Source organism: Drosophila persimilis, unplaced genomic scaffold, assembly GCF_003286085.1.
Source record: "Drosophila persimilis strain 14011-0111.01,24,50 unplaced genomic scaffold, DperRS2 tig00000124-arrow-pilon, whole genome shotgun sequence".
NCBI classification, from domain to species: Eukaryota; Metazoa; Arthropoda; class Insecta; order Diptera; family Drosophilidae; genus Drosophila; species Drosophila persimilis.
Genome location: NW_020825294.1, coordinates 11,961,356 through 12,030,913, shown reverse-complemented (window position 1 = coordinate 12,030,913; position 69,558 = coordinate 11,961,356). Strand labels below are relative to the sequence as shown.

The 69,558-nt window shown below is 44.4% G+C and overlaps 7 protein-coding genes, 1 long non-coding RNA gene and 1 other non-coding gene across 10 annotated transcripts in view; 3 read left to right on the top strand and 6 right to left on the bottom strand.

Moving 5' to 3' along the window:
• LOC6598104 (multiple epidermal growth factor-like domains protein 10) overlaps positions 1-627 on the top strand; it is a 2,608-nt gene extending 1,981 nt beyond the window's left edge. Inside the window, exon 4 of the mRNA XM_002023210.2 lies at positions 1-627. This exon is cut by the window's left edge and continues 1,448 nt beyond it. Coding sequence (XP_002023246.2) covers positions 1-443 — 443 coding nt within the window. The 3' untranslated portion in view covers positions 444-627.
• A 461-nt stretch (positions 628-1,088) lies between these two features.
• On the bottom strand, positions 1,089-11,375 carry LOC6598105 (leucine-rich repeat-containing G-protein coupled receptor 6). Its single transcript, XM_026987754.1, has 14 exons — positions 10,988-11,375; positions 9,856-9,927; positions 9,027-9,170; positions 8,502-8,645; positions 7,763-7,834; positions 7,613-7,684; positions 5,940-6,008; positions 4,672-4,809; positions 4,469-4,609; positions 4,334-4,399; positions 4,137-4,280; positions 3,703-4,070; positions 1,611-3,383; positions 1,089-1,538 (listed from the first exon to the last, which is right to left on the bottom strand). The coding sequence occupies exons 1-14, from the start codon at positions 11,278-11,280 to the stop codon at positions 1,231-1,233; spliced, it is 3,804 nt and encodes a 1,267-aa protein (XP_026843555.1). The 5' UTR covers positions 11,281-11,375; the 3' UTR covers positions 1,089-1,230.
• Positions 11,376-31,046: 19,671 nt separating this feature from the next.
• Positions 31,047-31,931, bottom strand: LOC113565511. Of its 2 annotated transcripts, none has more exons than XR_003408638.1 (4): positions 31,788-31,931; positions 31,516-31,707; positions 31,333-31,447; positions 31,047-31,286 (listed from the first exon to the last, which is right to left on the bottom strand). It is a non-coding gene; the product is annotated as an uncharacterized LOC113565511 (long non-coding RNA). The 2 variants fall into 2 exon arrangements; XR_003408637.1 differs by having other exon boundaries at positions 31,048-31,274; positions 31,788-31,930.
• A 2,649-nt stretch (positions 31,932-34,580) lies between these two features.
• Trnaq-cug lies at positions 34,581-34,652 on the bottom strand. Its single transcript has one exon. It is a non-coding gene; the product is annotated as a tRNA-Gln (tRNA).
• A 4,084-nt stretch (positions 34,653-38,736) lies between these two features.
• Positions 38,737-44,386, top strand: LOC6598107 (very long-chain-fatty-acid--CoA ligase bubblegum). The gene is made up of 6 exons (XM_002023212.2): positions 38,737-38,861; positions 40,992-41,242; positions 41,348-41,693; positions 41,762-42,261; positions 43,027-43,618; positions 43,678-44,386. The coding sequence occupies exons 2-6, from the start codon at positions 41,004-41,006 to the stop codon at positions 43,999-44,001; spliced, it is 2,001 nt and encodes a 666-aa protein (XP_002023248.1). The 5' UTR covers positions 38,737-38,861; positions 40,992-41,003; the 3' UTR covers positions 44,002-44,386.
• A 699-nt stretch (positions 44,387-45,085) lies between these two features.
• On the bottom strand, positions 45,086-45,856 carry LOC6598108. The gene has a single exon (XM_002023213.2). The coding sequence runs from the start codon at positions 45,752-45,754 to the stop codon at positions 45,086-45,088; it is 669 nt and encodes a 222-aa protein (XP_002023249.1). The 5' UTR covers positions 45,755-45,856.
• A 7,243-nt stretch (positions 45,857-53,099) lies between these two features.
• LOC6598109 (long-chain-fatty-acid--CoA ligase bubblegum-like) lies at positions 53,100-55,371 on the top strand. Its single transcript, XM_002023214.2, has 2 exons — positions 53,100-54,208; positions 54,272-55,371. Exons 1-2 carry the CDS (start codon positions 53,115-53,117, stop codon positions 55,245-55,247), a joined length of 2,070 nt encoding a protein of 689 aa, XP_002023250.1. The 5' UTR covers positions 53,100-53,114; the 3' UTR covers positions 55,248-55,371.
• On the bottom strand, positions 55,309-57,319 carry LOC6598110 (leucine-rich repeats and immunoglobulin-like domains protein 2). Its single transcript, XM_002023215.2, has 4 exons — positions 56,469-57,319; positions 55,769-56,353; positions 55,509-55,706; positions 55,309-55,451 (listed from the first exon to the last, which is right to left on the bottom strand). The coding sequence occupies exons 1-4, from the start codon at positions 57,282-57,284 to the stop codon at positions 55,398-55,400; spliced, it is 1,653 nt and encodes a 550-aa protein (XP_002023251.2). The 5' UTR covers positions 57,285-57,319; the 3' UTR covers positions 55,309-55,397.
• A 9,665-nt stretch (positions 57,320-66,984) lies between these two features.
• Positions 66,985-67,638, bottom strand: LOC6598080. The gene has a single exon (XM_002023216.2). It carries the CDS (start codon positions 67,601-67,603, stop codon positions 66,995-66,997), a length of 609 nt encoding a protein of 202 aa, XP_002023252.1. The 5' UTR covers positions 67,604-67,638; the 3' UTR covers positions 66,985-66,994.
• Positions 67,639-69,558: the final 1,920 nt, after the last annotated feature.

The following is a 69,558-nucleotide window of genomic DNA, read 5'->3' as shown; positions in this document are numbered from 1 at the left end:
GCAAGCCGCACATTTGTCAAGCTCAATGTGAGCAACAGTGCATCAATGCCGAGTGCCTCAGGCCGGAAACGTGCGTCTGTCTTGATGGATACAGGATGCTTCCTTCCAGCACCAGCGAATGCGAACCCATTTGTTCTCAAGGCTGCATCCCGGGACAGTTGTGCGTGGCCCCGGAGACCTGCGAGGGTTCGGAGTCGGATCAAACCAGTTCTATGGCATCCACCGGCAAACACCTCGCCTTCCACTGGTCAATGCTAGTCCTGGCCATCCTCCTCTGCCTGGCCCTGGTGATGACTCCGCTGCTGGTCGTTAGAGAGCTGCAGCGTCGTCGTCGCAACGGCGACAAGCAGCAAGTCCATCTCATCGAAAATCCCTCATACGGAGTGATTTTGGCCAACAGCGAGGAAGCGACCATCGAGGAAGGCATTGGCCTGGGGGACTAAGAAACCTCTTCCTTACAAATCTAAGGGATTCTGTTTTCGTGTGGAACTAGTTTAATTTCAATATTTATGGCTTGGTTTCGCTTTCAGGTTTACACCGATTGATGCTTGGCATCGTCGAACATACTCGTAATTCACACATACATAAATACATATACATACCTATACATACGAATATATACATATATATAGCTTCACTAAACAGTTATGGGTAAGTGTAACGAATGTATCTACTATAATAATTTATGTAATACATAATACTCTTTAATCCACCTTCTCTGATCCCTTTAACTATGACTTCATTTGGCGGCTCTGAATTCTTAGCTCTTGTACGCACATATGTAGGTATATAAATGCAGTTGTTGGGGTCTTAGAGCTCTTTGAGGCTTACACACATTCGACATTTGATAAACATTATTGACTGAGCTATTGAATGATGCGCTGTCGCATCCTTATGTTCGCCAAATATTTAAATTTTCCAACTATTTTGGACAAAAAAAGCAATTTCTTGGCAGATCCGTATTAAGCTTGAAGTGGATCAGAGTCGGCAATGGTTTTGCTTAACGAATTGACTACTTAAGACTACGTACAATATATGTTTGTATCGTGTTTCTTGTGCCTAATGGGGTTTTTGTTTTGCTTTGTCTTTAGCTATCCTAAGTTCCCTATTCTTTGCCCGCCCCGCCCCCGAATACAATCTATGAACACAGTTTGCTTTCTGTTCCCTTGGCCTCTACAAGAAGGTCTCCCGGTTGGCTCTGCCCAGCCCCCGCCAGCCCCAGTCCCACCATCATGGCGGGGCATCGTTGGGATCGGGTGGCGGCTTTTCGGGCTGCAGCACCACTGGTGGTGTGGATGTGGGTGCTATGAGGAAGCCGCTAGAGGCCCCCGGCTGGGGCATGCCCAGAAATCCAGCAACTCCACTGGTGTTGGCCGAGTCACCATCCTCCAGGATGACCGAACTGTCGGCCGCCGACGGAATGGTGGGCAGGAAGCGCACTCCCAGACGTGGTGGCGAAGAGTCCTCCTCCTCTTGGACCGCCTCCTGTCGCACCAGACGAGGCTTTGTCACCTCGTTCAATGTCTTTCCGTTGTGGGCTGTGCAAGAGTGCATAGTTACAAAATATAAAATTCATAATTGATGACATAGATTCAAAAGGATTTCCGTACCTATGATCGAGGGCAGAGGCGTGCTGCTTCCGGCACTAGAGCGGGATAGTCGGAAGGTCGAAGTGCTGGCTGTGGTGGCTGAGGCCGAGGAGTCGTTCCTCGAGCTTGACAGATTCGAGTCCTGCGAAGTCTTTCTGGTGATCAGCCAGGCGGAATGTCTACGCCGTCCGTGCCCGTGCATATGCCCGTGGGGCTCCATTATTTTCAGCGGCATGCTGCAGTTGCTCTGCGGTACCGGAGCGGAGGAGGGCGGGCCGTGCCTCCAGCTGGACGATCGCGAGCTGCAGAAGTTCTCGCTAGAGATGGAGCTGGCCCGGTTTTGGCGCTGCTGTCGCAGCTCAGCGAACTGGTACTGGTAGGGATTGGCGGCTGCGGCGGTGTAGGCCCTGGGGCGTCGCTGCTGCGGCTGTCGGCGTTGCTTACGACGGCGGCGCCGGTCGCCACAGCAGAATGTTCTCAGGCGCTGCCAGAGACCCGGCGCCTGCTCCATCTTGTGCCAATTGGGCATCTCGCTGGGCAGCATTCTCAGGCAGCGGCAGCCCGGCGGATGAGCCGCCGTCGCCGGTAGGAGTGGCGGTGGCAGCTCCCCCCTCTTTGCCCGGGCTACGGCACCTCTTGCGCCCGTGCCGCCTCCCATTACGCGCGACTCCTCGAAGTGTTTGCAGAGTGTGACACAGTCCTTCTTGAATTGCTTCGTCATGATGGCGTAGAGAAAGGGGTTGCAGCAGCTGTTGAGGGGCAGAACGAACACCGTGAAGATCTTGGCCTGCTCCAAAGAGATCAACTGCAGGCCGAAGATGGCCGTGATCGAGAAAAAGGCGATGGGGGACCAGCAGAGGAAGTCGGTGAAGACCAGCAGAGCCATGCGCTTGGCTATCCGGGAGTCGTTCGTGTTCCAGGCCTGGCTGCCCCGGATGGCCCAGTACATCTTCAGGTAGCAGCCCATCAGCGTGAGGAAGGCACACCCGTTGATGACCATCAGGGATATAACATAGGTCAGGCTGGCCACTCCCGTCGTCGTCTCGAAGGGCAGACACACAGCGAACTTCCGGTAGTCCGAGACGCCCAGCAGGGGGAGAAGAGCCATGATCAAAGCGAAGACCCAGCCCACGCTCATGATATAGCCAGCTTGCCGGAGGGAAAGGCGCTTGTTCAGGTGTATGGCATGGGTGATTGCGTAGTTCCGCTCCAGCGTGATCACGGCCAGAGTGTAGACCGAGAGTTCAGAGCTGAGCACTGCCAGGAACCCGGCCAGCTGGCACAGCAGCGACATCTGCCAGGGGATGGCAAACATCCGGAACTCCCCGAGAGTGGCTGCGTCGACAATGGCCAGAATGCCCAGGTAGAAGCCCATGAAGAAGTCCGCGGCCGCCAGGTTGCACACCAGGAATCTGGGCACATCCATCTTCGAGCGAGAGCAGAGAAGCACAAAAACCACGGTGCCGTTTCCGAGGAGGGCCAGCAGGAAGACCACCCACACGCCGCAGCGCAGAGTCCACCAGTCGAAGAGATCGGCGCACGGCAGGAAGGGCCCGGGCATTGGCAGACATTGCACCGACCCCGGCTGAAAGTCATCCGCGGACATGCCCGAGAACAGACCCGTTCCAAAGCCATAGCCCGTGGCAGGCCCGCTCACGTCGTGCTCCTCGAAATACTCCTCCATGTAGCTAGTGGGCGATTGTCCACCCGTCGGGGACTGCAGCTGATCCTCGCCGAATGTGGCCCCCTCCCAGGGATCGTGCATGGCTGCTCCCAGCTGCTTGCTGAGATTGTCTGATGAGAACAGAAGAGAAAATGATAAATCTGTCACTACTTCGTCCATGTTTGGAATTTGTATTCTTTAATTTTGCATATAAAAACTCAAGAAAACGATCGGGAACATTCATTTGGTGCTTCTGGCTGTAATATTGATCCGGTCTGGTCCAGATTCGGTCATCCTGTCAATCTTTATGGTCAACTATTTAGTTTCTTCTGTGTGCTGGAGATCTATGCTAACGAAATACCTCTAGACTAAGACTGATCTGCTCCATGATATCCTGCTACTTCGTTGACAGCATATGTGTGTGTATGGGTTTACTCTTGAGCTACTTACGCATTTGTGGCCAGATATTCATCATGCTGTTGTTCCATAGCGTCATGTCGAACTCAGCATCGGAGGGAAAGAGTACCGCCTCCTGCACTTGTGAGGTTTTCCTCTTCGCTGACATCGCAACCAGGGGCAGAAAGGCGCAGCAATGATAGGCATAGGACAGAATCAGCGTTTGGATGCGCGGAAAGGTGTCCGGAGGCGGAAATTCCCTCAGCTTGGGATTGTTGAAGGTCTTCAGATGCAGCAGAGCTCTCAAGCCCGACTCGGGCAGCTCAGGGAAGATGTTGTTGCCCAGATTGAGATCTTCGAGGGCGGTGAAACCGGCAAAGGCCTCTTTGTGTATGGAGGTAATATCATTTCCCTCCAGATCGCTGTAGATACAAAATCGAAGAACCTATTAGAGGTTTCCTCATAGTTCCCCAATGATCTTAGCTTACAGCAGCTGCAGCTTGGGTATGCCTTGGAAAGCATCCTGTGGGAGTGCACTGATGCGGTTGTACGAGAGAAGCAGATCGTTCAGCTTCTTCAGACCGTGAAAGGGTTTGCCCTGAAGGGTCTCAATTTGATTGCTCGATAGATCTCTGAAAGGAATGGAGGTCACAGGCAGTTCCCTAGTACAATGTCCAATACTCACAACAGCCTTAAGTCTCTGCAGCTACTTAAATTTGGGATGCGTTTCAGGGAATTGGTTTTTAGTTCTCTGTGAGTAGAAGAAACAGAATATCTCAGTTTATCATGGGCTAGTTCTATGACGTTTTCCCACACTTACAAACTCTTCAGTCTTGGCGTTTGACGGCACAGATTCGTTGGCACCTCCTGGATGCCGGCACGGTCCAGCTTGAGTACCTCCAGTGCGTGGCAGGCCTCGAGATCGGGAAAAGCGCGGAGAGTCCGCACATCCGAAAGGATTCTACAGGATGGGGGAAAGAGATACTTCTACTAAAGATCCATCAGGGTCTGCTCTCAACTTACAGCTTCCTCAGCTTGGTCATTCCTCGAAAGGCGCCTGCCGTAATGGTGGAAAGGGGATTGGCTCTCAAGTCCAGCATTTGCATGCTCCTCGGCAGCTCCGTATCGTTTATCCATCGCAATCGATTGCTGGTCATAGAACTGGAAGGAACAGTGTGGCAGGGGGTTTCAAAGAAATTTAATAAAACCGTTTACCAACTGCCAAGAAAAGTATCTTTTGGATGCACACTCCTGGCAAGTGGCACTCGGAAACAGCTGCATTTAAAAGTCAAGTTTGCCAAGCAAGAAACCCAAAAATAAACTGTGACAACTGCATTCTTTTCGATTCTCATATTGTTAACATCTTTTCGTTTTTCTTGGCCACCATTCAGGCGCTGGTCTGGGAAGTGCAGCTGAATGCAAGCTCTCAGAACCGCAATCAGCAGCCACAAAAGTTGCTTCGATGCCCGCATCCTTCTTTAAATTTTGAACCAAACAAATGAACTTTCGTTCATATATTGTCTCCCGTTGCTTATCTAGTTTAATTTGTGGCATTGTCTGGGCTTCGGGGCTCCGGCATTCGGCTAACTTTCTCTCCTTTCCCGACTGAAAAACTGAGTCAAGAAATAGCAGACGCTTAGTGAATGTTTTAATCCTTTTAAATTTGATTTTTTTGTCGTTGCCAAGCCGCACACATGCCAGGAAATGGAGGAGTCTCTGCCCCGCCCTCCTCCCAATTTATTTTCCAGCTTAATTCCCCAATCATGGTCGCGATGGCTCTGGGATGCAGCGCAGCGTGGCTTTTATCGCAACATTTAACATGCTCATAATTATCCTGTTTACCAGAAATTGAATTTCCTTGGGGAGCTGCAATCGCAAACGATGTCAACATTGCCATGACAGTTGCCACTGACTGTTGCCACATGATGTGGCTGCTATAGTGCAGCTGGAGCTGCTCATGGAAGCGGGCGTGAGGCAAAAACAAAATGCAACTTTCAGCTCTCGATTGGAGTTCTCGGTTGGTTTTCTTATGACATTCGAATAGAAGGAGGACTCAGGAAGGGGAAGCTTGGGGCAGGGGCTATAAATTCCACAAGTAATGATGCGTTATGATTTTTGTTTTCCGCCTGTTTGCCGCCCGACAATGTAGGAAATGCTGTGGCAAGTCAACAACCACGGGCAGCAGTTGCATCCCATCCGTGCTTTCTAATCTCGGCCGGGCACCTGTTTTCTTATAGGATATCTGTGTACGGGAGTGAGGATGGGGATGGGAGTATCTGGGGAAGACTTACAGCTCCTGCAGCTGCGACAATTTGTTGAGACCCTCGGGCAAACTGCTTATTAAATTATCATCCAGTTCCCTGCAAAGAAAGACAGCACAGACGCATATTTAAAGTATATTTTTGTATATTTCGATTACAGTAGGAACGGAGTCTCCTTCTCGTTCCTGGAATATTCACAATCACATTCTCATGGCTTTGTTTGGGGTCAGTTTGGCTACGTGACAGCACGTATTTCGAACCGGAGGGTTTCCAATTTCCTCTGGCAGGGAGTGTGCAAATTTATGCATGAAAATAAAGTTGACGAGTATTTTAAAGTGCATTGAAGTGCATTGATTTTCGACCATTTCTACCTGGGGATACTGAAAGATTGAATATTCAAATAAAATGTAGCATAATGGAGAATGCTAGATCTCTCAAATAAAATACGATTTGATTTGGTTTGGTTTTTGGTTTTTCACACTACTTCTCTTTGGGTAATATTTTTCTGAAACATCGCACATTCATTAGGCATATACTCTAGATAGATCAAAATACTCAACATGCAAGAGGCATGTTCTTCCTTGTGCTCCTTGTACCAGCAAAATGTTATTGCACAAGCTCGTCCCCTCTGCGGTAGAAACTACAAACAACAGCTGCTCTGGCCCCCAGCCCCAACTTCTGCATATGACCCACTCCGAGTGCAGAAGAGTCTCCCCTAAAGGTGGGATGTGGGCGGTGTTTCCCATGAATCCCGAAACAAATGCTAGCATGCACACGGAACGTTCTCCCCATTCTTCTTCAATGCTTAGATTTACGCGTTGCACGGCGAAAGTTTTTCACTTTCACTTGATGCATTCCTCGGAAGGTTTGCCCCGCCCCTGCCGCCGCACCCCCTCCGTATGCTCCTTCACAAAGAGAATGGAAGTCTGTCAGCCACAACATAAATTTGCATATTTGTCTGCTGTCCCGCCCAGAGGGAGGCCACGGCTAAGGAGCGGAAGTTTTTATGGGCCCACGGAGAAGTGAGAATATGCAGTGCAAAAGCCAAAAATTTGCGGTAAACAGCAGAGCAAAACGTCAACGCGGTCGACGACAATTTAAGTTGCTGAACCAAACCGAACCGAACCGAACCGAACCGGGAGTAAAAATAAAAAGAAAAACGAAAACTTTTTCCCACACTTTTGGTGGAAAATTGAAATTTATTCGAGCCATGGCCGCAAAATGGATAAACACCATTTCCACTTGGCACTTTGTGCTTGACTAAAGTTGCCTCGCGTTTTCCTCGTCCTAACAATTGCTACCATTACATTGCAGAAGGGGTACACTGTAGCCCCCCTTGTCTTGCTTCTAGTCATCGCTAAGAAAGATCCGGTTTTTCTTAAATAAAAATGAATAAATGATATGGTTGGTGGATGAACTGGTTGGAAGTGTCACAAACATTTAATGGGAATATCCTACAAGGACGAACATTACTTAACACATTTCCGAAAACTGTTTAGATGCCTATATTGATGCTGCTCTGAGGTCGCAACTAGTGTATACACACTTCGGACTTACTTGCTACGATTTTTGTATTTTTCTATTCGATATCAATTGCAGTTTTGTAGGTCGAAGCGGTGTCAGGGGGCTTATGTCATGTCTGCCCTGCTCATGTGTGTGTAAAGTGCTGAAAGTATTTCGGAGCTCTTGCTTTTGTTACTTACAGAACTTTTAAGGCGGTTAAATTTTTGAGAGCCCCCGCGGAGATTTTCATGATTTGATTTCGCTTCAGCAAGCTGCAGTAAAAACGAAAGAAAATTAATGCTGCAACTTGTGCACATAGGGAGCGGTGTGGGGCGACTCCGATTACTTACAGCACGATCAAGTTTGGCATTCGGGGAAAGTCCTCGTCGTTTATTATTGTCAACAAATTGCTGCCCAAATTGCTGGCGATGGTTGGCGTAAAGTGGAAGCAGACGGGGAGAATTATGAGCAATGGCACGGTTTTATTATCCCTTAACTTTCATTTATAATTCAATTCTTTTTGTGGTTGGAGTAAGTTTATAGATCAAAAATGGTAATACTATGGCAAAACTTGAGGGGTCAAAGTACGCGGATAAACATGCACATAAAATTATTATTATTGGTTATGGTTCGTTTATTAAAGATTTACTGTTCAGCGAAGAGAACACTGGCATGCAATTTAAGGCTGAGTGCTAGTTTTACACATATGTATGTATGTACGTAAAAGATAAATGCATTGAAATGGGTATATATGATGTAGACCCATTTTATTCCCTGAAAATTAGTTAGTTAGTTAAGCCTAAAAATTAGCATAATTAGTTTGAAAATGCGAACCGCACATAAATTGTCAGACTTAAACACTTCTGCTAATTGCGGCTCAAAAATTGTCCAAAAAATTATCCGAACGCATGCCAAAAAATACTCAAGGGTGGAAAAATAAATATTCATAATGGCCCAACAGCGACATGGATTAGAAAAACAAGCCAACAGTTTGCCAATTTCGTTTGGTTAGATCAACAATTTTAGCTGGACATGCAGAGGGAAATAATTAGTGTGAAAAGTTTGGAAATAAGCAAATCAAAGGCTCACAGTGCTTCGAGGGTTCTGAGTCCGGCCAGGGCGTTCGTCGGGATGCGATAGAAGAGATTGCCCTCGAGTCGCAGGGTGCGGAGCCGCTGCAAGTGCCCCAGACAATCCCCATCCAGACTGGCCAAGGCGTTGCCATTCAATTGACTTGATGGGTCGTGGGTTGGTCGTGTGGTTTGTGTTTTTTTAGCCATGGCAAAAGTATCCAAATATAAACGGAAAAACAGGGGGAAACAGCGGGAAAAGTGTAAAAGGATTGCGAAAAAAATGAGAAAATAGCGTGTAATTGCTGTGCTGGTGCATGTGTGTTCGCTTCTAAGTTTGTGTGAGACAAACAAATGCGAGTAGATGTTGATCCAGCTGAGGAGTCCTTGATCTGCTTCTCCGTCTCGACGATATCCTATGCTCAACTTAATTGCAATGCATAAAAGCAAACATCAACGTCCACTCCACGTACCCGCACAGATACTCAAGCAGACAGGAATGATGGTGCTTTATTTGTTAAATACTTTTCTGTGGCATACTTACAGGCTAGTCAGCTGGCCAAGTCCTTGGAACGACTGCGGCGGCAACGATTTGAGGCCACAGTTCTGCAAATTCAAACGTTTCAATTTGCCCAAACCATAAAATGCATTGGGATCCATATTAATGATGCTATTGTCCGACAAAGTCCTGCAAATAAACCTTCCCTTGGTCAACAAAATATCCGGAATAAAGTTAAACTAAAGTCGAGTGTCTCCGGCTAAAGTGCAGGAAATTGCAAGGATAGCACAGTCAGGAGTAATTAATCGTGCCAACTCGCTGAAATATACAGCGTAATCAAGTAATTTATATTACCAAAGACTCGGCCCGGCCCAGGACAGTGGTTGAAGTTGAGGCTGAGGCTGGGGTTAGCTTTGGTCAGGGATGGGTAGGGTGTTGACCGCTGTGATTTTTTCTATCTCGCTTTTTTTTGTTTTTGCTGTTTTGTGTTTGTGGATTTGTGGATGGGAGGGGTTTGCTGTGAAATTGAATAATGAGTTGCCACGCCCGTGAAGGGCAACTTTGCCCGTTAAAATGACGAAAGTTTTTTATACTGCTGTCATATTTTCTGCTCCTGTTGTTCGAGTCCGGCACAGATTAAAATGGGGAAGTTCTGCGGTTTCTAAAATACCCCAACGGAGGTCTGACAGACAGAGGGACAGTGGGCGAAGGGTGGAATAATCTGGACAATGAATCAAACCGGTACACTTGATCATTAATTCTGTAAAGCATGGCAATGCTGAAGGAATGTATAATAATTTCAAATTCTTTGTAGAACTTTTTTCGCAATTCCTTCTTCTATTAATCAGGAAATTTTCGATCCACTTATACTTACAGCTCCTCCAGATGTGGTACCATAAAAAATGAGTTGGCCTCCAATTTGGTTAGATTGTTGTTGCCCAAGTCCCTGTGTAAGAAGTAAATGACAGAAAGAAAGCAAAAACAATAAGCAAATTAATAACTTTATGGAATCATTGGCAGCCCCATCAATTCATCTATCAAAAAGCCACCGAGTCGAGCAAAAAACACTTCCATTGTCATGAATAGAAAACGAGGCTTAAATGATGCCAAGAAAAAAAGATCCCAATGGGTGGGCTATCAATCAAAGCGGGTACGGAATAAAAACATATTGAGCGAACCTTAGACCCCCCCAGAAGGGAAAATGGCATAACAATGAAGATGAACTGCCTGGCATGGAAAGAGTTTTCCAAAAAGATGCGATCTGTTTGCCCAGCGAAAACTTTGAAGACTCATCGTTCACGTGATTCGCTGGCATAAGATGCAAGTGATTTAAATGGCTTATGACTGGGGTCCCTGAGCGACGAGCGATGCGTTAATTAATAAGCTATTTACTTATTTATATATGGACGGTTCGAGTTGGCCATTAATCAGTGGAAAGAAACTTTGGCTCGGCCAAAAACGGCTCCAAACTCCTTTGAGAGAGCCCGTCGGCGGCAAGAAAACGTGACTCTCATACGTGAGCACTGGCAGCGTTGACACGCTGACGCTGATGATGATGATGATGATGACGATGGCGATGATTGCGAAACGCTGCACAACGTGGCGTATGTGTAATTAGATTAAACCGCATGCCAAAATCGCCCGAAACCGAATCGGACCGAAGACTGCGAAATTGACTTGTAATTATGCGGATTGAGGAATGCGAGCAGCGGCAAAATGCTTCGAAATCTCGGTTTGTAAGCCATCCTAATCGCTCAATAAGAGGAAGTTTCTGTATCATTCCCAATTTAATTGCTGCAACTTATGTGTGATTCGTGTGGTACTAGTACTAAATGAGGTAAAAATTATTTGAAAAAGAAATACATACACATAGATTTTGTTGGAATGGTTGTTCATGTAATGAGTATTCTTCTTGAAGAATAATAAAGTGAAATGTAAGACAGAAAAGTTTTGCCCAGTAGCATCCTAGTTAGACCCTAGTTTGAACCCCGCCTGGGTATACTCACAGGTAGTAGACCTCGGTGGGCAGGTTGACGGGCACTGCCAGGATGCCGATGCCGCGGCAGGTCAGCTTGACGCTCTCCAGGCTGCCGCTGCAGTGGCAATGCTTTTGCTGCCAGCGCTCGCAGAGCGAGTGCAGCGTACGCTGCTGCGGCCTGCCGCTGCCTGCGTCCGCGGTGGCTGCGGTTGCCATCTGGCTGCCGTGGTACTCCTGAAGGGACTTCTCGTAGAGAATCTGGGCCTCGCGCTCGGGATCTGCCGAGGGCAGCATGACGTTCTCCCTGATTCCCGTCGCCATGGCGGTGCTGGGCGTGCTCAGGGGCGTGGTAGTGGGCGTGGTATTGGGCGTTGCAGTGGGCGTTGCTGACGTTCTGTTAACAGTTATTTGGCTAAATTGTTCACTAAGTGGTTCTCCTCGATGATTTTCTTGCTTGGCTGAAGCTTGGTTCTCTTTGGTTTCCTCGCTTACCGCTAAGGTGGTGTTCGACGCTGTTACTGGCAGCAGAAGCAGAAGCAGCAGCAGCAGCAGCAGCAGCAGAGAGCAGAGCTTTAAACGCACCCACAAACTGCCGCTGTCTCCACTGCAAGCGCAGACGCTCTCCCGACGCCGCCGGCAATGCATTGCCATAGCTGTCGTCTCAGTCGCCGTCGCTGTTGTCGTCGCAGTTGCTGATTGATGCTGTCAAGCATTTGTCATTTGATGACAGTTTTGTGTGCGATTCGTTTCTCGCTCATGATTCCCGGCTGCCGACGCACGACGCCCGACGCCGCTCGTCCTCCCGCTTTCCTCTCCCGCTCGCACTCTATACGTACGCTCTTGCCTCGCGTTTTTCCTATTCAATTTTCGTATTTACCGTGCATTTACTTTCTGCTGCATTGTAGCACTGTTATTGGATTCTCTTTGTGATTCCTTTCGTTCTCTGCTTTGGCCTTACGATTCGATTCACTTTGATCTCTTGCGTTTCACGTCGCCTCGCCTAACGTTTCGCAGATGCACACCGTTCCAGGGTCTCCCTCGGGTGTGATTGATGCTGTCTGCGAGGGGGATAATGGGGGGTTAATGGAGTGTCACGTTTCGCTTTATGTATTTATAAATGTGTGCATTCGCTCGTGATTGATCGTCACTATCAATCCTCGTTAGCCGAGACAGAATAAGCAAATTATTTCGTGTCATTTTGAATACGTATTCGGCGATATATTAAGGAATGAGCACGATTTAGGTTAATTGCACAAAGACTTTTTTACGAACGATCATCCTCATGGCAGCCATATGATACAATATCGAATATCGGTTGGATAATCGGTTCAGAGGCAAAGTCTGATTTGGCAGCTCTTGATATAGTGAAGCGATCTTGGATTAAATCTGAAACAGGGCCTGCCTGACACACACGAAAAAGGAAACTCGAATGAGTATTCGATCAGCACAAGCTGATCAATAATATAATACTTCATAATGCGTTGCGCTGCAAGTATCTCAGATAAATCGTCTACAAAACTGTAAAAAGATAAGGGGTTACCCCCACCGTGCTGCCATTTTGGGTGATTTATAATTATTTTATTTAAATATAGGGCTAGCTCCTCATCGTACATTCATATGTGACATGTTCGCCAATGCGTAATTATATTTCATTGCATAGCCCTTTCAAAAAGTTTCACATATAGCAACGAACGTCCTTAAAAAGGTAATATGTTCGGGTTCCGTAAACTTTTCGGCACATTACCCTTATCAGCTGCACAAAGAAACTTTTCCAAACTCAATCCGAACTCATAAAGGAGAAAATTAGCCAACAGCCCGTCAAACACTTCATATCAACAATGGCCCCAATCAGCCGGGGACTGGACACTGACCGACGCTCATTCACACAGAGCCGTGTTCCAGTCAAAAACAAAAGGCCTGAAGGAGCCCACTCCAGCAAACAAAGGCGGAGCTGATGAATGACAAATTTGACACAGAATGCTCCATGCAGAACGGTTGGTCAGGCCCATTTTTCAGCACTATTGCCGGCCATAATTAATGAGTCTGTTGACAGTTTTGGATTTGCAATGGGCTACAAAGTGTCGACGAATCGCTTTTTTATATGCGAACCAACTAAATGAATCTTTACTCCACATTCTGGCTGCCATGCTATGTGACGGTGACGGGTTGCGCAGGATGAGCAGGGCAAAAATATGTCCAGAAATAAAAGAGATTTCCCACCGTTATCCGCAGCACGAGCCGGCGGCTCCGCTCCCACCTCGCGCACACTCCTGCTCGATGATTTATGGCATGTTTATGTTCCACTGACCTCGCCAATAGCAACCAGCCATCCTCCCCCGCCACCAACAACATGCGGATAGTTGGCCACCTCCGAAATGTGGCCCGTGGATAAGGCAAAGAGCCAAAAAAAGCATGAGAAAAAAATGCCCAAAGGCTATCTTTTGGTTGTCGAATTTCTTATACCCTTGCCGCTTGTGAGCTATTTTAAGAGTCATATAGATATATGCATTTGATAATTATTAGATACTCAACTATGTTGATTTAATAGGAAAAAACTTTTTTCCCATAATACTTATTTTTGACACCCATCATAGTGGTCGAATTCCGAAACATAATCTGATTAAATAGAGGTAAAAACTATCCTCATGTTCAATTGAGAGTAAAATATAAATATAACATAAAACGAAAATACCTTTTGAAAGGGTACCAAAAATAGCACTAAAAATACAGCAAACGATGACATGAGGGATTTCAATTGCCGATAATCGAATCTGGGGAGTATTTTATGGATTTGCCCATTTCCATTCATGACTAATAATTCGTTCACTCCTCTCGACTTTGCTAATTGTAAACAAGCATCAATTGTTATTTGCTATGAATATCAATGGTAAACACTCGGGTATTTAGTATCTTTTATGCGATTTGAAAGATTTTGAACAGGTTGACGACAAGGCGATGAAAACTACTGCGTAAACTAAGAGAGTGTACAAAAGAAAAATGGAGGTCTTACTCTTCTTACGTATATCTTCCCCTAATATAGAAATTATTATGATATCCGCTAAATTAATATCATCTTCCCCTAGCAACAACGCAAATGCGGGCCCCCAAGAACTTAAACCATCTGCAAACGAATCTGAAAATTCAAATATTTGCACTCGGAGTGGGGTGTGAGGCAAAAAGAAAAACAAAAATAAACTGAAACTGAAACTGAAAAGGTGAAGCCAAACATAGCCACGAAGATAAAAACACAAGGTATGGGACAAAATCAAAACCAAAAGGCAGCCAAATGCATGCACACGTTTCGCAGATTGTTTTGTGCGGAAAATTGGCAGCAAAATGGAAACATTTCTCCGAACCTCTTAGGCGGTGGATGAGGCCCCGCCCGGCGTATTGGCGGGCTTAAAGTGTTTCATGTTACTCTTCCAATACCCGTAGGTGGTTAAGGGATTTTGTTTGCTCACGACTCAATATCATAAGTGGGTATGGGCTATGGGTAAAGTTCCACAGTGTTTTAGAACGAGATACTCGGGCTGTAAATCATAGAAAAACTTGGTTAACGCTTTCACTGAAAGGATTGACTAACTGGATAATACAGTCCTTATTTTGTTATGAGTGCTCAAGGAAGTCCCCTTGAAGAATGTACGGAATTTGAACAAATCTCTAAGTTATTATGTACACCTTGGTAGTTTCTCTACAATAGATAATTGGGCATTGGTTTTCGTATGCCATGGCGCTATGCTCTGGAACTCTGGAGAGAGCAAACGGCAAAGCTCAATTTCTGGGCAACTTTGACAGGCCTAAATGATCTGAATATGGCGGTATTAGCTGCTCAATTGATTGGTTGACATTGGCTGGTTATTTTGACAGATCAATCTCAATCTCGTTTATCAAATAATCGTTAAAGCGCCTTATCGCCGGCTCGGCTGAGGCTGAGCCATGCAAATATTCACAGTTGAACGATTGCCGAGCCCATAATCGCACTCGTACTCGCACTCGTACTCGCACTCGTACTCGCACTCGTACTCGTAGTGGTAGCTGTGGTCGGGTACGGGTGTCTTGGCGAGTTAATTGTCACACGATTTTGTTGTGACTGTGACTTTAAATGATATATGGTCGGTCGCACGTGTGTGCTTTTCTGACGCACTTTTCCACGCACTTCAATGCCACTTCGGACAGCGGTCAGCTCAGCCCACATGCCCTGCCCGCAGCTACGAAGCTCTGCAGCCACGGTAAGCTTCAAAAACTCATGGAAATCTCATAAATTTTTGCATTCGCAGCGATTAATTACAAGAGCGCAGACACTGACACGCCCCAAAAAAACACGCCGTGTGTGTGTCCGTGGAAAATATGAAAAATATCAAAATGAAACCCGATCTGGCAAAGCTGGCAAAGTTTAATCAAAGCTGAAAATTGATTTTGACATGCAGTGAATTTATATTTCCCCCAGAAAAGAATCCAGCCAGCTCTGCTCTCGACTCGAAATGCAAACTTGTGTTCTGGCTTCATTGAATCAATTTCGAATTTCGGCTCACTTGATATGTAAAAGAAATCAACGCACAACCGCAACAGCAGCAGCGGCTCGAACGTCAGTTTCAGTTGGTTTTTTGTTGTTTTTGCACTTTTTGGATTGTTTGCGAATTTTTTTCAAGTGCAGCTCGCCAAATACAAAACTGGATTTTCAACACAAAATTCAACTTTAATTTGTTGCCGAGCTGCCGCTGCCGCTGCCGCTGCCACTGACTCTGACTCTGCCACTGCCGCTGCAGTTATGCTGCCTGCCTTATGCTGACCTTGATTCATTGTGGGATATTTTCGATTTTTGTTGCGTTCGTATTCATTTTGGGTTTTTTTTTGCGCTCGACTTTATTAATGACAGTTGTTGCATAATTTATTTGGTTTTTGGCGCGCTCAAAACTACTTTAAGAGAAAAATAATTAAATGTGATTTCTGTTTAAGGAGAAAATCAATTTGCTTGTATATCATCAAAGAAGAAAAGTCTCTGCTGGCGATAATGGGATTCAATAGGGTGGAAAACTTTAAGAATGCAATTCTGAATTGAAGTCTCAGATTTGTTGGGATGGAATCACAGCTGACAGAAAATTGTTGTCTTCATTTTTGTTTATTCTTCCCTTTGCATAAATAAGAATAAAATTCTTGAATTTTCATCCATATCCCATATACATATTACACAGCACTCTCGTGTGCCGTTTACGATAATTCGGAAATATAATAATGAATGCAGAAATGTGGAGTCTATTTTTAGAGCTGCCAAACAATTATCAGTTTGGGTTTACTTCAATCAAAGCAAAGGCCACACGAAAGTTCACACCTCCGAACCGTTTATGATCCGTTTATGTGTCTTGAATCCAGCCATAGCCCGTCGATCCCACTGATCGGGGCACTTCTGATCGCTTTGATCTCGGAACTCTCCTTCTCCTTTCGCCGGCCCATTGTTAAGATTCTCACATGTATTCTGGGCTGTTATTACTCGAATTGCTGGCTTGCTGTCGAATCGATTTCGTGTGGCTTGAAGATGATGGCCCGAGGGCGAGATGGGAACAGCTCTCATTATTGGAGATTATTCAACTGTTTATTTTATGGCTTTCTCGTTACATTCTCCTCGGATGGCGAATCGGCAGCGTCATCGCCATCATAATCGAGCTATTAGCCAGGAGGAGAGAAGGCTTCTTATTTACATTTCATGCTACTCAATTTTATTGGCAGTTTGGGTCAATTGTCCGCCGACTGAGATGTGCCTGCTTGGATGGTGCTGGCGTGGAGATTCCCAAATGTGTAATTAATGCTTGAAATGTTGATTCGTTTGTTAACCACTCTTTTCTCCCTCTTTTCGGCTAATTTACGGACATGTAAGCAATCCATTTTGGCAAATGGAAATGGAATTTTGCTTATTATTGTTACATGCTCGTACAATATATTTTTTTGTATGGAAATCAATAGAACATCGCGCACAAAGGCAGCTGCCAACTGGCAACTGACCTGAAAATGTGTTCGAAACTCGATTAAGTAGATTGTGGCTGTGGGAGGGACTCGGAGATAGTTCTGGCCATCTCCCAGAGACGTGACAAAGCTGCAACAATTGATTACGCATCCGACCCGCCGAACCCTGTCAACTCTGACCGCTGCACCAGACATGACAACAATACGAGTGTAACGCTGGGCCAGAGCCAAAAATTTGTTTGTTCTTTTTTCTTGCAGACGGTTTTATGGCTCCCAAATTGGTAACGCCTGAATGGGTGAATGGGAGAATGGGTGGGTGAAGATGTCAGTGGCAGGCCACTAGAATAGACCAGACCCCCTCCCTACCTCCTCCCTCCGTCTTGCCATGTAATTGCCGACTGTGCTCGGTGGATTGCTGCTCGGCGGCCCTCCACTGAAGCTGACACTTATTGCACTCCGTACAGGGAGAAGAACAGCCTTTGCCCTTTGAGCCTTCGAGCCGTCCAGAGATCCCTTTAATTAATCGATTAAACAACTCTGACACCCACTCTTGAAGGAATAAAGAAACTCAAACCTCATCTCGAGTCGACAAAAAGAAAACTCTCTCCATTCTTTCACCTTAATGGAGGTGCGGTGAGATGGTCCTGCCAATGGAGCTGCTCCACGCCAAGTAGAAAATTTTCCATTTGTGGCAAATGCGCAAATTGCATTAGGGCAAAAGTTTTCCTTTCAACTTGAACGATTTTGTCAGCATCTTCTGCCCCATCGTTCCCTCCCAGTCCCAGTCCCAGTGCCAGTGCCAGTGCCAGTTCCAGTCTCCGTTCCCGCTCCCGTCCCATTTACCTAATTACACCAAAGTGGCAGCATCATTAAAAAACTTGCACAGCTCTTTTGATTAACACCAGGGAAAGACCCACACACATCCATATGCTCGTATAATGTGCGTAAACGAGTGAGCGAGTGAGCGAGTGAACGAGTGTCTATATGTCGTGGCACATATTTGGGAAATCGTGTCAATTGCGTTTTCCCACTGCGAAACAATTTCCGCCAACGACAGATGGAGCCCACGCCTACGCCTTGAGTTATCATATCAGAAGAGATGTCGCCGTTCAATAAATATAACATTTTAAATGAAAATGTTTATTTTTGCACTACCAAATTGCGATTGCAGTCGCCGGACTTGTTAGCTTGCGAAATACCCTATTCCGTGGATGCAAGGAGAATTGCTGAATGGATACCCCAATGGCATTTTGCATCCATGAATATTCAAAGGAAACTCTGAATGAAGCCTCTTCGTTGGATGTAATATCTTTGGGTCGAAATGGAAAGAGTATTCTTCAATCGGAGTGCACAAACGGCGGCATTCATCCCACTTCAATCTGTCGCTGCAGCGTTGTTGCTGTTTGCTGCTTGCTGTTGTCTCTTTGACGCTTTTCATAATGAAAATTAGTTTGCTCATGCGTAATTTTTATAAACTGTCGTCATCAATAGAAAACCGCTCACTGCTCCGAGTCCCCGCCCCCCGTAAGCGGCTCGTTAACTTGCCCCGGCTCGCCTTGGAAATGCACTTAGGATTCGGTTTTTCCATTTGTTCAGCACACACTTTTCAATTAGCTGCAATTTGCTGGGTCGCGGCAGCGGCCTGAGAAAGAACATTTGCCAAAATTGATGACGCCCCGAGCAACCTTTTTCTCCCCGGCATGGTTTCTGTCCCAGCTTGGAGTTTGGACGGGTTTAAGTTGAGCGAAACTTGGAGCTCGTAAATTAAAATAAAAAGGTTACGCTCTGGCTGCTCATCCCCGGGGCTGCTGATGGATTACAAATTAAGTTGGGACTGATGCGTGCTGCACCATCGAGAGGTCTGCGAGGCTCTGATTAAACATTCAAGCCGAGTGGGAATCGGAATCGTGGGGAGCTGTCTTTCGTCTTTCGTCTTTCGGCAGAGCTGTCTCCAAAGCCTAAATGGAAACCCGAACACGCGTCAACACTTTGTGGACAGAGCGGTCACTGGTCACTGGTCACTGGTCAGTGGTCAGTGGTCAGTGGTCGGTGGTCGGTAGTCGGTGGTCGGTAGTCGGTGGTCGGTGGTCAGTAGTCAGTGGGTGGCGACTACTCGCAAGTATTTTTTCCTTTTGTCACAGTTAATGAAATGCATGAGATTTCTGATGTCTGCGGGTATCTTTAGCGCTAAAGTGTTATGAGTATTTCTGGCTACCAGATTGGCATACATAATTAACAATTGCACTCGGGGCGCGCTCCACTCTCTAGGTTGATGTCAGCGTTTCTGATGGCTCTCGGTCTGGCAGTGCATTGACACTTTCTGTGGCTGTTTCTTGTTTTGTTGGCTGTTTTGGCTAAACTAAACGAAATCTGACTACTGATAACCAAAGTCGCAACGAACGAGATTTACTCGTGTTCCCATGCATTATGCTTGCCTTGGGAAATCTATTCTGAAGACATTTGGCTGGCTGTAAGCGGTGTGTGGGGACCAAATAAATCGTTGCTCTTTGTGTTGTTATCTACTTGTATTCGCACGACTTATCACAATTTTAGATTCGTCCAATGTTCTATTATTTGATTTTGTAATTTGGAGTTTGTTTAAACCCTTCTGGCACTGGTCGTATAAAGAAGAATCCCCAAGTCCCCAAAATACTCTGCATCATATATTATTGTTATTTAGTCGCATAATCGAAATATTTTAGGTACGTCAATATATATTTTATTTTATTTTATTCTCATTTTTGGCTTATTTCTGTTTTCTATAGAGAATACTGAAGCATCTACAATTCATTGCAAAACATTGCAATCATTGCAAAAAAAAACCAACAATAAATCTGATAGAATTAAAAATTGGAATAAGTTTGAATATTCAAATAATTCAAACCTTTGAAACTATTATATTTTTGATTTATATTTACTTTTAATAGCTTATTATTTTTGTATTGTATAATTTGTATTGTATATTGTATAATTCACTATATACGAATATTATTTAATTTAAAATTGGTCACTATACACCATTCAAACGGAATCAAATCAGCTGACACAATTTTCACATTTCACTAAAACGCGTGTCACAGGGGATTCGAATACTGCGAGAATCGAATGTATGTATTAAAGCTTATGCGTGCTATCATGATCGTGAAATTCTAGGCACAAAAGCGTCACGAGCAGCGTCAAATCTCGAATCGACGTCATCGATCAGTGTGCGATTTTTGTGGACTATTTTGTGTTTGGGGCTTGTGTTGACTTTTGTTTTATTGAAAATTGAAAGTGTGCTATAAGCGGACACACACTCACACTTTGATGCACCGACACAGGCGCAGGCACAGGCACAGCACAGGCACAGGCACAGCACAAACACATCACATATACAGACACAGGGGAGATGAAAATCAAAGCAGCAACAAAAGTTGTTGATGCCGCCAAAAAGTAAACGACCTTTAACGCCAATAAAACTCACTGAAACAGCAGCAGCGCCAGCCACTGCCACAGCCACAGGTTCGAGGGGAAAGCGGCAACAAAATTGTCGACTCCTTGCCACAAATCGCTGCTGCTGGTGCCGCTGCTGCTGCTGCTGCTGCCGCTGGTGGGTCCGTTAAGAAACGCGGTCAGCGTGTTGCAGAAACGTAATTTATGCGTAACGAGTTCACGCGCCTACAAAACTTTGGTGGCACCTCAGAATCGGAGTCAAGTTATCCGTTGGCTCGAATCCGCTCTCAGCTTGTAGCTTTCCAGGTGTTTCATTCGAGGTTTCCGTCAGAGCGAACCGCACGCGTCGAACGCACAAAGCGTATTGAACCGAAAGTGTTTTCGGAGGAGCCTCCAGACACCAGACACCAGACAGCGGCAGCCGAGCAGCAGCAACATCGGACGCTTGTTGCCAGCCACACGAGGCACGAGAGTACTGTTGCCAATCGCAGTGCTTGTGGTCGCACTGTGGGCTTCCCCTCCTCTGGCTTTCGACTGACTTGGGGTTTCCAAAGGTTTTCCAAGCGAATGCAAGGGGATATGCGTGTGTCAGTGCATTTTTCAAGGTTACAGCCAATCATAACTCTTTATCTAGAATGCACAAATAACTACAAAGAAGAACATTTTTAAAATACATATTATAGAATAGAGCCCAAAGTCTGGCCGACAATATATCTTCAAATCTAGAAGATCTTGGTCTCATTAATGGTTATCTTTTCGTAGCCCAATACCACGCCTCTAAATCGGAAGTAATCTTCCGTACTGTACTGTAAATAAGCTCAAATAATCTACATGAAATGTGTATATCTTATTCAATATTTCCAAATATTTCATTTAAGTCTAAGCTTTACCATCAGCTAATCCCCAATAAATTTCCAAGAAGTATCCCGAAAATTCAAGCCTCCCAGAAACATGTTGCTGAGACGGCGCACTGCTACCACACCATTGAATACGTATGTTTCCCGGTCTGGCACGACTACTGATAATGGTGTTGCTGCTGCTCCTAGTTCTGGCTCTTCCACGCCGGCTACTGCTCGGGAATGTTGCCAAAGCAGGGGTGTGGGGTGTGGAGGGGCGTGGGACGAGGGGAAATGCTTAATGCAAGATTTACGCCGGCATTCATTGAGTGGCCATAAACACCTGTTGCTTCCACAGCTCCTGGACCTCTGGAGTCCTCGACTCTGCCCCTTCCCGCTTTTCGCAACATTTACTACATCTGCTGCTGGCTGCAAGGAAAAGTTTTTATGGGCCTGGAAAAAACAGGGCAAAAGTTTCTTTTATTTTTAGTCATTTTAAAACGGCTTATGTGAAAAATATAAAATTGTGTGATTGTTTGGTAATTTATTTCTTGAACTAAGTAGTTGTTGTTGCCAGCCGCTGGACATATTTCCTAGAATTTCCGCCTCATTTCGTTATGTCATGCCAGAGGTCACGAAAAGTTTACTGCCCTGCCCTCCCGCCACAGAATGAAAAAAAAGATGTGTAAATTGTCAAAAAGTCAAAAAGCTGTCTCTTGTTAATTGAAAAGCATTTAGTTTGAAATGTTCGGAATTCAATGTCGATTGTTTTGTTTTGTGGTCGGAGCATGGAAAATTGAAGCACAAAATACGAGATTTGCTGAGAGTGTTTTGTTGTTGTGTAATTATCGAAACAGAACAGTGTGCGGGGACATTCATCTCAATTAGCATATGATGTCATTTAATTATTTAGTATTTTTAGGTAATTATTGGTCATTCATTCATTCATTCATTTGAACATGCTCGATATTGGCACTGCTTTAGCATAAATCTTCTCTATATTAATTTTTTTTTCAACATAGCAGAGCTGGATGCACCCTATCCTTTTCATTTGCAAATTCTCGCATTTCGCTGACGGCCCATAACTTCCAGCCGTGAATGGGGGGGAGGGTATACCAAAAGGCATGGCGGTCGAGAGCATTATGCATAAATTTCCGTTAATTAAAAGCGCCACAAAGTGCACGCGATAGCAGTGGAGGAAGGGCGCGCAATAGATATCCCCCTCGTTGGACCGTAATGCAGGCCCAATATAAAATATGCGTGTCGGTAATTTGAGGAATGCAACAGAGGACCAAAGGACTCGTAAATTTTCAAGAGCCCGCCCTGCTGAGTGCCGCAGTCCGAGTCCCTGCTGCTCCCCATTGAACTCGACCAACCCGAGCGGAAGCGGAAGTTGCAGCAAATGGCGTATGAGATTGAGTGTGTGGGTGTTTGAGAGTGTGAGAGCGAGTGCAAGTGAGAGTGCAAGTACAGGATCCGGGACATTAGGAGCAGCGCGGAGAAGAAAGCTCTGCTGCCGGCTGTCCTTGTAACAAGAGTCCTCCTGACCATGCACACAACAGGATAACGACGATAACTACAGCAAGGAGCCTTTCATGCTGAAGGGGGCCTTTGGAGAGCAAAATATTTACACATACTAAATCAGATGGGCGAGGACAAGAGGGTGCGCAAGTGTATTTGTGTGTGTAATGACCTTGTAAGGATATATTCCTTGGGCACTTTTTGTTGATTAAAGTACTTCAGTCCAAACTGTGCAGAGTTTTCCTCACAATTATGCAATTCTTTGGGCAACCGATTGTCGGCCTGATTGAACTCAATTGCATATTAATATGGTAGCCGATAAACTGTGAAAATTATATAATATAGCCCCACCCCAGACCCACACCCCTACCACCCATGGCTTGACAAATAACCTCAAGGGAACGCCACTCATTGTGAGTTTTTTCATGAATCTCCACTCCACCATTCATGGAGGATAATAAACTATTCATTAGCAGTGGGAGCACTGTCAAACGCAGAGCCGCGCACACTTTAGCAATAATTCATCAACATTTTATTGGCCCAAAGAAAATCGTAGGGGTGATAAATAACTCTTCTGTCTTGGAAATTATGATAAATTTTCCAAGACCAAGTAAGTTTCATGGCTTAAAAGTGTTTTCAGGTCAGGGAAAAGGTGCCAAATTACAAAAAAAAAACCTTAAATTCAAAGCTACGAGACACCAAATATCGATCAAATTTTATTTTGAGCTTAAAAAAATGCAAATCGTATAGATAAATCGCAGATGGAATAGCATCACGACTAGCAGAGCCAAGCCCGCGATGAGTTGTCCTGCATTATATAGGCAAATGGCTTTAGTTTCGTCCAGTCTATACCTTATGGGTTGATATATGTATGTCGCCTTAAAGCCTTACATTGGGGTCAATTCACATCCAGTTTTACAGCTCTCCGCAAAAACTTTGTAAATAAAGTGTAAACTGGTACACAGAATGCGGATGTCTACTTCACTAACACTCAGACTCATTTCCTATAGATTACTGTCTGATATGACTCTTTTTTCTGGACTCCATGGCAAAGATCGACTCAGGGTTTTGGTCTTGTGGTGAATGTGGATGTGTGTAACACCCGGAAGGAAGCGTTTCCGATCCCATAAAGTATATATATTCTTGATCAGAATCAATAACCTAGTTGATATAACCATGTCTATGTGTCCGTTTTAATGACCGCCTCGATCTCAGACTATAGGAGCTAGAGCAACCAAATTTTGTATCCCACTGTTACAAGTGTATTTCTAAATTTCGCCTCTTCCTACCGGCGCGCACGTATAAATGCGTTTAATATATACTTTCTAAGTTACATAAATCATAAGCTGTACGTATAATGATTGAGTAGCGGGCATAAAAGTAGAGCCGCGGCCCTTGCCGCGTTGCCGCTTGGTGCCGTTTTTAAAGCGGCACTGACTCATGATTAAAAATATAAAAATTACCTTAATTTACGCTGAAGCAGGAATATTTAAACTTTCGTCCAAAGTTCGCATTACAATATGAAATGAATGAATGATCAATTTTCAACGAATATTAAAATTAATGTGACTCGTGAATTTCTCAAAGGGTAGAGAATCAGTCCAAGAGTCCAATAGAATTTTGAGATAGTTGTATGTCTTTATAAAAGAAAGAAATGACTTTGTTTACTGGCAGTTTGGCATTCTGAAAACTCGCGGCCTACCAGAATAGTTTCCTATCTTTTTGTGATTTATGCATTCCAAAACATTTTGCAGTCACCTTTGACCAAAATTACTTGACTCTGTTCCCATTTATTTGCATACAGAATACATTCCGCCAAGGCCCGTCGCCTGTCAACAGCTCCGCGGTTCGGACTTTCCTTTCATTCCTTTTTGGCAATTGATAAATCGTGGCGATTTTCTTTATGAAGCGTGTCGTGTCGTGTCCACAAAACAAATATGGGGAATGTCCGAGAAAAAGTTTTGGAAAAAATGAACCCGAAAGAGCAATTCAGAAAAAACAAAGAGCAGTTTTCATAAAAAATGAATGCTGCAATTTCTGTTGGAGCCACTTTTAAGTGCTTGTAACTGAATGCATATGAATAAATATTCGTTCGATATTTTCTGCATGGAAATTTGTATGGTTATAGGGAGAATGCCAGTGAGATGGAGGAAGAGCTCAATGAAAAGAGAAGTAAATGGAGTAGATGCATTCTGGAAAGTTCTTCTTTGCCAAAAATGTAACTTTAGTTTAATTTCTTTAATTCCTTTTTCTTTCCTCAATTTTTTGGAACACAGGCTGGACAATCTCCGCATCATCTAATAAACATGCCAGCCCGAATTTGTGCCAGAATTTTCTCTTTTCTCTTGAAACGAATGTGTGACACTCCCAATCTGATTCCGTTTTGCGGCTATCTACAGTCCTATTGAAATTAATTAACTTTTTCAGAGATTATCAGTATGACAAATTTAATACAATCATAAAACCTTACCAAATGGATGGGATGGGCTGGGTCAAGAGCCCTCGTCTTGTTAGCCGGAATGTTTAACCTTTGGAGGAGACAGTGTTGTCATTTTTTGAGCTGTGGCAATTTATCAACAAATTAGCGTCTAAGTAGAAGAAGCCACAAAGGGAGGAAAAATTGCCGCCTCATTTGGGAAGCAGTGTCATGGGCTGGCCTTTTGAACAGGGTCAATGACCAATGGGCCAGAAGTCTAAGCTCAACAGCAAATCCGCGGAAAGCCCTGACCAACATCCAACCACCAACAACAGCAGCAGCAGCAGCAATAATAATAATCAATATTTGCTTTGATGGAAAAAGCCAGAGAAGAGGACACTGCAAAGTCGGAAAACCCCTAAATCGCCTCAGTTGCGTGTTTGACATGTCACTCGAAGACAACCGGACAAACACGAGACCAGAGAAAGTCCTACACGCAGTGAATTTGTGGGAAAGAGTGTCCACAAGCAAGGTCCACGTCCACGATACGTACGGCATCGTCAACAGGAAGCACATTAAGCATGGAATTCCCCACTCCCAAAAGGAAACGGAAAAGGCAGGAGGATAATGGAGAAGGTGCTGCTGGCCAGTGTTGGTGTTGGTTTCGGTCGTGCTGGGGGCGTAGATGTTTTTGGGGACATTTAAATTGAAATGGCCTATGATTTGGCAGATTTTGTTCGGCTTGACTTGCCTTAAGTTGAGCCTCCTCAAGGACAACAACGCACGAAGCACGCACTCCGAGCAAGCGCCAAAAAAAGTAGAAGGCATTGCGGAACGGAATGTGCCAGGTCGAAGGGCATTCAAACGATTGGATTTTATGGTGATGGGAATAGTTCTTAGCAGATAACAACTTTCAGTTAACTTCAATATGAGTTGGGTAAATACACATATATACACATATATCTTGTTTTTGAGGGCTGACACTGAGAGGGAGAAAGAGCGAATCAGGTCTTTAAAGGGAATGAAAAGCAAACATCTGAGTAGGAAAAGGAAATCCTGAAAACTGCTAGATCTCTGATGAATGCAAATACATACCTGAGGGATCAACATAATTTTTTTTTTTAATATTTGTAAGCGATAAATAATTATTGAAATGGGCGAGGTCGGAAAGGAACATGTCCTTGTACTGTCACTGTCTATAGGATGTTTTTCTGCTAGCTGTATTGATTGATTTACACCCCAACTAACATTTGAATTCGAAAATGAAGATGCTTAGATTTCGAAAAATGTGATTCCACAATCAAATTTGTACACATATTTTTACGAATAGTAATAATATATTTGTATTTTCCATATAGTATCTAACAGAAATCTTAATGCCATCCCCCATATGTCCAATTATGTCAAGATAGAAATAATCATGAGCACACAAATCCTTAGAAATAGGACTGTTCCATTTAGCTGAAAAGGCTCCACCCACCTCTCCGTAAATAATAAATATACATTTTAGTGGTGTCCAACAATTTTTGCAGCCACAAGCAATCTACTCGTACATGTACAGCGCTCAGATATATGTCCAACTGAGATTGTTCCCATTTATTTCCATTTTGAATTATGGGACTCGTCCCCAACAGCGAGTCCAGGCCAGAGCCAACGAAAACGCAAACACAAAGGAGAAGTAAATTAAAAAATAAATAAATATACCACAAAGGCAGAGCAAACAAAAAACCAATGGAGATATAGATTTAGAGAAACAGCCTCGTATATAACAGCCCGAATGGGGGCGGGGGTGGAGTGGGTGGAGCCCGCAACCCGCAACCCCGAACTCGGAACCCGGAACCCTGACGTGCGTGGAGCCGATAAAAATTGTTTTCTGCTGCCTATTTTTTGGGCTACTTTTTGGGAAAAGGGTGAAATGGAACTAGTCGAAAGTTTTGAGGGCCACGGCGCGTGTGTCGGTCAATGAACTGTGGTCTGTGGTAATGAGCTCACACTTCTTTGTGTGATTTATGTATCTGCAAGATACCGAATCTCAGCTATGCCTCAACATGCGAAGCTCGCAGCTAATCGCACTTTATGTGTGCAAAACATGTCCTGTACCTAATGCGAGTATGGGGGACAGCGTGGGGGCTGCTGCTGACTGACATGCAGTTTATTTGCATATTTATCTAATCCCGTTCGCCTGGCGCAGAGCGAGAGGAGTGGCAACTGGTGACAACATCGCAGCTGCCCTTGTCGGATCTGCTAAGGGTAAAAGTAATGACAGTTTGATGAGTTGCTCGGCAGGGGTGCGGTCGGGTATCGATATGGGGGTCAAAGGTGCAGTGCCAGCGCGAAAATACTCGGGGATTACGTCGAGCCAGTTTCAGTGCAGTTGGTAAGCTAAGCTGCTGCATTTAACCAGATACTCGTACACTGGGAGAAAGTGGACCGAAATAAATACTACCTCACTATGACTATTCGACTATTACCACCCTTCTACAGAAGACCGGAGATCAGCTTTGGAGAGGGAACTAGAGAAAGCGAAATTTCATTGTTTTGGGGCCCACCGATAGACAAAGTTTAGTCGATCTGTAATCTAATCTTTCATTGGGTGTATCTTTTATTGTTTTAAAAATTTGCAGTGCACACAACTGTTGAGTAAGTTAGGAACAAGAATTTAAAATCAAATATTTGTGCTGCGGCTCAGTGGACCAGGCCGGGATGCTGGCGCCCAAGCCCATCCAGAGCCCCTGGGGGGGGCCCGGGACTGGCACTGCCAGCATGACAATATCCTTAGATTGGTTTGTGCCAAAGTGCGCCAGGAACGCTGCTTGGGGATGGCAGAAACTGGTCCAGAGCAGAATCAGACATGACAAGGCAGCCCAGGACCGTGCCACCGTGCCACCAGGCAGGCAGCATCCCCAGTTAACCCGGCTAAATGGCAGGGACCGGGCGCATGCATTGGCATTGGCAAACAGGATCAACAGGAATTTGCATTTTATGGCGTCTGCGAATGCCTTACCCTCCCTGCCCGATCCGACCCTCGCTAGGGACTGCGCCTGACCCTGTAATTGTTTAAATTAAGTTTTGTCGAAAACTGCAAAATGCAATTAAAGTCACGCGAGAAGCCGCAAATTATGTGGACACTGTCATTTGATGCACGGCGGAGGCGGCGGAGGCGGTGGAGGCGGCGGCGCCGGAGAGCATGTGCCATGGTGCTCACTGACACTTGGCGGAGTGGTGTCCTTGTGTCGTGTCGCTCTTCCTCCGCATTCCGGGGGCAATTAAAGCGTCAAAAATGCTGTGACAGGACTCGTCCTCTGTATCACTTTACTGCTTTTAATTGTCCCTGGCAATGCAGCTTGTTTATCTTATACTCGAGAGCAAAAACAGCGAAGAATGTGAGTGTGCGGGAGTGCAATAAGTTCACTGGCCAGCAGGATGTGACTGATGGGGGGACACAGTGCGGTTTGTTCCAGGAGGGCGCACACTTTAGATAAACAACAACAGTTTTCAAGTTTTACTTAAGACATACTTTGGCATAAGAATTGAATAAGATCCAAGTACATTCAAGATGAAAGGCCCCCTGAGGAGCTAAAATTGTTAACAGCAACATCGCAGTGCTTTGGATAATATCAATCTACTAATACATCCATGTATTTCATATATTAGACATGTGGGAATCATGCAGGTTGAATCAAACCCCTGAATATTAATTATCAATTAGCTTGGGTATCTAACAATTTCCTAATGGTTCATTAGCATCGTCAAAAACTGACTTTTGCCTTGCAGCTCTTTAAATTTATTTCCGCTGAAGCAATATATGTTTCGCTCTATTGTTGCTGTCAAGATCATAAAGTATTTGTCAAATAAAAGCGGAATCCATTTGAAAGTCGATTCTTTGCGGTCCCCATTCCCCGCCACCGCTCTGACCCGAGCTCCCCTCCGCCTCTTGTTAAGACCTTTTTCGTTGGCCAACGATATCCACAAATTTGCTGTAATTCGAGTTTTATGCAGCACTCGACATGCAATTCTGTGTGCGCCATGCTCATCGTGGTCGTCGTCTTTGGTTACAGCTCTCGGCTACCCAAGCCCCATTCTTCCTTCCTGCCTTCGCAGTCCCTGCATAGTCCTCAGTCAGCTGTCACACAGACATAACGAATGGGAGCTAAATGCTGCTCTCTTGGATATTTTTCCTGGCCATCAATATGCCAAGGTTCCTAAGTAGGTCGATGTGCGGTAGGACATGCAGAGACATGCCGAGGGGCGTGGGATAAAAAGCTGGCTGCTGCTTTCTGCGGCATGTTTATTGTTTAGACATGGATCCCATACCCCCAAATGAACATAAAGCAAACGAGTGTGGACAGTAATGTCTCCTCTACACCACCATTGGGGGCTAGTGTCGAGAGATAGCATCCGAAGTCTAAACTTGTTCACTATAGGCAGCTCTCCGCACAAGTGTCACGTGAGTAAGCATCCAGCTCATGGACCCTAGAGCTTTTTTTCATAATCAACTAACGCCAATCCTCCCGTAATAGTGACACTGGTGATAGATATCAGAATACTTTGAAAGAAGGCACTCCGCGAGTGAGTTTTTTGGGTGAAGGAGCAGTGGACCAAAATCACAAATTAGCCGCTGCGATCCCCAATAGTCAGCATACAATAGACCACTTTACATTCTTACTACGATATGCATATTCAACCAGGCTCCGTTTTTCGCATTAACAAAAGTTTTCCGATTTACTTTTGAATACACATTTATTGGGGCTACCGTTTTCACATTCCGCAAGATTTATTCGTTTGCAAAAAGAAAACATTTCCGTTGACGAATTGAAAAGTAAACGGCATTTTATACAACGAAACGAACCTTGAATGAAAAAGGAAAAAAATAGAAAACAATTTTCGTTTTGGTGCAAACAGCCAAAATATGTGAAAACTGGAGAACCTTAAAACGAAAACGAAACGTTTTGGCTGAAAACGTAATCCGCAAAAAATAATGAAAAACGGAGCCGGTCTGTTATATTTTAAAATATACTGCTTCTAGTCTGGGACTTGAGTACGTCGTTCGATCCATAACTAAACTAAATCTTATTCTATACGCTCTCTGCAAGGAAAGTACATATATTGACATATGTGTAGGTACTGAGAGTTCTGCGCAGTGGGCTTAAGAAGCAATTACAGCAGTCTTGAGAACTAATAGTATATGTACAGTGGTACCTGTACATATGTACAGTGTTATTAGGGGATAGTACATGCTACAATATCAATGATTGTAGTTGGTCATGGCGTATGGCTCAAAAGAATTGCTTTTCCGAAATAAAAAACTACTATCAAACCCTAGAGCTAAGGAGTGTGCCCAGGCCCAGGAGCTGCATGCAGGCAGGTGCGATGCCTTGAAGATATGGACGGGTGGGTTCCATCGCAGGCAACACCAGCAAGGCCATACAGGGTAAGAAATTGAACAGCAATTACTCCTTTTCGGATTAAGTCCTCAACACCACTGGATTCGCATGTTTGAATTTATTTTACAAGACGGATAAAAGCTCAATCTTAAAATGTGAAACATATGCAAGCAAAAGGGAAGTCTATGAAACCAACTTACTCGAAGGGATTGTAGTCCGGAATCTGGCGGATTTGACAGTACAAATGATGACAATACAGCTCGTCGTACGTTTTGTGAGCCAAAAATATTTTCTAAAATCACTAACATTGAAGAGCTGCTCATTGAAGCAATTTAGCAATTCTGCTGCCCTCTTCTGCCTGTCAGCCCTGGAATCCTCCTAATTTTGTGCACTGTTGCACTCATTGTAAACCAAGAGTATTTGTCATTGAATGGTATCTATATTGATCGCATATTCACTTATTGCCACCACCAGGCCCTGTGCTTATCATACGTAAAAACAGCTGAGCACTTGTGATGTGCCACAAAATAACCACAAGAAACACTCATTAGTGGGGAAATATGTTTAGGTTTATTATTTAATATACATATGTAGTAATATATCCACCAATAATTTGTTGTCGCTACCTTGGCCTGCTCAACAAGCGGCCCAAGTCGTACTCCAGCGATCTTCTAGTAAATATTATTCTGAAGTAATCTGTTTTCGATGTCGGAGATGGTTCCTTAAATGAAGGAAGGTTAGACGAAGAGGAAGATCTTCTGGCTGTATCTAAGTAATAGACTATACGGAGGAGGATTGAAGAGAAGAGCAAAAACCAAATACAAACCGACAGTAAAGTAAGTGTAAAGTAACTGTTGGCCTGATATAATCTGTTCATGATGTCCGTGGTGGTTTCGCAGTTGAAGGAAGTTCAGACGCAGAGGAAGATCTTCTGGCGGTATCTAAGTAGTAGACGAGAACGAAAGATTCGAGGGAGGATTGAAGAGGAGAACAACAACCAAATACAAACCGATAGTAAAACATGGAATCTGCATAGCAACAAAATGTGTATGGATAGTGTCGACACTGTGCTGCATAAAGGGTGGCGGGTGGCCGCCCCTTGCCATCTTCGTCGATTCTAGCACGGTTTCTTGCACTGCATCATACCTGCAGCACAGTATCCGGGAAACTGAACGCACTTCAGGAAAAATTCAGCAATACCCTGGAATGGATTGTGAAGTTGAATTTTCTGGTTATAGCAAGACTGCAGCTGTGGCTGTGCCTGTGCCTGGATGAACTCACTTCGCAGCAGTCACTGCATTGAGAGAACATATAAGACCAGATATAGAAGAAGGCCCCGAAAAAGGCCACAAAGAACGACAGCCAGAGCAAGACAATGAGCCAGAAAAGGAAATACAGGGGATTCTTCATTCTCAGTTTTGTGGGTATATTTGCTTTTGATTTTTGATTTGCTATTTTGATTGTTTCGATTACTCAATTACTGAAATTCTGACACAAGTAATTTGTAACAGATCAAACAAGAGCTACTTGATTGGATAACTTGGAAAAATTAGTTATTTACATTTTATTTTAAAATATTGTAGCCTGGAAAAACTAATCTCGCTCTCGATTTTATTCCTTGTTTTTCCTCTTTCTTATTCTACGCGCTCTTTGCAAGGAGAGTAAATTTACATACTCACAGTGGGCTTAAGAACTAATAGAATACATATACAGTGGTATTAGGGGATAACACTTCCGCAGTCTTCAAATGTTTGACAAATCTTTTGTTTCATTCGACTTCCATAAGGGTCTGCTATATATTTCATTATAAATTCAATAATTCCTTACAGAATTTAGCAGCAGTTTAAGAAGTGCAAGAACAAAGGCTTGCCTTTAATAACCTTTTTGCTCTACAACTATTAAATTTGTTTATTGAAAAGCCCGAAATGGTTCGTGTCGTATATAGAACAGGATAACAGGATAACTTCCACAGCTCCTACCTTAACCTAACAGAACGAAGGTCCCGCTTTGAAGACTGGTGCGTCTTACTGCATTTTGTGCTAAGAGGACTCCCCATTCCAGGTCCCATAAAACTCCGTAAACTGGAGAATCAATCTCATGCCCCCGCCGATTAGCCCCCGCCGATTAGCCCCCGCCGCCGTACTCGTAAATCCGTTCGAACATTATGTGCAACTGTCGCGCTGAGACATTAGCGATTAAATTTAATAATCCATGTGATGCTCGACCTATCCTGGCTTTAATGGGGACCGCGAATGTGCGTTTTCATTGCATAATCCTCCTCATGGGGAGAAGGGGAAGGAGAAGGCGGAGGGCCATAACAGTCCCACCTCGCCACATTAAGTGCAATCAACAACATTTTCGGGGGAATTTTTATGGGAGCAAACCAACGGAGCGCATTAAATAAACGCCACGAGACGAATCTCGTTTAGTTTTACTCCAGCAGTTTTCCACCTAGCACCAGCACCCAGCACCCATCCCCCGAGCCCCCGAGCTCCCGAGCCCCCCTCCAGCTCCCATCGTGAGCAACGATATCTGGCAGAACAAGCCCGCTTCAGTTGTTGGTGCTGTGGCCGGCCAAGGGGTTAAGAAAATTTGTTGGGAAATGTTCGTCTTTGTTGGTTGTCGTCGTCGTCTGGCTTATCGTTGACAGCCACTGTCTGTCTGGGACAGTTCTAGTGCTAAATTATTGAAATTTGACAAGAGAACCCATGGCTGGAGGGGTCAGGCGGAGAGCAGTGATGGCTGCTGGTCAAGTGGCTGCTGTTCACGGAGCCGGACCGGACAGTGTCCGAGGGGCCACTTCTCAAGTTTAACAAATCCAATTAATTAGCTTCTGACGTTGCGACACTCGAGGACTGAAATTAAAGCCAGGCATGTTGCAATTGCTGCTCAATTTGTCAAATATCGATTATTGATTGTAGCAGCCCGTTGCGGAATTGCGTCGCCTGTTCTATTATTAGCTCGTGACGAGGACGTCCGCCCATTCATATTGCTCGACGATGCCTTGATTGCTTGTAGGGGTTCTGTTTTGATGCAGCCCAAGGCCAAAGGTCGATTGAGGGGGTGAAATGATAAAAGGTTCAATTAAATTGGTCGGAGCTTAAGGTGTCCCAAGTTGTCTTCAGTGTCCCTTATGCCAACCAGATCCAACCCATGCTTGTATCTATTAGTCCGTATATCCCTCTCTAAATATATCAACTCCCTACGAAAATCGACTATCTCCTCGTGCACATTAATCGCCCCAAAGCTATCCAAATCTCCCCAACTGCATCCCACAGATACGCATTTGTCGGGTTGGCTTACTGGCGACTGGCGACTGGCGACTGGCGACTGCCTTCTGGTTAAACACTCATAACGGTCAGCTTAGTGTCGGCCATAGTCGACTTGCCTGCTTGTATCTGGCAGATGGACTCTCCCGCCGCTGCCACTGCTCGTCTATGCGTCCATGTATCCAAGAGATGGCTCTGATGTTTGCAAAAACTTTAAGCGGACGAATTAATCAAAACAATGTTGCGGGGCAAAGTTTCCAGCCAAAGTGGCTAATGAAAAAGCACAGAATTTCCAATTGTTTGGCTTTGGTGCATTTCGTATCTTTCAGCGCGAAATGAGTTGCTGCTTTTTATGGCCAATGCCGCCGTTTTATTGGAGACCCAAAACTATTTTCTGCAGTTAAAGTTGTAGGAAATAACTGAAACTGTGGCTGAAACTGAAATCAGACGCTCCTCTCATACATATGCAAATGCAGCTGTCTGTCTGTCTATCTGTCTTCCTGTCCGTCTGTATCTGTGTTTGTTTGTTGGATTTAGCGTTGAATGAAAGCCGAGCCGTGCTGGAAAATTGAAAAAGAAAATTGAAAGAGCCAAACACAACAATACGGGTCGAGTCGAGTAGCAATCTGTAGCCAAGGGCTGGCTGATTGCAAGGATAATACAAAAGGATAACTGCCCTTTCGGCAACAGAGGCGCTCCAACTATATAATTGCGCAGGAGAAAATCTTTGGTGAGAGTGAGAAATAACATCAGGGTAAACAGAAAGCAAAAAAAAAAAAAAAACTAAAAAGTTTGCATCGACATCAGGTTCTACCGAGATTTGAACTCGGATCGCTGGATTCAGAGTCCAAAGTGCTAACCATTACACCATAGAACCAGTTGACTGGCGCCCAGAAAATGGCCCAAAAGACAGCTTGTCGGTGTGTGTGTGCGTGAGAAAGCCAAAGAGAAAGGCATGCTCGTTCGGGCTAAAAATAGAACGATTAACAATAAATATGTATCTACATATGTATGTGTGCATGCTCTCCAGTGTGCGTGCGTTTTCTTTGGTAAATTTCAGAAACTGTTGGAATATTTTGATTGCTATTTATTCAATATGGAATTTAAATTAAATCAAACTTTATCTAAATGGTATTCAATAGAATTAATGTAGCACTTATTTTGTGAGAATAAGCTAATAATAATAAAAATAAACCATTAAGAATTGTTCTATTTATGAGCATTACCTATCTTTAATCTGAGTTTAATTATTATTGTATATTATACAAATTTTCTATTACATTACAAACAAAATAAAAAATATATTGCATATCTACTCGCAGTTTATAAAATCTACGAAACATGCAAAAGTTTCTGAATTTTTCGCGAGATTTAAGTACTCTTCATTCCGGCCAAGCCATCCCCATAAGCATTGCCATTTCAGCTGCCATTATCAACGCAATGACTGCACTGCATTCGAATAGCCAAATATTAGCCCTGGCCCATTCTTCTGGGATTTCTTTGGAGATTCTTTGTTTGGCTCTCTGGGGGCGTGACGTGTCAATTAAATGCAGCTCTGCTCACTTTCATTCGTCTGACTGTGTCTCTCACTTTGTGTTTGTGTCGCACAATTAAACTGAGCTCATTAGCCAAACACTTGTTATCCTTGCCCCCTCGTTGTCCTCCCCCGACCCAGGGAGACTTGTTGGAATGCCAGGACACGTTCATTGCTTTGCTTACCTCCAGTTTAGATGGGTTTAATCGTTTATTTTTATACTTACCGGTGGGGTACAAGTATACAATTATACGTACATACTTACGTACCCATGTACATATATGTTTGTACATACATATGTATGTATATACTCATTCTCCTACCGACATTATTATCACATCATTTGCATGCGTTTAGTGGCGGTCGGGTCGGGTGGTGGCAAATAAGTGGAACTTTTTGCAGCTCAGGCGAACGTAATTCGATGCCAACTTTGACGATGACAATCTCATTAACATGGCATCGAAATCAGAGCATCCCAGCAGGGTAATGGTGTCATATAAATTGGAATAAAATCCAACAGACAATGCAATGATAGATGCTCGCTTTATGTTCGATTCCTCTCTGCTGACAATATGAAAAACATTTGCAGGCGAATTGCATTTGTCCATTTGCGGAGCTCGAATCTGTGGCTTTGGATTCAGATTCGAGCATGTAGATAGATCCACGATACAGTAATTCTACATCTGCTTGTGTCATTTACATGTCGAGCAGCAGAAGCTTCTGGATTTCCTTGGAAAGCTTTCACGTGGTTGCAATCTTCGCTTCGGAATTTGTGAATAGCTTTTACAGTCTGAATGAAATGTATTCGTCTTTTGCTAATTCATAGACTTATTTTAACTAGAATAATCCTACTTATACTATGACTAACTTTTCTTAATTGGAGGCTGGGTGAATATTGCTATTACGACGTAGTAGAATGCAGGCTTTTAAACTTTTAACTGTGTTTCCGCTTATCTCTTTTTGCGTATTTATAAGCGAGCCAGCATTTTTTTCAATCACCAGGGGAGGGGATGCGACTAAGCACTGCGCGATTCGGAATGGAATCTGGATGTAGGTTGACCAATAGGTGAAAGCCTGATCTCGGTACCACGGGAATCTGTGGACACGCTTTAGCTGGCTGATAAGAGAAAATATGTAGCAGCGACCACATACAGGAATTCACATCATTATTCCCAACGTTCGTTTTGGGAATGTTTTAAAAATAATTCATAAATACTATCGCCCAAGCAATTACGGCCCATTGCGTGAGCATGTTTACAGATAAGGCTGCACTCAAGAGTCAATTTTTCAGATAATCTATGGGAGTACGCTCCCGTTAATCGAATGGGCTTATATTATTTGGAACTGCATTTTGCGATTAGCTGGAATTGATTTGTGTGCAGACAATCGGAACAGCTATGGACATTTTAATCGCAGAGATCATGGCAAATTGTGATTTATTCGAAACATGGACTATCTTATCTAATCGGACCTTCGAAGATACGCTGCCGCCAATCGAATGGGATAATCGTTGTATTCCATGGCGGGCACGGGCCCGAACACATTCTTAAATCGCAGTTGAACCCATGGACATGCGGAACTGTGTTCATACATCTGCGGCATAAATTTTAAAAGAAATTGCCGAACTATACTATACAGTAAGCATTTTTATTGGCCTTGTGGTCAAGTGTTCGATGTTTATCAGATCATAAAGTGTTGGCAACTTGTACTTAGATAAGCGGCGAAACAGCCCAAAACTGCTAGCCAGACTAAGAAATAATAAGAAATAAACGATTGGCAACAGTGCAAATCGACTGGAGAATAGCCAACATTTTTGTCTACTTTAAGGTGATGACAGGGCTAATCAATCCCCAAAATATTTCCATAATATTTGGATAGTAATTGTGAATCATAGGGCTATTATCATTCCATGGTTCATAGAAATTCTGCTTACTTTTCGACCACCAGGTGTCCTGAACAACTTTTCTTATTTGCTGTTTTAATTTAATTAATTTCCATAAATAAATGATATTTATTTTTATTGATTTGTGCTTCCCGGAATATCGTTTATCTCTTTTTACTCCACCTATAGCGCTGGGCTTGGATGAATATTTAATCAGACGCCATTTGTTCGTATACTTGCTCGGAGTAATATTTAACTTTTGACAGTGAATCTTTGAGTGTTAGTCCTCCAAAGGATCTAAAGCTAATCCCGCATATCCCGCGTAATTAATTATACACATTTAAAATGGTCGCAGCGGTAAGTGTTAATCAGCATTTGTTTTAGCTGATAATATAGTTTGTCTCGAGGTCTCGGCTGTGAGTAACAATCGAAACGCTTGATCAAACGAGTGCATTCACCAGATCGAAATCGCACTAGAACTCACCATAGAAGCTTGTAGTTTGAGACGTTATCAGTATATTCGTTGCAAAATTAAACTGATTTTTCTAATGATTCAGATGCTAATCAGATTCAATCTTTTCCTGCCTTTGGAACATGAACAATGGTGCATATTTATTTTGACTTTTGTGTCCGCTTGATGGACACCTTAAAAATCCCCTAGGTCCTTGGAGTTCTCTTGAATAAAACAATAATCTCTAGAAATGCTTGTTAATCCTTTTTGATCCTAATAATAACCATTTATGGTAAATACATATACTGAGACCTTGCCCTGAATTATTATCTGATTCTACTTTAAATTTTTGAAGAATCTCTTCAGAAAATCCCCATATACAAATACAAAGATTAATTTCAGTATATCTTACATATGTACATATGTGTATAAAGAGCATATGTTATTATTTTCAAAATTTTAATTTTTTTCCAAAATAAAATAGAATATGTTGTAGCAAAAATATCATTCGATATAAATATCATTTATATGTATTTAAGAACAAATTTAACAACAATCCTTATAAATACTCGTACATACATACATACATATATATGTATGTACATATGTGCTTGTATATATATACAGAAAATATGAATATGGCATCCCCCGTCCATTGCATTGATGCGATAATACCTTTTACTGCCACTTCCCCTCACTGCACTCCCGCATCCGTTTCGGGACGCCCGACCCAATCCCAATAGAAGGCACTGCCACAAATAATGCCGGTACCGATCCCCTCCTCACGGCTCCCACTGATAAGAGCCCATACAGTTATTTCAGTGTCAAGCAAAGAGCAAATATTTTGTTGTAGCGGAGCGTGCGTAACATCGCTTGGGTTCTAATCCGACGCATGGGTGCGAGCGAGCGCGGGGATCGAGTTTCAGCCAGAGCTGATAAGAGCGACCCAGCGCGAGCAGGTAGCAGCCCCCATATCGACATCGACGTCGACATTGACTCTCTAACATCGGCGTCGACGTTGAACCAGAAGCGGCAACTTTTCTATAGCATCAGATCCTGAACGGCGTTCATTTCTCGCTTTGCCTTCGCTGTCTGCGGTCGTGTGTGCTGTCTGTCGCGTCTCAAAAAAGAGTGTGAGAATCGAAAGCGTTTTTGCGTGCTTCGAGAATTCCGAAAGAATCAATATTATCAACTCCAAAAAACCACAAAAGTGAATTATGTAAGTTTAGCAACTCAAAAGCGAATGAAATATTGAATTTGAGTGCGTGACTTCCTCGTAACACGTGCGAGAGATCCGATCCGTGGTGTTTGTTTGATTTGCCTCCATCGTAGCCTTGCCAACATTTGTTTCGTCTAATTCTGTTTAGTGGGTCAGTGCACTGCTGGCGAGAGTTCATTGTCACCTCGGAGAAGATCGCTCTCCGATATCGTCCATATCCTCCATTCCCCACTTCGCTCGCCCTCTCTTTCGGCCCATTGCTTTGATCGAGCCTCCTTTACATCAGACGACGGAACTCTTTCCTTGGTCTCTAGTTTCGGATACCCTACATTTATTCCTTTTGCACAAGGGTATATTTAGAGTAGTGGCTGACTATAAATAGAATATATAAAACATTAATACATATCGTCAATACCGATTGGCAATATTCGTCTCATTGTCTCATTGTTTTTCTCGCTTCTATTGGGATGTAAATCTCAGTAGAGGGTATCCTACGTACCACCACGGCCAGAACATCTTGTTGTTGCTCTTTGCGCCTACCTCTCATTCTCGTTCCACGCTTTCGGAATGTCTTCGGGTTGTGCGTTGTCATTGGTGGTGGGAATCGAAGAACGGAATAGTTGCCAAATATTTTTAGATGCTGGCCTATTATCAGTTTTGTTTTCATACGCAGTTTCTTGCTCTTCTTTTACATTTGTCGCTCTCCCCGGCGAAACACTCGCTGCGGGAAACATTCTCGATCACAAATGCGTAATTCTGCTTGAGTCTCAAACATTCGCACATAACAATCGCCTGGCGACAAAGGTTTCGACGTTCCCCTTATCGGAAAGCCGGTTTCCCTACATACTCGTATTTGTAGTTCTTACAGTTGCTGTAGGCTGCGGCTCAAAATGTTCTATAAAATATGTATTATTTCTTATGTACCGACAAACAAACATGCCTTGCCCGCGTGCCACTTTCATTACTATTCATTTTTATGATTTGCGAGTCAACTGCCATAATCTCAGGGCACGGAGCACCTAACCTAAGCAGGTTTTCCATCATATGGGCCAAAAACAGAAGAGACACTTCCATTAGCCTGATAGTAGAGTGCCTTTGGGGCATTTAACTTGCAACAATTTTAACTGCCAATCATTCAATGTGCGGAATGTGTACTTCGAAGCCCGCCAATCAATCTTAAATAATCGCAGGCGGAACTCGGTAAAAACCTTATAAAATATAGCCAATAATAATGGGGTTTTCACTCATCGGAAATTCATACATACATATGTATGTATTCATACTATGTCTATGCCTATGAATGCGCTGACCCTTTGGACTCTCCTGATTGCCGAGTCAGCTGTTTTAGCTGTTTCATTCTGGACTGAATTCTTCATTAGCTTGTTATTTATTTTGGGTCTTATCTCCCCTTAGTTTTTCGTATGCACCGCTAACTGGCCAACATTTATTGATTAATAAAGGAAAAACAAAACCTGGAAATAGACTTGTAGGTGGTTTTGGTATGCTTTGCAGATACCACCAATTACGAGTCTTGGCCTTTGTACCGGGCCAAATAAAACCCATTGAAAAAAACTTACCACTGTCGGGGCCAATGCCTTCGTGCCACCATATTCCGATTTGATAACTCTCAACGAGATAAGTGGTGTGCATAATAGCCGAAATTCTGTAAGATTGAAGCGATTGTGTGAAAGCGTTTCCTTTGATATTTAATACGAGTATTCCTTTATCGAGCAGTAACTCCTAGTCAATCCACAATACCAGTTTTAACATTCAAATATGTACATAAATATACATATGTATGACACGTTAAAGTTTTGATATGAGTACCACCCCATAATCAGGTGTTAAGTCATATTATTCGAGCGAATGATAAGAGGCTTCATATGAAACGGAAGCCTTGACATTGGCCAACCCAAAGAACAGCTCGAGTGGTGGTCTTATCGGGGATGGAAGAAAAGGCAAGAACCAAGAACCTGTGTACATTCGCACTTTAGTCATAGATCGTATGATTTCTCGAGCCGCCGCTCTATTTCCACCCACCTGCAAGTCAATTTGCTTAAAACTAAATTAGCCGCGCAGGTGAAAGTGAAAAACTAATCTCGCTTTTGCTTAACTCAAACTCGATTTCAGACCGCCAACGTCATGTCCGCCAACGAAGCGCTCTTTAATCGTCCCGGCCCCAATCGCCTGAGGCAGGCGGAGGTCTATCGCACCACCAATCCGAAGGATGCCGTGAAGATACGCATGCAGAAGGAGGGAATTGGCGCCGAGGAGCCCATCTCCATTCCCGGCCTGCTCAAGCGTACGGTCAACAACTTCCCCGACTACCCCGCCCTGCGCACCAAGACCGGAAAGACTGGCTATCAGACAGTCACCTACAAGTGAGTACAGTACGGAGGACGCTGGCTGGCTAATCCGATTCCGAATTTTTGCAATTTACTTACCTCCGCTAATTGCATTACCACGCCACGCCATCCCCCACCCAGACAATATGAGGAGAAGGTGCACCAGGTGGCCAAGGCGTTCATTAAGATCGGCCTGGAGGAGCACCACTCGGTGGGAGTGCTGGCCTTCAACTGCGCCGAGTGGTTCTACTCGGCGATGGGCGCCATCCACGCCCGTGGCATCATCGCCGGCATCTACACCACGAACTCCGCCGACGCAGTGCTCCACGTGCTGGAGAACTCCCAGGCCCAGATCGTGGTCGTTGACGATTCCAAGCAGATGGACAAGATTCACTCCATCCGGGATAAGTTGCCCCAACTCAAGGCGGCCATACAGATCCAGGAGCCCTACGCGCCGTACCTCAAGAAGGAGGATGGCTACTATCGGGTGAGTGGGGCTTACTATACCTACTGTAATTCGATTTAATTAACGGCTCTCCCCTCCTCTCGTTCCAGTGGTCGGAAATTGAGTCGATGAACGTGAGCGACGTGGAGGATCAGTACAAGACCCGCTTGGAGAACATTGCGATCAACGAGTGCTGCTGTCTAGTGTACACCTCCGGCACCGTCGGTATGCCCAAAGGCGTGATGCTATCCCACGACAACATCAGCTTCGACACCCGGGGCATCGCCAAGTCGATGGAGCGCGTTGTGGCCGGCTCGGAGTCGATTGTCTCCTATCTGCCCCTCTCCCACGTGGCCGCCCAGACGGTGGACATCTACACGTGCGCCTCGATCGCCGGCTGCATTTGGTTCGCCGACAAGGACGCGCTGAAGGGCACTCTGGTAAAGACGCTGCAGGATGCAAGGCCCACGCGGTTCATGGGCGTTCCGCGCGTCTACGAGAAGTTCCAGGAACGCATGGTGGCCGTGGCCAGCTCCAGCGGTAGCTTCAAGAAGATGATCGCCGGCTGGGCCAAGGGCATCACTCTGAAGCACTACATGGCGAGTCAAGGGTAAGTATTCCCCAAACCGGACGAAACGGCGGCCACCAAATACTTCAACTTCTGCTTTGTGTGCCCATAAATTATGCAAAAAGGATGCACAGTTAAAGTGGCTGCAGCGCCGACCCGACCCGTTCCTATCCTCCACTTATAAACTCCATTCCATGCCTGCATTTTTCATGCCCCAGCCTCCTGGCCAGCCAGCTCAAGGGCCGAGGAGCAGAGTGTCCTGGCTGCCCGGGAAGACGTGTTTCGGTTCTGCTAAATTATGCAAGCCGAGCGCCAACGCTCTGTGCCTGGGCCGTGCACTGGTTTAAGCGAGAATCACTGACAACAACATTACTCATACGTCTCGTGCAGCACGCGGGCACGGCTCCCCCCTGCTGCCGGCAATCGCCAGGACATGCCATGCGGGCACGTCCTCGAAAGCGGGGACAGAGCCGGCAACCAGCCACCAGCAGATATTTCGGCCATCGTGAGAAGCTTCCACCTGAAAATACTTTAGCAGTGATTGGAGCATTAGAAAACCCATCATCCCTGCCCTTTAAGAGCAAAGCAACATCCGCAACGAGAATGAAGGCTTTCTAAGCAACAGCTTAAATATATACTTTCCTAATAGTTTTTCTGTCTATAAAGAGGAGCAGGCGTCTATTAAAAATTCAAAAGCCGACTGTAGGAGTATGAAGACCCCTCTTAGCTCCCTGTTGTATTGGTGGCAGCCTCGAAAAACTCATCAGCAAACAATACTAATTAAAGTTTTGTCCAACGTTCTTGCAGTAAGAGCTCCGGAGGCTTCCGCTACAAGATTGCCAAGTCGCTCATTATGTCCAAGGTGAAGCAGGCCCTGGGTTTCGATCGGGTGATTACCCTGGTCAGTGCAGCGGCCCCCATGTCGCCGGAGACGAAGAAGTACTTCCTCAGTCTGGATCTGAAGATCCTTGATGCCTTTGGCATGTCGGAGACAGCCGGTTGCCACACCATTTGCCTTCCCGACTCGCTCTCGCTGAACTCCATTGGCAAGACCCTGCCCGGCTGCGAGTCGAAGTTCATCAACAAGGACAGCAACGGCCATGGCGAGCTGTGCATCCGCGGACGCCACGTGTTCATGGGATACATTGACAACAAGGAGAAAACTGAAGAATCGCTGGACGATGACTGCTGGCTGCACTCTGGAGATTTGGGCTTTGTTGACGATAGGGGCTACGTCAGCTTAACAGGCCGCTCTAAGGAGATCATCATTACGGCTGGCGGCGAGAACATTCCGCCCGTTCACATCGAGAACATGATCAAGAAGGAGCTCGATGGCATCTCCAATGCCTTCCTGGTGGGAGAGCAGCGCAAGTATCTGACAGTTCTGGTCACTATTAAGGTGGGTTCATCCTGAGAATTTGCTGAATGTACTGCATACTGACTCCTTCTTTCCTTCAGACCGAAATGGACAAGGATTCTGGCGAACCTTTGGACGAGTTGAGCCACGAGTCTTCTGTGTGGGTGAAGTCGCTGGGAGTGGAGCACAAAACAGTCTCGGACATCCTCAAGGCCGGTCCCTGCCCCAAGGTGTGGAAGTCCATCGAGGATGGCATCAAGCGAGCCAACAAAGTCTCCATCTCCAATGCCCAAAAGGTCCAGAAATTCAGCATTTTACCGCATGACTTCTCCATACCCACCGGCGAGCTGGGACCCACACTGAAGGTCAAGCGCAACGTGGTGTCCAAGATGTATGCCGATGAGATCGAGAAACTCTATGCATAGACCATTAATCCCAATCCCAAGGAACACACTAAAAAACAAAGAAAAAGAGAGCTATGAAAGAGCGGAACCTGAGCTTTAATGTGAAATTGAATTTAACGGACTTTCAAGCCAATAGAGTGCCACTTTATATAGATAGGATATAGGCTGATGTTAACTGTTGGATATTATACTTAACCTACACACGCGCTCTAGAAGAATGCAGTTGGGACCACTACTCGTATGCCTGCTGTCCTGGGCTCTAGCTTTCCGCCAACTGGATCCACAGATCTTCTATTTAGTACCTAAGTTTTAAATTTGTATATGCTAACTTGTTTTACCAACTGAAACGCAATGAATTGATTATTGTCTGAAGTGCCACAATAAATTTATATAGATATGTACGTAACTCTTGCTTTGGCAATCAGCATATCGCACTTAAAGGATGGATAAGGTGCCAAAGCTGAGGAACAAGCAGCAGGAATGACAATTTCAAACATAATGCAGAACAGAGAAGAGAGCGACAGTTCAAAATATACAGAACACAACATGGAAATGAAACCCGCACGTTGGTCACCAAAATAATGGAAGCTGACGAGCTTTTTCGACAAGTCTGTCTTCACATTTGGGAATAAGATTTCTCCGTTGTTCGATTTTCATCCATGGTTTTATTGTTCCATGTTTTAGTGTACAAAGTAATGTATAAGATTATTGGATGGCCGTGAACAAAGTAGTGTTTAAAACTGCACATAAGGCAATGAGGATGAGGCAATATATTTGTGTGTGTTCAAGTTGCAAGTTGTACTGCTGCTTGTACTGCTCTCCCTTCTCTAGAAGATGGAATGACAAATAAACCAAAATGTATCTGCATTTTATTCAACATTTTCATATTACATCTGCATGTCGGTTAGACTATACATAGGTTCAATCTCGTAATCTCTATAAAAAGAGTCGAAACCGAATAGTTATGTTTATTCGTAGTTTTAGAAAATTTACAATCGATTTCCATCACATTTTATGGTACTGTTTTCAAGATTGTCATTTTCGTATGTTACATGATTTGCTTCAGGCAGCGTCTTACTCTCATTGAGAGCAAGGAGCAACCTAACTAAGGCTCATTGTTGTCCTCTCCATCTGACTGGGTGGTCGACTCTAGGCCCTGGGCTAGGCGCTCGGCCACGCGCTGCATTAGCTCCTCCATGCTCATCTCGATCTTGACGCAGGTGTGACGGGCGGGGTCATAGCGCTGCTCCTGTCCGCACTGGACCCGCTCGCAGATGAGGCTGAGGCTGAACCACCTGCTCACGTCCTTGTAGCCGGCCCGGCACTCGCACTCGTTGTGCGCAACGCAGTGGCTGTGCTCCGGACAGCCGCCCTGGCAGATCGGGCGGCAGATGAGCTGGTGCTGCTTGTTCGGGTGGTGGGAGTGCTCGTAACCACGCATGCAGTGACACTTGTTGGGCTCCACGCAGTAGCTGTAGGCGGGGCAGGCTTCTAGGCAGATGGGCTCGCAGAAGCCAAACAAAATGGCGCGATACCCGGGGCAGCACACCTGCACGTTGTCCCAGCGGATCCGCTCCTCGTAGACCACGTACTGCTCCGCGTGCGACTCCGCGCTGGCGTTGGCGGGCATGCGTGTCCTGGTCACCGGCACCTGGTACTTGACGCTGATGTTCTTCTGGCAATGCCCGTTGGTGATGGTCAGGGCCAATACCTGCAGCTGCTCTTCCGCCAGCAGCATCATCCCCAGGCCGAGGGTCAGCAGTTGGACCAGCATCTTTTTGGGCGTAGAAGATTGTACGCATGTACGGTACGTCGCTCCGAGAGCACTAAACGCAGCCAGTCTTTCCGATTAAAGTGAAGTCCGCCGAGCCGATGCAGTTGCTGCTGCTGTGCATCAGGCTCTTCGGGTCTGCCTATATGTAGGCTTCTGTCGTACGATAACTGACTGTCGGTCTCTTATTATTATTCATATTATTTTCGCAGCCCTTATCGGCAGCGTTCAGTACCATGGAGTCGCGCCACAGCATTGGAAATGTACCGATACGGCCGTTGGAGAGTGGAGACCTTTCCAATTCGATTGAATCTTTTCGAAGCCGAGCGTGAGGAGAGTAAGGTCTTGAGGTTGTTGAGGAACTCATTTCGAAATGATCGGATCAATATTTTTCATTTTATTCTGTTACACCTTTTTTATGAACTCGATTTATCACAACTCCATAAAATCCATAAAATAAAAAAAACCCCCTAGTTCATTAAATATTTATTTAATTTCCACCTAAAAAAAAGTTTTCAATTTTGTTGTCTTGTAACTAGACTGGTATCTGGAATCTAGACTGGAAACTAAAATCATTTACTCTCTGAAAACTTTCAGAAAATATACAATTGATGCAATATGCACTAAAATAGAAAGAATCAGTAATTCAAGACCTAAAGTGTCAAAGCAAACGTTAGAACTGAATGATGTGTATAATAATTCTAAGTTGATATAAGGCTCGGGATTCCAAGATATAAAATCAGTATTTATCTTTCATAAAAGGTTTTCCATTTTATCCATCAGGAAGGGGAAATTTTTACAACTTATGTCTCCAAATGTGCCATTCAACTCAAGTCGAAATATTTCCCAGTTTTACTGTCTTTTATAAGATAAGCGTGTGACTATCTATACGGGGACTATTATCTGAGTCATCGTAATAACCTACATAAAGCCAACTGAGCAATTATGTTTGACTGTCCCTATCCACCGAAACACATTGTTCCACAGGGATCTTCTCATCGATATCCTATCATCGTGAATCAAAATCAAATGTCGAAACATTCTTCTTTGATTTTTCAATAAACATTTATCAGGTTTCAGATTATTCCAAGCTATTAGTTAATATATAGATTTAAGAAGATCATGCTGGCATGAAGGTGATTTTGTATTATTGCAGGAAGGAATGTGATCCTTTATTAATATTCCCTCTCTATAACATACATATATCCTTCAAGGTCATCAGCGCCTTATTCATCCCTTCCACTGGTTCGCCGTTCTTCAACCTTTCCACCTTTAAAGCTACATTCATACATAAATACTCCTCTGTGCGCTAACATGTGTTGGGTATGTTACAGCTATCTGCATAAATACAGACACAGATGTTCAAATGCTGGCTGTGACGGATACTCGGGAGGGTATTGTAGTATCGTCGTATAGTCGTATCGTTGTATGTACGCGAAGAGCGGGGGCTTTGCATATGAGTCGCCGAGTGCGTTTGTGTGCTCGATATATACAAATAAACATAAGCAGTGAGCAGGCGAGCAGGAATGATTAGCAGAGGCTGGCAGAAAAACGTAGAGTCATCGACATAGGCAGCGGCAGAAGCAGAAGCAGCGGCAGCGGAGTGTGTGTGTGTGTGTATATGTGGAGACGGGTGGAGTGTGCGACGGATGTTAATGTTACCCCATGAAAGCTAAAAACGGTAACAGACGACGCGACTGCGACGTTCTCACAAATTTGTACGTACATATGTTTGTATGTACAAACGTTCGTACGTACGAGTATGTAACATGTAGACATCTACATCTACAGATGTACATATGTAATCTTGTCTGTAATGAGCAATAACAGAAAAAAGGCAGTGACGCTGGCAGAGCGAAAGCCAAAACCAGAAATGGTATGAAAATGAAATGTAATAGGCAGCAGCAGCAGCACCAACGTCAACAGCGGAGGCCAGAGGGAAACGATATTTAAATATGTACAGGTACAAGCAACACACATATGTACATACATATTTACAAACATAGATACGTACGTTTCTCTCGCGTGCATGAAAACATATGTAACCGTAAGTATGCTGTCTGACGACTCGTTCATACACGTAAATATATACATACATACATAAGTTTGGTTGTATGAAAATAGCATGTGCATGATGATGATGACGTACCAACAACAACAGCAACAACTTAATTTTTTGTGACTATCAACATCATTCGGGCGGCGTTTAGTGATTTACCTACACTAGCCGCCAATAAAGTTGGGAAGGCAGTGTATTGGTTTCACAGGCGAGGTCAAAATTGTGGTTACGTACACTGGTCTCACAAAAAGTTAGGCAGCCCGCGTACTGATTTAACAGGCGAGGTCAGAAAAAATGGTCATGTCGACAGAGATTTCTTATAAAATTTAAGGCTATACTATACGTGCATACATTGTTTTTCATCCCTTCTTAAACACTTCGTTAAATATATTCAAAGAAATGCACTCCGTTTTGTTTACTTGATCTAGGGATTATCAGTTACGAGTCTGAAATCAAAAATCAAATGACGGGACCAATCAGAGACCCATTTAAACTAATCTCTCACGTCGTGGAAGTTTTGTTTTGATTCGGTGACTGTTGTTTTCCATTGTCTTAAAATCTTACCCATATCCCGTATTATCGTGAAAAAGTCTGCTAGCAATGAGACGATCCGTTTGGAAATATTGGGGTAGTCCTGGTCATGTTATCGTGACGAGGCACAATTCACGGACAATCGCATTCATTTAATCTGGAAATGTTTCCAGAATTTTCCACTGATCAGCGGTGGCAGTAGAGAAAATTGCAGCATCATTGAAAACAAGCACTGTCAGACGTGTGAAGAACGAGAGGGGGAAACCACTATCGGGGTACGTGCGTGGCCAAAAGCTGATAAGTGAGTGCGACAAGGACTATGGAAAGCTGTCACCGATGACAGCGACAGTAATGACAATCACGAGTGCTGCACAGATGCAACAGTCGAGTCAAACGATCCGATTAAGTTATGAAAATGATCAGTTTCACTGACGCTGTGCCCACGTCAGAATTGAAAAAAAAGGGGGACAATTTGCCTTGTATTTTTCCGTCAGTCTCTCTCCCCGTCCTGTGATTACAATAGCCTACATATAGTGTACACCCGACAATTGTGTCAATAGTGAGTTGGTCAAAGTGAATTAAAACTGGTTTTTTTAGCTATGTTCACATTTGCTGAAGTTTCATTTGAAGCATACATAAACAAAAACCGTGTACAGCATAACTTTTTGGAATATTCTGTCACCTACACAACTGAATTTCAGTACGCTCCGTTCTCTTACCCTTGTAATAAAGTAGGTATTAAACAGCTTTAAATTCAGGTTATTATTGTACTAGTAATTGTTATTTATGCGGCCAACAACTGGCCACAGAGACTGAGAGAAGAACACACTTTCTTATCCGCTGATTCTGAGAGAACCACAAGTTAGGCTAACATATGCACCGACATTCATTCCCCTCTGACCGTGCTAGTGTTGATGTACATACGAGTATGCTGTGTGAGTGTGTAGAAATGAGTTTGAATGAGTTGCTGCAAGTGTTTCGTTTTGAATGAACGGGTGTATCGGGAGGGAGAACTGCATGAACATACATATGTACATATGTATGTACTTGTATGTAAGTACGGTTGTATGTCGCTTGTTTGTCGATATGTACGTACACGTGTTATTTGATTTTCGTTTCGCTTTTTATGTCCGTCTCTATCTCTGTCGGTGGTGTCTCTGCTGTGCTATTGGCGTTGTTGTTGGTACATGAATATAAAATGTTGTTTATCTGTCCCCGCCACCCCACATCTCCCCCTTTCGATTGGAACATTGCTTCGTGCCCGCCCCGCCTCTGCTGCCTCTTTTAGTAGTTTTCTGTGAGCGAGAGTGCGAGTGTGTGTGCGTGTGTGGGTTTTGTATCGTTTTTGTATGTCGTGTGTGTATGTTTCCTTATTGTTGTGTGTACTTGTTTGTTGGCTCTGCTTTCCCTCTGCCTCTGCCACTGCCTCTGCCACTGCCACTGCCACTGTTTCTGCCGCTGCCTGGTTGTCTGGCTCACTTCTCACTTGTTCGCATGAACTTTTTGCTTTGGCTCTGTGCTGACGCCTGCTAATCAATGCTGAGCGCCGGGTTATTTCGCTATATCTATATGTACACAAACAAATCTACAAAAGTCACCGACGACATGCACATGCTCATGCTCTTTTGTTGCTCTCTCCCCCACCCCGTTCTCGAACAATCAGTGAGAACACACATTAGGTCATGCATACACACACACGTTGTGGTGCGTGTAAATATGTACAAAACATATTGTTACACATGCCGAAACCGATGTACCCTGTCTGGTGTGGCAGCAGTGTGGGTATGCATATTAGGATTCTTATGACCACAGCCCAACATATGGCAAATCGCATTTTATACGTATCAGACTCTTCTAGTGCGTGTCAATTGGGTTTATAATGTGAACATGTACAGTGGAAGACCAAAGTTTAAACAAAGACACTCATTTGACTACCGAGCATAAAAGCATTATGAAAATATTGATGTAAGGATCTGATGACTCGTATAATGGGTAGCAGGTTGGTTCATATGTTTCTTGCATTGTTATTATGGCATAGACACTTGGAACGAATTGGTATAGTATTTATTCCGTTATTATACATGATAAATTGTGTCCCTCTCACACTTGACACCACTTGAAGTCTTTTGATCTCAGCCCTTTCAGTAAGGTGTCGTATTTAGACTTCAGTCGTCCTGTAATTGCATGACGTGTGCTTTCTTAGTGGCCGACCATTCATTGAGAGCCAGATCAAACAAGCCTCAACAATGTAGGTCTTTAGGGTGGACCTTTATAGTTCTTGTGGTGTGAATGAGCCGTGGGATGATGGGCGGTAGTAGACTTGAGTTGCTTTGAAATTATATTGGTGGGTAATACATCCACACAATTGGTCTTTGCTATGTAATAATCCCCTCCAGTATCAAAAAATTGTCATATATGTATACTATGTGAATAATAGACTTATATTTTAAGAACCACCCTAACCTTATTCGATGCAGGTTCAATGTCCATTTTATTGTTAGCTTTATTGCTAGTTCGCATTTGAGGTGAGCTCTTCTTTTCCACATGCCTATGTGTTCCACATGTATTTCGAATTTTTATATGTTTTCTTTACGCTACCCGATATTATTCTCATGTACCGTTACACTTGTCGCACTCACACTCGCCCGAGCAGCAGAACATACAACTTAAAGTATATGTACATACGTGCACATATTCATATGTATATATTATGTGTAGCTACATAGTTACATATGTATTTATAGTTGAGGAAGTGAGAAAAAAAAGAAAGCTCAATATTGCAACTATTTGTGTTGTAGTTTTGATGCAATAAAAGCCCCATTCCACTCGGAACCGCACGCCGTACACCCGTCGACCCATAGACAAGGTTTACACTTGTTACCGATTCATGAGCTGCTGTTCTTTGGTAAATAATTTCATAATAATGTTGTTGTTGCGCGCATAACAAAAGATAAGCTGCAAAATACAAATTGCAACAATTACAATTGGGTTAATAATATATCGTTTTATCGCTTATCAGAAGGCGGTCCCCAACATATGAGTATGTAAGCTCCCCACTGCGCCCCAGCCCAGCTCGCTCGAAAGCAACACACAAACGCAGTTCTAACTGCTGCACGCACACGCACAAATACACTCACACACACACAGTGTGGCGAGAGGCAGGAACGCTTTTGACATTTTGCAATAAAATAAATTAAACAATAAATTATAAATTTGTACAAAAAATGACTGTTGGAGGACCAGGCGCACAGCAAGGCGCAGCCGAATGAAAACGAACAAACGTACGGCCGACAGCAGCTGAGACGCTGACGGCGACTGAGACTGCGACTGCTACTGCTACTGCGATTTGTTGCTGGCCTGTGGGAAAGTTTTTTTCTCTGTCCTCTCTCTCTCTGCTCCGCCTATTTTCAATTCTCTTTATGCGACGCCGAAGTGCGTGCCCATGTGTGCGGGCTTCGGCCCCCGCGCCTAATCCGCCCGACTGCGAGTGAGTGACCAACTGGGAAGCCCGGTTCGGCTAAGGTGGGGGTAAAACCCTCATGTACGATGTTTTATGAGCTACAAAGAGCACACATGTCCCGGTATGCGCTACCTGGAAGGTATCTCGGCTGCATGGGGTTTATCTGTATATGGGCGGGAATGTCCACTGCCATTCGATCGATTCGATCTCCCAGCTGCTTGTCTAAGGTCAGTTTCGGATTAAATTAAAGAACTTACTATTAAGAAAGTCTGAATACAAAAGTAGATTAAATATACTTAATAATATTATTATATTTCTTAATTGATCTCTCCTGGACCACGTCGGTAATAAACATTTGCCAGATACATGAATACATACATACATACATACATATGTGTGCATATGTACATTTAAATTACATATTTATACCACCAATTATTTGTATATGTGCCAATCTTATAACCTCAGATCAAGACAATAAATTGAATTGGTTTGTTGTTGCTCTGAAAAAATAATAATATTCAAGTTACGTATTATTTGGCTTGGCAAAATGATATTGTTTTTTTAATCTCCTCTTGAGAATTTCTATCACTTTAAAAGTTTGATATTATTTTTATTATATTATTCTTAAAGTGAAAAACGGAGTATTTTCATTATAAAAGGGGTTATAAAGATACATATGTAATGTTATCTTAATATATGAATTGAAATGAATAATAAAAAATAATGATTAAATTAAAAAATATCCTTGACTGGGGTCCTATTATGTTTGAAAGTCTTTAATGAATCTTTTAATCAATGAAACATATTCCTTGTTTTATTCTGTTTTTTTTTTTTGAGGTTAGCTCATTAAACGCTGCCTGACATCAGAAAATACATATGGAAACAAGACAATTTTGTTTAACCTATGACACTTATAATCTGCAACAGAATTTTGGTCTGTTGGCAAAGACGCGTGTGTCCCGCCTAGACGGAACCAAGATCATACACACCAAGACGCAATACTACATTTTAGGCTTATCTGCCAGAACAAACCGGAGCAAACATGTGTCTAAAGGTCAGTCAATGAAATCGAAGAACATACCAGATCAAAGACCGAGTTGTTGACTAATCGTCGGCTTGGCTTCTCGAGAGATTACTGGAGCCGGTAACCTATTTATTGCCCTTGTTCGCCCGATGTTCGAAACCACAACGTCATTGCCTGCTAAGCGATCCGAACCGATGCTGGGCAGTCTTATCAACGTCATGGACCGATGCTTTAAATAGCGGCCGCTCTAAGAGCCCGGAGTTTATTTGACGGGCACGCCTTCAGGATGAACGACATGGACTTGGAGCGGAGAAACCTTAAGCCTGCCACCAGCTACACCAGTACCTCGCTTCATGGGGCTGTCAAGCTGTGTCTGGATGTGGGTGGGACCAGTGCCTTGTCCCAGCTGCCACCACAGACCATACCCCGACGCTTCCAGGATGTGTGTCAGCAGTACGCGGAGCATCCAGCCCTTGTCTGGGAGACGCCCGGAACGGGGGGGGACGGGTGGACCACCTTGACCTATGCCGATTATCAGCGGAGAGTGGAACAGACTGCTCTGATGCTGATTAATGTCGGATTGGAGGAACGCAGCTCGCTTGGCGTCTTGGCTTTCAATTGCCCCGAGTGGTTCTTTGCCGAGCTGGGAGCCCTGCGAGCTGGTGCCGTGGTGGCTGGTATCTATCCCAGCAACTCGGCGGAGGCTGTGCGTCATGTGCTGGCCACCAGCGAGGCCACGGTCTGTGTTGTGGACGATTCCCAGCAGATGGCCAAGCTGAGAGCCATCAAGGACACACTGCCACGCCTGAAGACAGTCATTCAACTGCACGGACCTTATGAAGCCTTCGTTGACAAAGAGGAGGGCTACTACAGCTGGAAGCAGCTTGAGGAGAAGACTTACTCGAACGATCTAAAGAAGGAGCTACTAGAAAGAGAGAGTCGGGTGTATGCCAACGAATGCGCCATGCTGATCTTCACCTCCGGGACTGTGGGTCTGCCCAAGGCGGTGATGCTCACCCACGACAGCATTGTCTTCAATGCGAAGTCCGCATCTGCCAGCATGAAGGACGTACAGGATGGCGAGGAGCGCATGGTCAGCTTTCTACCCCTCAGTCACATCGCTGCCCAAATATTCGATGTCTTCCTTGGCCTCGAACACGGAGGTTGTGTGACATTTGCCGACAAGGATGCGCTCAAGGGAACTCTGGTGCGAACGTTACAGAAGGCCAAGCCGACGCGTATGTTCGGTGTGCCGCGGGTCTTCGAAAAGTTCCAGGAGCGTCTGGTGGCCGCGGAGGCCAAGGCCAAGCCCTATTCGAGACTGCTGCTGTCCAAGGCCCGTGCGGCGGTGGCTGAATACCAATTGGCCGTGATGGCTGGGTGAGTTTTGGAACTTCAATTCGAAGTGGATCCGAAGGGTTACTAACTTTCGCCATTTTGCAGAGAGAAGCCTTCGATCTACGCCATTACCAAATACTGGTTAGCCTCACGCATGATCCGACCCATTCGGCAGATGATGGGCTTGGATCACTGCCGAAGCTTTTTGACTGGCGGGGCCCCCACCTCCGATGAGATGAAGAACTTCTTCCTGGGCCTGGACATAGCGCTGGGCGAGTGCTACGGAATGTCAGAGAGCGGCGGAGCCATCACCCTGAACACGGAGATCTCGAATCTTTTCAGCTCAGGTCAGCCGATTGCTGGGGTGGCGGTGAAGGTCCAAGAGCCCGATGCTAGTGGGAAGGGGGAGATTATCATGCGGGGACGCAGTACCTTCATGGGCTACCTGGGCCAGCCGGAGAAGACCAAGGAAACCATCAATGCGGACGGTTGGCTGCTCTCTGGTGATCTCGGCTACTTCGATCAGCATGGCAATTTGGTGATCTCTGGCCGACTCAAGGAACTGATCATCACGGCTGGCGGCGAGAACATTCCGCCCGTGCACATCGAAGAGCTGATTAAAAAGGAGCTGCCCTGCGTAAGTAATGCCCTGCTGGTCGGCGACCATCGAAAGTATCTCACAGTTCTGCTGTCGCTGAAAGCGAAATCTGATCCCACGACGGGCATCCCGCTGGACGACCTACGGGAGGAGACTATCGAGTGGCTGCAAGAAGTGGGCCTCAATCAGACCCGTCTCTCTGAGCTTCTGAGCATTCCTGCAGACCTGCAATTGCCCAACGACACGGCTGCCATGTCGGCGGCTCTGCAGATAACGGCGGAGCCAAAGCTCCTGGAGGCCATCGAGGCGGGCATCAAGCGGGCAAACAAGAATTCCATTTCGAGTGCTCAACGGGTGCAGAAGTTCGCCCTCATGCCGCACGAGTTCTCCCTGGCCACCGGCGAGCTGGGACCCACACTCAAGATTAGGCGCAACATAGTCCATGCCAAGTACGCCCAGATCATTGAGCGTTTGTATAACTGAAAGTTCGCTTTTAAGACGATTTCTTAGTTTAGGTTTATATATATTAATGAACTTTGGCACATGTAGTTGTGTAGACTGTGTCTTCTAGACACTAATATTTATATTATATATTGGCTTTGTTGAATTGAAGTTGTTGCTACGGACTGTGGACTATGATCTCTCGCGATCATGTCTGATGGGCTGCGATTCCATTTTGCTAATGTACTGAAGTATAGAAGCGGTTAAGTGTGGGCTCAAAAGAGATCCGGTATATCAACTGACCACTTCATTGATGGCCTTCAGTTTCCGTTTACTCTGCTCCTTGCGATCCACAAAGCGCCTAAGCCAACGCAGACAGGCAAAGGTGATTGCTATGGCCACCAGCATCCAAATGATCACCGATCGCGAGTCAAAGCGGTCTGTGGGAATCTTGGGCCATGTCAGTGGCGGTGGCGCTGGATTTAGCTCGTCAAACGATTTCTATTCACCCAAAGTAATTTTTTATAGATGTGATCTACTTATGGGATCTCGATTGGACTTACCGCACACTGAACTTTGCTATGGATAACCTCGCCGATACTCAGGAGTACAATCGAACGGTTGCGTGCGTCCTCGATACAGTCTATGCCCTGAACCTTAGTCAAGTCCTCGCTCCAATCGCTCAAGAGGCTCCAGTTCCGAGCAAAGTTGAGGGAAGGAGGAGCTCTAAGTAGCAAATTCTTCACCAACCAGGCACAACTCCAGTGGTTATCCGCCAGATTGATGTGCCCGAAATGAAGCAGACTGTTCAAATTGACCGATTGAAGGCGATTCGAGCTGAGATCCACAATCAGGGACAGACGGTTTAGGGCTGGCGGCAGTCTTTGAAGAAAAGAGGCTTCGATAAGAGCATTTCCGTCCAGTTTTAGATGCCTCAAATGCGTCTGATATTGCATCAGCTTGGGCGATATATCTCTGATTCGATTGTGGGAGAGAATTATCTCCTCCAGTTGGGTGTTGGCATGGAACAAACTTTCCGATACGGATGTCAGTTGATTAAAGCTGGCGTCGACTTGGAGCAGGCTGGCAAGCGATTCCAGACTGCCATCCTCGATATGGGAGAGAATATTGTGGCTGATGTTGAGTCGCTGTGGATGGAGGATCAGGCATAAAGGCTCAGAGGTTATAACAAGTTTTACAACTTTCGTACTGGAACAAAGAACAATCTGTAGTCTATTTTATTGACCGTTCATAACCACTCACCTCTAAGGAATCCAATCCCACTAAGCTTTCCTTCGTTAGTTCAGTAAAATTGTTGCGACTCAAGTCCAGGTCCTGGAGCTCAACGTTTGTCACAAATCCCTGCGGCTCCAGCTTCCTCAGTAGGTTGTTCGCTAGATTCAGATGAACCAACCGAGCAAGACCGCTTTGGGTGAGGAACTGAAGACAGTTTAATAAATTCCCGTCCAGACGGAGACTTCGTAGATGTGTATTGCTCTCAAAGGCGCCTGGATCTACGCCTTCGATCAGATTATGTTGAAGCATCAGACTAGAAAGACGATGCAGGCCGTGAAACTGGCTGCCATCGATGAGCATCATTCGATTTCCATTGAGCTGGAGATGCTTCAAGTGCGAGAGGCCATAGAAGGTGTCATCTGCGATCTGATTGATCTGATTGGAGCCCAAGTCGAGCATCTGCAGTTGGGGGTAGAGCACGAAGCTGTGGGCGTCCAGGCTGGACAGCCTGTTGTGACTGAGATCCAGGGATACAAGTGCTTCCAAGGGCTCGCTGGACCACGATCTCAGTTTGCTCAGGCTGTTGTGGGCGAACGAGAGGGACTGCAGCCGCGGCAGACTATGCAGGGAGAAGTCCTCCAAGCTACTCAGACCACTATGTTGCAGCTCCAGGTGCAGGAGGTGGCCGAATCGCATGAAGAAAGCGTTCTCAAGGTGCGGCAGGCTGCAGTTGCTGAGAGTCAGTGATGTCAGGAGCTCCATTCCCCGGATCATCGTCACCTCTGTTTTGTTGCAATTACTCATTTGCAGGCAGCTGACCCTGGAGCCGCTGTAAAGCAGCATCCAGAGCCAGAATAATATTTGGTACACCGCGTGGCACATTTCGCTGGAGACTAACCCAATGGCTCGGCGCTTCTGTAACTACAGGGCCTTATATCATTGCAGCTGCTTGTGGAGCCAGTTGACAACCCGTCAAGATAGTGAATCTGTTGATCAACTACCCGACGTTTGCCCGAAGACAATATTTACTCCGCTTCCAGTAAAAAAGAAAAACATACATGCCTACCGTTTCAAGATCTCGCCAAATGCATCAGGTCGGAAAATGTGGGTTATGGCAATGAATTATAAAGAACTTCTAGGGAAACTCAGATTGTATAGAGCAATGTAATATCTAAGTTCTAAGATAAGGATCCAGGTAAAAAAAAGAGATTTACTACATAAAAGATATCATGTTTTTGTCATATCATAGTTCTCGTAGCTCCCAACTCTTCGTATAGTATTTATACTCGCACACTCATATAATTCTTTAGAAATAAAAGTGTGTAGACGTAACTAGATCAATACTATCGCTACTATCCTTTACTTCATATCCAGCTTATTAAGGTAAATTATTTTTATAAATTGTCCAATGTATGTATTTGGAAGTAATTTTTGCGAAATTGAATATATGCATTTTACTCTAATACATAAATGTGGTAAGAATATACCATATACTTGTCTTTGAAACGTATGGATGGATGTGCTCAGGCATGCGTAGGTGTATTGCATGTACGAGTATTCTTTGCAATGACACCTGCATTTATTATTAAACAAAACAACAACATTTACAAACCAAATATAAATACTCAAAATTAATGCAGACTCATAGTGCTTCCTACAGACCTATGAATATTTCAATTAAAATATGCAATTTCCACAATTGAAATCTCCTCCACTGCCAGCCCCCAGGCCCACTCTTGGCTCTGTTTCTGTCTCTTTCATGCCGTCCTGTCCTATGTCGGTGTGGTTATTTTGTATATTTGCTTTTCACCTGCATTTCAACTTTTACTTTATCCTATTTGCCTGCGGATTTTGACGGCATTACGAGAATGTCTGTGTGGCAGCACCAGTAGCAGCTTCGAGCTGTCCAAGAGAGAGAGAGAGAGAAATAGCAAGAGATTTAAAGAGTGAGAGGGCTGTAGCGGAAAAGCCGCAACAAGCAATGCACTTAACCAATGGACAGGACAGAGGCATCCACACAAAGCCCGGACAGAACCACCAAAACCACCTGGCAAGTAAAACGATTATGACTGTACAAATTTGCCCGTTGCCACAATTGTTGTTATGTATCATATTAATTTGAGTTTTGAGCCTCGGCCAAAAAATGTTGTTGCTGTGGCACGAGCTACAAATTGATATTGAAGTGTGGCAAGTACTGGATCCAGGGCAGCGAACCCAAAGGCTTACCATTGGCACATACTTGTTACTGCATTAGCGCTGCTATCGGATAATGTTTGCATTGTGGTAGACCCGATGAGCCCGAACAAACCGTAGACGATTGCAACAAAAGAGTGGGAACGTATCGATAGGTCCTGGTTGCCATATATGACTGCGAGTCACGCAATTGCGACATGCTCACACGCACATTTTTGCATAATTTTTGGATTCTTTGGATTGTTCGCCTCTTCTTTCTGCTCTACAATTTTGAATATTTGTTGGTTTATACGTTGGACGGTACAACTGGACTGCCTTGCATGTTACTACTGCTTACTGTTGCTTACTGTTACACTTGCACAAAAATTGGTCCAAGCAATTATTCAGAAAAGATTATTCATATTCATTAGGAAATGTTCGAGCTATAAAGAAATATTACAAAGCTTGTTGTGTTTTTCCCAAAAGCTTGCAACAATGGGACGGAAGCAACTTCACTCTTATCTGTAATATATTTCACATACTTATATGTACATAAATATGTGCATTTCAAGTGAATGTTTAGTGGAAATCCTTATGTAATTCACACAGCCTGAGCATTGTTTTTTATATTTTCATCCATTCATCTGATCAGCAATTCAAAAATGTTTAATATCATATGGAGATAATTTGCAAGCGTGCGGGCTATTATTTGTTTAATCGAACCTTAAATTGTATTCGTATTTCTTCAATCTATAACGATGTGGTATTCAATAGAATAATTAAATATCAAGCTCTGATTTGGGGCCAAACCAAAGTATTAATATATCTCTTTCATCTTTTATAGTTAACTTAAGACTCTTAAGTCTAAAAACTTTTACACATGATTTGACTGCTCCGAAAGGTTCCGAACAGTTGATCACAATTGGTATCTATTGCATAATTTTATTCGTACTTTTTCATCATACTAAATATAGGTTATTGTGTTGATTAGGTGATGAAAAGGCAATAATTAAATATCAAAATAGTACCCCAGTCCTCCAACGCTGATAGCAACTTTAAAAACTAATATGGTATTAATATTTGGTTGATTTTTAATACTAATGACCAGCTTCAAGAAGGTTTCCGTTGCACACTTTCGCGCTGTAAGTGATATTGATTAATTGATAGCCCTGTGACACCTTCACTAGCAGACCGATTAAATATGTTCGATTTCCATGGGCAAATGCGTTTTTCAACTGCCACTGCCACTGCAACGACTGCAATTGAGTTGAACTTTGGCTGACGCGCCCCCGCGGCCGGACCCAGCCACTGTGCTAAAATGACAAATTTAATATGTACTTCTTGTCTGCCCTGCCGCTTGCTTGTTTGCCTTCCCGACGCTTTAGCTGCGCTCCAGTTTCCTTTGGCCAATAGACAAAAAAGCTGAAATTACGAAGACTTGGCCCAATGCCAGCGGAGCCGTAGTCGTGGAGGAAGGCAGAACAGAACAGAACAGCCAACATATTTGCCAGAAGCACTGCAGATGGTCTGGAGGAATAGTTGGGAAAGGCAAAACTGTTTTTATTTGCAAGCAAGTCTGGGACGGTACTCTCGGCTCCATTTCAGGGACTCCATCTCCTTCCATCTTTGTGTGTGTGCCTGGTATTAAAATATTTTTGTACACATTTCAGCTGCCAAAATTATTTCAATTTAGTTCCGCAAAATAAATTTTCCTCCATATTTTTGCTCTAGTCTTTTTTGGAGCTTCTCTGATTTGCTTCGTTTTTATGCTGGAGCTCGCCCATTTGGCTCGCGTAATGAACAGGAAAGTGCCATATGATTTACTTATACGATATGAGTGATAGTTACGCGAAATGAAGTTGCCGGATTGCCGGAGATTTGGCTCAAGTCGGATGCAGCACATGATAAATGGAATATATCATCTAACAGTAGTTCAACGTGAACTTGAAGTGCAATTTGAGAGGAAACTGTGGCAGGTACAGGGGCTGGGGCTGATTGATATAGAGCATCGTTCAAGTTAAGGAAGGCATACGTTTTACAGCTTTATAGAAACTGTTTCGAGGAGATACATACATACTATTATTTTACAGTTATTAAGTACCTTTCTTTTCGCTCTAATTATTTTGGCCATTTCACAATAATTTCCCTAGAAATCAGCTTCATTTGAAACTCCTCGCCTTCTTTGCTATCACTATAAATATTTCAATAGGTGCATTGTCCGTCCTCTATACGGTTTATTCTTGTTCCAGCCCTCATCCGGCATGAATGGCCCTTGGCTCGTGGATCCCTCTTCACAGCTCCTTCTGCGCTACCCTTGGCTCATTGTAATTGCAATTCTGACCGGTGGCGAAGTCCAAACAACGGCCAGAAAAATACTCGTAGAGGCTAAGCTCGCTTCGTGACTGTTTGTTGCCGAATCCCTGCCCTTTCAATTTTAATAGAATTTTTACTTTATTTGCTGGAGCAACAATTGCACTGCAACACAATGCGAATTTCTCAATCTCTTTTTTCCTCTTTTTTAAGCCAAAACAAAACTAAAGAAGACAAGAAACCAAGTAGGATTGCTTTTTTTTGGGCCCGAATCGTAAGATACTCTGCAGATCTATTGGTTCAAAAACGTAATGGTCTGTAAACTAAGGTCTGCAAGTGTATGAAAAAGTGACAGAAGAGCAAAAGTTCTAAAGTTTTCATTACAGGAAACACAGGACTGCATTTAGCTTGGGTTTCCTTTTTCGCCTTTGATGTTGCAACCATTTCTTCTGCACATGTGTGCGTGTGTATCTATGTGTTTATTTATTTTGTGTGCAGTTAAAATTTTGGCATGCGGACAATAAACGAGGGAAACGACACGGACACGAATGCGGATGCGGATGCGGATACGGACAAGGACAGGACCTGAAATAGCTCTGCCACGGACTGACTTTCAGGCAAATTCCGCTTTATATATACAGCCTGCTTGCTGGTCGGCTGACGCTTTTCCGCCCTCATGCTTTTCCGTATTTAATTTCATTTTCCCTTCGCTTCCCGGACCACGCCCACTCCCACTCCCAGTCCCAGTTCTTCGTCCAGCCATAGGTCAGTCTAGTTTCAGTCTCAGTCCCAGTCGTAGGTCTAGTCCCAGGGCCAGTCGAACATATTCCATCGGTGGTGTGGGAAGCCAGGCTTCAATTTGGTTTTTGTTTGCAGTTTTCCGTTTTTGTGTTGGCTTTTAGTGCTGCACAACTCTCGTAATTTCTGTGCATTTTTTAGTGGGCTTCCTGGGAGTGGGAGCAGGGGGCGGGCGTAGGCGTTGTTGTTTTAATTGCTGCTGACAACGAAACTTTCAACAAATCAGAGTCATGTCTGTCTGCATTTGCAGCCCCCGGTGGCTGCGCCAACTGCTGAAAGCGAATTGCAAAAAGGATGATAGCAAAATGATTGAATAATCGACGTAATTTTCTGGGGATTTGTGGTGTGGGGCTTAACAAAAACCAGAAACCAAACAAAATGAAAATAAAGTGAGTGAAAAGTTTTGCATGTGCATCATTTCCATTCCAAATGAAGTTACGATTAAAAGCTCTAAATGAATTTTGAGAGATGCTTGAATCACGTGGAATTTAATAATTTATTAAGGGCTATAATAAAAGGTGGAAAATGGTTTCTAAAATTTTCGAATCAGTAAGAAACTCACGCTTAAGAGTTTGAGTAGTGAATAGTTTATCATCTAACAATAGATTTAATCTTTCGTGCGTTTGGAATTGAATAGAAAGTTTCGATAAAGAAAGATGCATAGATATCATATGTAGGTCCAAAAATCTATAATGTATATCTGGTAAACTTTTAGCTTTATTCTAGCTACTCGTTTGGGCTAATTAGTATCCAATGGCTGGTATTTGGCATTGTATTTTCATATTTTGAATATTAATATTTTATAGGGCAGTAAATTACTTCTGCCCCTCAAAACACACCGTTCAGCCATGACAGAAAACTTCCTTCCAATCTCCATGACGACCGTTCGTTCAGCAATTAACCCAACACAGACGCCAACGGGGAATGCTTCCTAGTGTGGCATTGCAGATGGATGGAGATGCAAATTTGTTGACAGTCGTTTGCAAAGGCAATCCGTACCGTACCGAACCAAACCGAGTGGTATCTGAGCTCATGGTTGCAACAGCGACAACTGGCTGCTACAGTGCCTCCGGGCTGCCGCAGTCAACCCTCTTTCGCATCAAAATGGCTGACTGCACACACATTTCCGGGAGAGAGCTCCGTGTTGCATGCCAATAAATCATAACGCTCCAGCTGCAGACTGCAGGCCAAAATATATACATACGTACATATATATCAAAACGAGTCAAATTGCAATAGTCGAGGGTTCCGAATGTATGATACCCATAAGAGTTTATATTTATACCCGATACTCAAAATGAGTATTGGGGTATATTAGATTTGTGGTGAAAGTGGATGTGTGTAACGTCCAGAAGGAATCGTTTCCGACCCCATAAAGTATATATATTCTTGATCAGCATCAATAGCCGAGTCGATTGAGCCATGTCTGTCTGTCCGTCCGTCCGTCTGTCCGTCTGTCCGTCCCCTTCAGCGCCTAATGCTCAAAGACTATAAGAGCTAGAGCAACGATGTTTTGGATTCAGACTTCTGTGATATGTCACTGCTACAAGAATATTTCAAAACTTTGCCCCGCCCACTTCCGCCCTCACAAAGGCCGAAAATCTGTGGCATCCACAATTTCGACGATACGCAGAATCGTAGAAGATGACTATATCTTCTCGAGTGCAAAATCTGAACCAGATCGTATAATTATTACAGCCAGAATCACGAAAACAATTTCACTCTTTCTCGCTCTGTCTCACTCTAACACACAGGTTTCATGGTCAGTTTTGCCAATTGCAAAATATGAGTTCAAGGATCTCAGAACCTATAAAAGCCAGAGCAACCAAATTTGGTATCCACACTCCTGTGATATCGGACCTTGACCGTTTCATGTCCAAATTTCGCCACACCCCCTTCCGCCCCCGCAAAGGACGAAAATCTGAGGCAACCACAAATCTCAGAGACTATTAAGGCTAGAGTAACCAAATTTGGTACACACACTCCTTTAAGATGTCACTATAAAACGTATATCTCAGAATTTCGCCCCACCCCCATCCGCCCCCACAAAGGACGAAAATCTGTTGCATCCACAATATTGCAGATTTGAGAAAACTAAAAACGCAGAATCATAGATAATGACCATATCTATTAGATTGCTGAATCTGGATCAGATCAGATCATTTTTATAGCCAAAAGGAACAAATCAATTTGCAGTGGCTACGCAGCGCCCGACGTCACGCTCAGACTGATTTTCTGTCTCTCTCGCACGCACTCTTTGTCGTGTCGTTAAATATTAGCGGCGTCTGCCGGAGGCGAGCCATACTGACTTAGTATCGGGTATAACCGTAGAGTTGCGGTGTCCGCAGCAACTCACAACGTTCCCCCTCGTTTTTTATAGTGAGTGTATACACCATGGATCAGCACAACGATATATATGCTTCTTGATCTTATAATTATCGATAAGTGCAGATCATGCTGAAGAACACAGTATACCCTTGACATCCACGAGTACCAGGTGTAAATGGATGAAATATAAGGACAAAGGAGCAGAGCTGCAGAGGGACTCGAGAGTGTTCGTAACGGTAATGGTGCAATCGGCCATGTTATTATTATTGCAGTTGTTGCATTTGTTGCACCTTTTGCAGTTGCAGTTGCTGGTGTTGTTGTTGTTGCCATTATTCTTATTGTCCGCCATTGGCACGATTGAGCCCTTTTCGTTTGGCCGCTATGTTGTTGGCGGCTGGAAAGGTTGACTTGTCATAAAAATTGAAATTCTTATCAACTCGTTCGTGCGTCCGACATTCAAGGATTATTGCATTAAAGCAACCAGAACGCCACAGACAGAGCAGTGCCCGGGAATGGGTAAACGAGAGTCGGAGCGAGTGAGAAGGACCTTTCCGAGCGTAATGGAAAATTCGCGTAAAGGTGCCATGTCCCTGCCCCTGTAGTTGCAGTTGGTCAAACTTCCGCTGACCAGTGCGCCTGCCATTGCCTTCCTTTGAAGCCATCGAAGGGAATAAATTTCCGATAAAGTGTTTGTCCTTGTTGGGCCTGGTTCTGCCAGACTGCTTCGGTCTTCTCCCCATCGCCTGATAAGCCCTTATCAACGTGCCCTGAATTAAAATGGCAGCCTCGGCCATCGCGGGTCCAATAGCATAAGTCCCTTCAGTCGCATATCATTTATCATATTTACTCGATTCGCTATGAGTAATGTGACCGTCAAGTGCGAGTGCAATTTCGGCACTCATGTTCTCGTATGTATGCCACACGGATTTCATTTCCATTCCATTTTCTCGGAGTCGAGGAATGTGTATTGCAATGGGACGACTGTCTTCTAAGGTATCGACAAAAAATAGAACATTCTTGGCTTCCATGCAGGAATATGCAGTGCAGATAACTTCAAAAATCACATTTTTCTTGATTTACTCGTATACTAAAATTCTTTCTCACTTGATCAATTACAATCTAATATTGTTGAGCCGAAATTACAAACACCCGAAACAGCCGCTAGAATAAGCTCACAGCGTCAGGGATTTGCTGCTCATGAAAGAGCATCTTTTCTTTAGAGAACTGACCAAATTCATTTATGGAGCCAATTTGGAATTTTGAATCAAAACACAGGAAAGAAATTTGATTATCCGGAACTGGGTGCCATCGGAAGTCGTCTGGATGAGCAACCTTTTGTCGTTCCTACTTTCTGGTGCAGTCTTCTGTTGGTTCCTTTTGAAGGGTACCTTCTGTTATTTAAATACTTTGTAAAACGCATGCACACAACCACACTAGACTTCTCTTGTCAACTTTATTGTATAAATAACACAACATCGATACACCTTCCTAATGTACATTGTAAAACAGCTCTCCACAACTATAACAAAACATCGATCGCAACAGTTACATCAACCAAAAAAAGAAAACAAAATAATTATGTAGAACAGTTTAGAAATTTACGCCAGAAACTAAAGAAAGGTCTCCCAAGTTGTCACCGTCATCCAAATCATCGTCACTCGAATTATTTATGGCATACAGCATTTTTATACCCGATACTCAAAATGGGTATTGGGGTATATTAGATTTGTGGTAAAAGTGGATGTGTGTAACGTCCAGAAGGAATCGTTTCCGACCCCATAAAGTATATATATTCTTGATCAGCATCAATAGCCGAGTCGATTGAGCCATGTCTGTCTGTCTGTCTGTCTGTCTGTCTGTCTGTCTGTCTGTCCGTCCGTCCGTTTGTCCGTCCCCTTCAGCGCCTAGTGCTCAAAGACTATAAGAGCTAGAGCAACGATGTTTTGGATTCAGACTTCTGTGATATGTCACTGCTACAAGAATATTTCAAAACTTTGCCCCGCCCACTTCCGCCCTCACAAAGGCCGAAAATCTGTGGCATCCACAATTTCGACGATACGCAGAATCGTAGAAGATGACTATATCTTCTCGAGTGCAAAATCTGAACCAGATCGTATAATTATTATAGCCAGAATCAAGAAAACAATTTCATTCTTTCTCGCTCTGTCTCTCTCTAACACATAGGTTTCATGGTCGGTTTTGCCAATTGCAAAATATGAGTTCAAGGATCTCAATACCCATAAGAGCTAGAGCAACCAAATTTGGTATCCACACTCCTGTGTTATCGGACCTCGACCGTTTTGTGTAAAAATTTCGACACACTCCCTTCCGCCCCCGCAAAGGACGAAAATCTGGGGCAACCACAAATCTCAGAGACTATTAACGCTAGAGTAACCAAATTTGGTATCCGCACTTCTGTAAGATCTTTTAGTATATCTCGCCCCACCCCCATCCGCCCCCACAAAGGACGAAAATCTGTTGCATCCACAATATTGAGGATACGAGAAAACTAAAAACGCAGAATCATAGATAACGACCATATCTATCAGATTGCTGAATCTGGATCAGATCAGATCATTTTTATAGCCAAAAGGAACAAATCAATTTGCAGTGGCTACGCAGCGCCCGACGTCACGCTCAGAGTGATTTTCTGTCTCTATCGCACGCACTCTTTGTCGTTTCGTTTAATATTAGCGGCGTCTGCCGGAGGAGAGCCATACTGACTTAGTATCGGGTATAAATTTAGAGTTGCGGTGTCCGCAGCAACTCATAACGTTCCCCCTCTTTTAGTTTGATTAGCTGTTTCTCATTACTGACAATGGCCTGTTAGACGCGGTTGACCAACCGCTCGTAGATTCTCAGACACGTCAGTATTCATATAGTATTCATATTCATATTCCAAACTTCTTTGTGGTGGAATAAATGTATAAGCCTCTCAAGTTTAATTAGTCTTTATATATATCTGTAATTATAGCTTGTATTTCCTCGCAATCTTTATCCTTTTTCTTGTTATGCGATGGTCTCCTACACTTAAACTTTGAGAGTGAACAGCACAATGCTTCAATCTTCTTTTTGAGCTTATTTGCCTTTACCCTATCACAGAGTAGGGCATTCCAAACGCGACTGGCTAAACTACCGAATAAACCCAGTCCCGAGAAGATCGCAAAAATGGTCGTCTCGAATAGTAATGTAAATATTGTGCGTTTCTGCACAGGAAACTTTTCTGTCAACTCGGTGGTGCTGTCGGCGTCTGATTCCAGCTCTGGGTTCTGCCGAACACCATAGACCTTCTCGTAGTTGTTGTAAGCCATGATTTTTTCATCCAGCTGGAGGAATGGCAGCTCGGCAGCCTCCTTGAGACTCAGGTAGCTTTCCTTAGCCTTTAAAATGCTGGAATCTTCAAGCTCCTCCATCGACCTTTTGATCTTTTTTGTCACAACATCGTTTAGATTCGTGAGAAACTCTAAGCCCCACACTGGATCGGAGCTGGACGGGACTGGAAGTCCTTGAAAAACTAGTAGGATTACTGGTAAAACCGCCATTAGATTCCACATGGTGACGGAGATCTTTTGGGGGCTTCTTACTTGCTGGCACTCGTGAATAGAAATGATTGATGGCTGTGTCTGACAGGCATTTAATATTTAATAGAGAGTGTTCAAGGTCAGAGCTTAATGTTTGATTAGTCACAGAATATCTTTAATGAGTTGTGCAATGTTTTCAACTTGGATTTCAAATTGATTATCCACAGTTTTCGTTCATATAAAGCAAAGGTGGTCAACGTCATAGCTCTCATCAATCTTATAAGTCATATTCAGGCTTGACTCGAGATGCACAAACGCATGATGGAAAAGAAAATGAACGAGAATTGCAAAAAGGCAATACATGTCGTGTGCAGGATTTCGCTGATAAGGGTTGTAATACCCTATACTCAAAAGGAGTATAGAGGTGAGATGAGATTTGTGGATAGAGCAATGTACATATATCTGCCTGTTGGTTTGTCCGACTGTCCGTCCGTCCGTCCGTCTTGTTTAACGCCTCGGTCTCAGAGCAACGAAATGTTGTATCCAGACACCTGTGATAGGTTAGGTTAGGTTAACCCGGACGGCCCTCAGCGGGGCCGCGCATAGGCCAATATGGCCCTTAGTTATCCGGATGGGGGGGTGTATGAACCGTCGCGGGAGTGTTAATGTGGTTTTAAAAAGTCCCCGAGAATCGAGGTGTTTTTAGCATAGGCCAGCAGTTCCTGAGGCGTCCTTTTGGAGGCATCTTCCAGTGATGCCAACACTGGGGCGCCCAGGTATCTCCTCCTTGCCCTTGAGAGAGCCGGACAGTTGCAGATGAGATGTTCCAGGGTTTCGATAGCCCCAGGTTCCTCACATTTCCTGCAACTGTCTCTGTTGGTGATGCCTAGCTTTGCTGCATGTGCAGCCGCCAGACAGTGACCTGTTAGTATTCCCACCATCAGTCTGCAGTCCTTTCGTGGTAGGTGCAGTAGGTAGTGGCTAAGTTTCTCGTTGCGCTCCTTGCACATTATCTTCGAGGTTCTGCAGGTGGTGGTACTCCTCCACCTGCTATCAGTCTGTGCTCTAGCCTGCTTCTCTAGATCGCCTTGCAGCGTTCTGAGGGAGACAGGCACGTTCTCGGTTCTCCTATTCTCCAGCCCGACGCCCTCCTTAGCTAGTACGTCCGCCGCTTCGTTTCCTTCGATGCCCTGGTGGCTGGGAACCCAATAGATCCGCACTGTCTTTGTCGTGCTTAGGATGTCTAATGCCTCCCTGCTCGCCAAGACACTTCTGGAACTGACCACGGACGACTGCATGGATCTTATCGCCGCTTGGCTGTCGACGAATAGGTTGACCGCATCGTGTGCTCGTTCTGTGAGGAGAGCGACCTCCGCTGCTTTCCCGATGGCAAAAACTTCTGCCTGGAATATGCTGCATGGGTCGGGTAGCTTATACGACAGCCTTATCTCGGGGTCTGTGCAGTATAGGCCCGCTCCTACTCCTCCGTCCATCTTGGAGCCGTCTGTGTATATATTGAGGTGCTCAGTTTGGTCCCTTCCAATCTTCCAGTCTTCAGGTCCCAGAGATGTGGTTGTTTTGACGTCAAGGCAAGTTTGGGGGGTCATGTAGTCAGTTGATCTGGTCATTTCCCTGCCGATTGAACTATGCCCGTATCCTTGTGGCGATAGATTTCCTGATGCTATGAGGCGTTGTGCTGCCTTTCCCGCAATCAGGCGAGCTTGAATGTCCAGGGGGTCGATTCCGAGTATGGTTTCGAGTGCTTTTGTTGGGGTTGACCTCAGCGCCCCTGTAATACAGAGCAGAGCCTGTCGCTGAGTCTTCTCCATAAGCTTATGGTATGTCTTCTTTTCAGTAGCCTGCCACCACACTAAGGCTCCATACAGCAGAGTTGGTCGCACCACCGAGATGTAGATCCAGTGCATTAGAGCAGGTGACAGGCCCCATGTGCTGCTGAGCATCTTCTTGGATGCATAAAGCGCAATGGT

Bases quoted from the DNA above. Each gene is read 5' to 3' on its own strand.
- LOC6598105 (XM_026987754.1), bottom strand. From the start codon at position 11,280: ATGGCGACGGGAATCAGGGAGAACGTCATGCTGCCCTCGGCAGATCCC. The intron at 9,171-9,855 runs GTAAGTATAAGT...GTTTATTTGCAG, and splicing joins GTACCACATCTGGAGGAGCT to GACTTTGTCGGACAATAGCA. The intron at 8,646-9,026 runs GTAAGTATGCCA...CGACCCATCAAG, and splicing joins CTTGGCCAGCTGACTAGCCT to TCAATTGAATGGCAACGCCT.
- LOC6598109 (XM_002023214.2), top strand. From the start codon at position 53,115: ATGAACGACATGGACTTGGAGCGGAGAAACCTTAAGCCTGCCACCAGC. The intron at 54,209-54,271 runs GTGAGTTTTGGA...GCCATTTTGCAG, and splicing joins CAATTGGCCGTGATGGCTGG to AGAGAAGCCTTCGATCTACG.
- LOC6598110 (XM_002023215.2), bottom strand. From the start codon at position 57,284: ATGCTGCTTTACAGCGGCTCCAGGGTCAGCTGCCTGCAAATGAGTAAT. The intron at 55,707-55,768 runs GTAAGTCCAATC...TTGGGTGAATAG, and splicing joins ATAGCAAAGTTCAGTGTGCG to AAATCGTTTGACGAGCTAAA. The intron at 55,452-55,508 runs GTCAGTTGATAT...TCTATACTTCAG, and splicing joins TGAAGGCCATCAATGAAGTG to TACATTAGCAAAATGGAATC.
- LOC6598107 (XM_002023212.2), top strand. From the start codon at position 41,004: ATGTCCGCCAACGAAGCGCTCTTTAATCGTCCCGGCCCCAATCGCCTG. The intron at 41,243-41,347 runs GTGAGTACAGTA...TCCCCCACCCAG, and splicing joins TATCAGACAGTCACCTACAA to ACAATATGAGGAGAAGGTGC. The intron at 42,262-43,026 runs GTAAGTATTCCC...ACGTTCTTGCAG, and splicing joins CACTACATGGCGAGTCAAGG to TAAGAGCTCCGGAGGCTTCC.
- LOC6598080 (XM_002023216.2), bottom strand. From the start codon at position 67,603: ATGTGGAATCTAATGGCGGTTTTACCAGTAATCCTACTAGTTTTTCAA.
- LOC6598108 (XM_002023213.2), bottom strand. From the start codon at position 45,754: ATGCTGGTCCAACTGCTGACCCTCGGCCTGGGGATGATGCTGCTGGCG.